This window comes from Octopus bimaculoides, chromosome 2 (assembly GCF_046866305.1).
Source record: "Octopus bimaculoides isolate indiv1 chromosome 2, ASM4686630v1, whole genome shotgun sequence".
NCBI lineage: Eukaryota > Metazoa > Mollusca > Cephalopoda > Octopoda > Octopodidae > Octopus > Octopus bimaculoides.
In genome coordinates this window covers 104,558,427-104,619,374 of record NC_142929.1, presented here as the reverse complement: position 1 = coordinate 104,619,374, position 60,948 = coordinate 104,558,427, and the positions used below count along the sequence as shown (strand labels likewise).

The 60,948-nt window shown below is 35.9% G+C and overlaps 2 protein-coding genes across 2 annotated transcripts in view; one reads left to right on the top strand and one right to left on the bottom strand.

Annotated features, from left to right (window-relative positions):
• The first annotated feature begins 10,644 nt into the window (after nt 1-10,644).
• Nucleotides 10,645-40,274, top strand: LOC106875980 (mitoferrin-1). The gene is made up of 4 exons (XM_014924323.3): nt 10,645-11,235; nt 26,710-26,929; nt 32,694-32,750; nt 36,416-40,274. The coding sequence occupies exons 1-4, from the start codon at nt 11,035-11,037 to the stop codon at nt 36,964-36,966; spliced, it is 1,029 nt and encodes a 342-aa protein (XP_014779809.1). The 5' UTR covers nt 10,645-11,034; the 3' UTR covers nt 36,967-40,274.
• A 19,247-nt stretch (nt 40,275-59,521) lies between these two features.
• Nucleotides 59,522-60,948, bottom strand: part of LOC106875978 (non-structural maintenance of chromosomes element 3 homolog) — a 2,055-nt gene continuing 628 nt past the window's right edge. Inside the window, exon 1 of the mRNA XM_014924321.3 lies at nt 59,522-60,948. This exon is cut by the window's right edge and continues 628 nt beyond it. Coding sequence (XP_014779807.1) covers nt 60,677-60,948 — 272 coding nt within the window. The 3' untranslated portion in view covers nt 59,522-60,676.

Below are 60,948 nucleotides of genomic sequence, written 5' to 3'. Positions count from 1 at the left end.
TATATTATATGCATATATATATATATATATATATATATATATATATATATATATATATATATTGGGTCATCCCATAAATAATGCAGTTTTTTTTATACTTGCAAGGTCCCTCTTACAAAATTCACTTGTCTGTGACAAAAAATACTCTCCAGTATTGTTCTAACCTCGTCTACAGAATTCATATTTTTTCTGTCCAAATGATTTTGAAGTCTGCGGAATAAATGATAATCAGATGGGGCAATGTCTGGCAAATATGGTATTTGGGGCATCATTTCCCATTCACACTGCTCCAGCCTTTGGAATATCATTCTCGCTGTATGTGGCTGAGCATTATCCTGATGGAAAAACACCTTTTGTCTTGAAAGCAAAGATGGTCATTTTTCTTCTAGCACTAACTTAAGCCGCTCAAGCTGCTTGCAGTAGATCTCCTTTGTTATCATTTGGTTTGGGTTTAAAAGTTCAAAGTGGACTAAACCTTTCAAATCCCACCAAAACAGATAACAACTCCTTACGTGGGTGAAGACCTTCTTTAGCTTGGGGTGCTGGTGTTTCTCCTTTTCCAGATGATGCTTCTCCTTTCTTTGGCACTTGACATTTTTATAGAGAGCCCATTTCTCATCACCAGTCACTGTTTGGTCTAAAAATGGTTGTTTGAGCTCTACAGATCTTCCAAGATGAGGCGCATCTTCTAGGCTGTAGTTTCCAGCTCAGAATTTCTGAAACCACTGTTGTCACTGGCTTACACTTATTGTCCGATCTCCCTATACTGCATTAATATTCCTTGCACTTTCTGTTGCATCGTTGCTTTATTGAATTCATAAAGGAAAATATGTTAGGGGTGATGTGGATGCAGAAATTGGCTGACAGCTTTGACTGGGTTCTCTTGCTTGTGTGGCTTGGTACAAAGTCCTGTTGCCATACATAGGGTCTTCTAGCAGCCACCCTCTTGACCCAGGGAGGCACTACCTTCTCCAGGCACTTCATGTAGGCCTCTATGTTGAGTCTGAGGCTGTGCAGGAAGATGAATGGAGGCTTAATGTTGCCATTACCAGTGATCACTCCAAACACCATGATGTTGACTGGATGTTTGATTTTTATCACTCTTGGTACATGTTTTGGGGACACGGTAAGCCAATGGTTGTTCTGTGTGTTCACCATCTGACCCTGGCAAAAATTTTTCTCATCTGAGAAAAACTAAAGCATGTTCAGTTAAAGGGCATGCTCGAGTTTGTTCAAAAGCTTCATAGTGCAGTCTTTCCTCTTGTCCTTAATGGCTTGGGGATAAAAATTGGCCCTTTCTCATCTTGTATGAGGAATAACGAATGTCTTCATGCACTACCTGCCTGATAAGAAACTCAAACACTCCCATGTCCGTGGCGATAGACTTGATTGACTTTGAGGGATCGTTGTCATGGCCTGGATCTCACCAACAAATTCAGGAGTTCTTTTTTTATCAGAACGATCAGAATGGGTCTTTCAAGCTGCCGTACCTTCATAATCACCATTAGACTCATCCAACTCTTTCTGAATCCTCTGCACTGTCCTCAGATTGACACTCAAACACTCTGAAATGTTTGTATTGGAGCTTCTGGTGTGAATGCCAAGCAGTACAGCTTGTTTCCAAATTTCTGGCTGATTGAATTGCATCATGGTGCTGTTTTTCTCACAGACAGTGCTCAACAGACCCTACTGTACTGTATAGTTGACAAAATCAAACACAAACAATGTGCATGTGTGAAATTAAAAATATTAAAAAATGTAAAATGGCAACAATTTAGCCATTGCATCCTGTATATATGTAAACATAATAATCATATACATGCATAAACAGCATCATCATGAACTCATGCTTGCATGGGTTGAGTGTTGTGTGTGTGTGTGTGAAGTGTTTTTAAATACATGAAAAAGAAACTTAATATATGTGTTGAGTGAAATATCTGTAAGAGCAAATATTGACAGTAACGTAGAAGTTTTATCGGGAGTGGCTTAGTCAAAGTATGGGACAGTTTCAATGAGCCGTTGTTATTAAATTTAGTCATATGTGACATTTATTATTTGGCTAATTTGTCAAGAAAATAAGTAATGTCCCATGATAATTATTCTTGACAGTAAATTGTAATCTTAACTAATCTGGGTATTAAAGTTATCAAAATACTACCATTTTCAAGTAAGGAATATTATTTATTGCTCTCTCTTTCCATGTGTGTGTGTGTGTTTGTGCATGTGAGTGTGTGTGTGTGTGTGCATGCGTGCACACACAAGTCATGTATTCATCTCTTCAGCAAGACATCTGCTCCTCTATCATTGTTTCTTATCTCTCCATTCTATACCCAACTCACTTTATCTTGCAGGTGCTTGGTAAACTCACTAGTGCTGGTGCAATGTCAAAAGCACCCAGTATGTTGAGTGGTTGGTATTAGGAAGGGCATCCAGTTGTAGAAACCATGCCAAAACAGACACAGTATCTGGTACAGTTCTCTGGCTCATCTGTTCTTGTTGAACCATCCAACCCATGTCAGCATAGAAAAGGGAACATTAAACAGCGATGATGACAATGACAGTGGTGGCGACAACAATGATGACGACAACAATGGTGACAGTGACGACAGCAACAATAACAGGTTCAACTTGATCGTAATAAAATTCATTCTAGTATTCAACAGAATCTAATGCCAAAATATGAGTATCAACAAAATTGACAAACAATTCTGTGTACATCTTAATTTACATGCTATGAGAAACAAATATAAAAGCTAATCTTAATTTTTTCTTGGAAATTTATGCAAACGATCAAATACTAATTTGTTTTAGACATTCTTTTTTCCTTTATTTGCTTGAAGAAAATTATTTTCTTCTTCTTTATTACCATTTGGTTTTTGTGTTGTCTTGATGACAAAGCTTGTCTTCTTCAGAATCTGAGAATTGTTGTTTCTATTGTTTTTTAGCCTAGGCCAGTCCTAACTGAGTAGGTTTGTGATAAAAGATCTCTGACTATGACTATTCTGTCTTTTTATAGATAGTGTATGCTATGTAAGATTAAATTCTCCAATGCATTCTTTTTTAAGACAGTAAGATATAATTTGAGAGTAGTTTGGCTGCTGTTTCTAGCAGATCAAGTGACTGTATAAAGATAGTTCTAAGAGTGACATTGCCTGTAATTTAGCTCTGGATAGCACCAACCATTGTTGTAAGGTAAAGAAAGAAATTTCTGCCAAAGAAGCATTTCTTCAAAATGAGAGGAGGGGGAACATGGATGTATGTCATAACATTTGGGAAAATGGAGGAGGACTATCAAGAGTAGTGTTCCTAGTCTTTTCTTTCAAATTTATTATTTACAAATTCATTTAATACATTTTTGAAAGTTTATTAGTTTTCAAACATTCTTCTTCAGTTTGGGAATTTTCTAATTTTTTTCAGGTCAGTGAGCAAGCAGGAATGGTTGAGAGCTAAACTAAACAACCCACAGCATTTAGCTTTGTTAGTGTTGTACATTAATATTTTAATGGAATTCATTTTGTCTCTCAGCCCTCTAGAATCAATAGATATGATATGCTTCAGGAAGTGCTAAAAAGATACTAAAGTTAATTCAATTGGCTCTATCCCTCTGTACTTTTGATCTTGTGTGTAGTCAAAATAAAGTATAATTAATTTTTTTCTATCAACTCTTGTGCAAAAATGTTTTCTGATTCATTGGCATGAGACATAAAATCTAGATGGACATCTCTGATTAACTTTCAATTATTATAAAAGTGTATACGCTGAGGTAGATGTAATCTTCAAACATAAATCAACTTCAGTAAACTTTTATTTTTAAAGCAAAAATATTCCATTGGAAGCATCCCTTAGGGAACAGGGGGTGCAGGTGGTGCAAGTGCACCCCCTAGAATTTTTGCGGAGTGCAGAACAAAATTTGCAGCCCTACTTATTTTTCTCAGGTTTACAAAACTGAATAAAAAAGTGATGTGTAAAAAGTAGCTTGAAGTTAGGTTCCTTCTCAAAGAACAAATCACAAAAATAAATAACAGAAAAAAAAAACAAGACCTTGTTTGTAAAAAATTTTGGACCTGGGTTTGCACCCCCTAAGCAAATTTTGTTCCTGAGCCAGTGCCCTTAACATACATGTGCAGCTATGGTTATGTAGTTAAAAAGTTTGCTTTGCAACCATTGTTGTTCCAAGTTTGATTACACTGAGTGGCACATTGATCAAGTTTCTTCTACCATTGATATGAATTGACCAATATATTGTGAGTGGAATACAGTAGACAGAAACTGATTGGAAGTCTACAGTATATTGTTAAGTGATATAGACATTCCTGATGAGAACCCAATAAGGTTTGAAAATCAATTAAGGCAATACATCATTTTTTTTAGTCTATAGAGAAATAGTTGAATTTACCCTGATTATATATCTACTGCATAGTTACATATGATATATCATTCCTCACATTTCCTCTTCATAAAATATTATTGTCTTCCAATCTCCATTTTTGCTCTCACTGCCATCTATCCAGGTTTTAGCCAGTTACTGCAATCCCCATTCCCTACTTGTGCCTTCTTGGCAACACCTGACTGCATATATTACAACCTTCATACCTCTGTTTTCTTTACTCTACCATCACCTCCATGCTCTGATCCTTGTTTCTTGTGAGTATACCCTGGCACTTCACCATCTCTCTCCTGCTCTCACACTTTTGCTGTTTCCTACTCTCTTTCTTTCCCTCACTCTTCCCTCTGGTTGGGTTGTTACGTATCTCCTCTACAGCACCACACCTATTTCTGCCCTCATTCTTGGTTGCTCTCTCTCTTTCTCTTTTTCTCTCTCTCTCACTAGGTAACCACATACCTCCTCTGTAGCAAGACACCTATTTTTGCCACCCTATTTCTCTGTCACACTCTAACTTTTCATCATCTGATACTGGATCACCTCCTCCAATGCTCCCTTCCATTATAGCAAAACATCTGTTTCTGTCTCTTTGTCACTCTCTAACCTTTCATCCTCCAACACAAGTTCTCCTCCTCAAATGCCCCTGCCCCTCTCATAATTCTTTGTCTTGCAAGTTACGTGGTGACCCTACCAATGCTGGTGCCACGTAAAAAGTATCCAGTCCACACTGTAAAGTGGTTGGCATTTGGAAGGGCATCCAGCTGTAAAAATCATGCCAAAACTAACCTCGCATGTGCTAGTGCCACATAAAAAGCACTGAGTCCACTCTGCAGAGTGGTTGGTGTTAGGAAGGGCATCCAGCTGTAAAAAACCTGTCAAAACAGACACAGTAGCATAGGGTAGTTTTCCTACCCGGCTAACTCCTGTGAACTGTCCTACTCATGCATGCATGGAAGATGGATGTTAAACAATCATGATGATGATGATGATGATGATGACCTTGATACTGCATGGACTGTGATTCCTGTTGTCAGGCTTTTGATATTAACCATCTAGCATTCAGATTATTCTGTCAAATGTAATGCTTATTTATTCACTTTGTTTGGAATTAATCTTGTATTATCTTGTAGATTTGAGATTTTGATGATGTATTAATTTATTTTTAGAATGATATTATAGTGTAGATGGCAGAGGCCAGATCTGGCTAGTTTGAACATAAAGCAAGTAGAACATTTTGGCTGCATATGGCCAGTTTGAATGCTAAAGGGTTGAATAAAGTGTTAAATACAAGGTGCATTCCAGAAGTTTTGAGACTTTTCAGGAGTGACTTGCAGTACTCCAGCCACTTCGTGAAAGTCCCATGAAAGTCCTCCAAAATGAAGGTATCCAGGACTCTTGTCACAGCTTTCTTCATCTTCTCAGTGTCTTCAAAATGATTGCCTCTTAGGTTCTCCTTCAGATTGGAGAACAACCAAAAGTCACAGGGAGTAAGGTCTGGCCTATAGGGAGAGTGAGGAGTAGTTTTGATGCCCATCTCTGTCAAGTAGTTGGTTACCAAGATGGAATTGTGGACTGGTGCATTGTCCTGATGCAGGTGCCACTTATCTGAATGGAAAAACTCTGGCCTATTGTGATGAAATCTCTTCTGGAACTCCCTCAAAACCTCCACAAATTACTCTTTGTTGACTGTCTGGCCAGAGGGACTTCAATGAATTTAGATGATTCCCTTGCTATTGATTCTCAGTGGGCTCGCTTTGCTTAGCTTTCTTGGGTCTGGGGGAGTCAGGATACTTCCATTGAGCATGATATCTCTTGGTCTCTGGATCATAACAGTAGATCCAGCTTTTATCACTGGTCACCAGAGACTTATGTACTCTTGGATTGGAGGTAACAAACTCAACTACCTTCTTGCTGTCACTAATACATGTTTCCTTCTGTTCATAACTGAACACTCTAGGAACAAACTATACACAAATTTTGAGTATGTTCAGATCTCCATAAAGAATTCTGTATACAGTTGCCACAGCAACTCCAAATTATATGCTTATTGTCTTTATAGACACATAACGGTCTTTATCCAGAAAATTGCGAATTTTCTCAACCAGCTCTGATGTTCTGATGTCCCTCTACCTCCCACACTTCTCATCATCTCTCACCTCCTTTCTACCATTCTTGAACCTCTTGTGTTTGCAAAAAAGTTAATCCATAAACAGTCTGGAGCAGTTCATGAGTTTCTGTAGCATTTTTGCATAGTGAGCTTCCAAACTTTATTGCATAACGAGCTTCCAAACGTTCGACTGCATTCTGCACACTAGTTAGCTGTGATAAGCAGTGTTTAGCAGGGTGTGTTCAAAGTGCTGTTGCAGCCATTTCCTTCAATTTGGAATAAAAAAGAAAAGTTGTTAGGTCTGCTTATTAGATGTATAATAATGATATACTAAAATTACAATAGAGCAGTGATAACTACCTCTCCTAAAAAAGTTTCAAAACTTCTGAATTACACCTTGTGCTTATAGTGTGCAAATTAGTCACTCTAGTTCTCCGAGGCTACTAGATTTGTTGTGCATAGAAACAGAATGGCTACTTGTTTCTTTGGGATTGGTTAGGTGGTGTAGACACCTCCAATGAGACCCCAATAAGATTTGAAAATTGATTAATGTTGTTTGTTATTTTTTCAATCTACAGAGATCTATCTATCTATCTATCTATCTAGAAAGAGAGAGAGAGAGATACATAATGATGGTAAGATCAACAAAAAAAGTACTCCATCTGGTGAAAGATATATATTATTTAATAAACACAATATATATAGTTTTATGAGCTACTAACAGTTTCATGCAATGGTGCCTTTTAACATGTCTGGTGCCTTCATGCAATCTTCAGGCTAGCCTGAGGATTGTGTGAAGGCACCAAACATGTTAAAAAATGCTGTCTGAGATGTTTTTATTGCATGAAACTATTAATAGCTCATAAAAATATATATTGTGTTTATTAAATAATACATAGATAGATAGATATATCTGTTGTGTGTATGCATGTGTATTTGTATATTGTTGAAAAATTGAAAAACCTGGTGCTTTCATATAAAAATACTCTACTTGGTATTTGTTCCACTTGAATTGCATAGACAATCCCTTATCTTTTCTCTCCATTACAAATGTAAGGAAACTAATTGGCAACCAACATATGGGCATGGAAACTGGATCTAAATATTTTTCAGGAGAACAATTGACAGAACATTTTAGTTGCATGCAATTAAAAAAAAAACCCCACTTTTTTCCCCAGATATCATTCAAGTATTCATATTAATGAGAAATATTGGTAATTATTTCTGACATCGCCAGATGCCTCAAGTTTAAATGATAGATATAGTCAATTAAAATTGGAGATTGTTGATATTCAAAGTTGTGGAACCATTTAAGAAATTATGCCTTTTATGTTAATTTTCAGTTGAATATTTATCAATGTGGATTATTCTTGTAGCTTAAATTATAGCTTTTTAATTCTTATGCTTGACATATAGTTTGCTAATTATGATAGTTATTTCAGTGAACTCTTGTAACTACCAGCTAACTGACTAACATATGAAGAAGAAGAAAAAGAAACTATCCAGTTAATTCAAAGAAAGTCTGTATAATATATTTATTTATCTATGAGTAGAGGCGTCAAATTTCTTAAATATGTTTGCATGCTTGAATTTTCTTTTGAACAACACTTATTGACAACAAAAGAATTGTAAAAAGAAATTATATGAATGTGCATATCACAATGGACAAGTTGGAGGGATTGAAGTAATATGAGAAAGAAAGGGTATATCTAACATGACATGTACAATATTATACAAAAATAGTACTAGAATTCTTTTTTACTGTCACGAGAGTATAATTATAGTGCAAAATTACAGCAGCAAGTTCAATACTTTGCAACTAACTTAGATGTTCATTATTATATTGTATATATTTAAAAGAAAATGGCAACCATATAAATATAGGTGTAGCTGTGAGGTAAGAAGTTTGCTTCTCAACCACATGGTTCTGGATTCAGTCCCACTGCATGGCACCTTGGGCTAGTGTCTATAGCCTTGGGCTGACCAAAGCCTTGTGAGCTGATTTGGTAGATGGAAACTGAAAGAAGCCTGACGTGTGTGTGTGTGTGTGTGTGTGTGTCTTTGTGGTGGTGTTTGTCCCCTACCACCACTTGACAACCAGTATTGGTTTGTTTACATCACAATAATTTGGCAGTTCAGCAAAAAAAAAGAAAAAAATCCCAGTAGGATAAGGACTAGACCAATAGAATAAGGACTGAGATAAATTCATTTGAATAAAATTCTTCAAGGCAGTACCCCAGTATGGCCTAGTCTAATGATTGAAAGAAGTAAAAGATAGAGGATATCTGATTGAGTAGAATACTAGATTTTAGAATGAGTTTAATGCTATGTTATCTTGAAGGAAAATTTCACCAAGATCAATAAAAGAGCTATCAATAATATAAGGAGTTTGATTCAAATGATCCTATCCCAAAGCTCTTTTTATGATACTCAGAAAAACAAAGTAAAATTCTGTTAATAATCTGTAAAATTTTGCTTGCACACATCAGTGAACTGTTTTTGTTTAGTAAGTAACAGTAACTGCTGTGTTCCTATTCATTTTTGGAGTGTTTGTGTGTGATGGACACATTGGATGGGTGTTCATGTGAATGTATACAATTGACAAAATTAGGAGTAGAGGCTGTAGAAGAAGCAGTGATAGAATATGTAATGGTAGGCCACTGCTTATACAAGAAATTTCCATACCAGTTAGAATACATTGAAGGAGTGGAGTCCATACTTATTTTCTCTTTGAAAATGTTTGCACATCTGAAATAATGTGTTCTAAGATAAACAAACACATTTCAGACCATGAGCAAACTGTAGCCTGCAATATTCAGACTTTCTGAATGATATGCCTAACAAAAAATTACCTTAAATTTTCTTAGTTGTACAGCCCACCTGATAAAGAGCCCACTTTTTGAAAAAGGTTACCCTGCTTGTTTTAAACAATAATCAGAATATTTAGTAGTAAGTTAGTGTGTAGATTATTTGCTCATAGGCCATGAGTTCTTTTGTGCAGTTGATATTTTGTTTTTCTGGACAAAACATATTATTCTATGTTGCCTCTGTTCCTCTAATTATAAGGAATACCAGTTCGCCTGAGATATACTGATACCAATTCGGAAGGAAATTTCTTTCTTGTTTGCTTTATGCCATAGACTGAAGGTTAGCAGTAGTCATTACAAACCATCTGGAGTTTACAATGCATTTATATTTTCTGTATTTTTTCAGAACTAGACTGCCTGCTTGAAAGTCAGTTCAAGCCTTGTCTATTGTCTTTTATTTTCTCCTGACTTGAAAATGTTTTCTATGAATTTTTCTTTTCAAACCTACTGAAGGTATTTGCTCACCAACTATATTATATTTAAGGAGACTATGTGCTCACTTGTCCTGTTAGAAATAGCAGTTATATTTTCTTCAAATTTTATCTCAATATCTTTTAAAAATGAAGGAGGCACTGACTGATGTACTTCAAGGTACAGAGATGTTCGTAGCTGCAATGCTCTTGATATAGTTCTGTATAGGTACTGACAACTAAACAACTTGTCACGCTTTCTACAACCCATACTAAACTTCTCACCACACCTTTTCACTTAGTGAAACTCATTTCATATTTACTAATTTTACCTATAGTTGAAAAAAAAAAAAAGCGAAAAAAGATATGGGTAACACCCATTCTTTCAACCAAATTAAAAAAAAAAAACTTCAGTTTCACATTACAAACTATTATGCAAAAACAAAACCTATCATATTTTCTGGAAGAGGAAATGGGATGTTGTGACGTTCATACTTTCTTCAAGGTAAAGGAAATTCATGCTGGTTTTTTTTTAAAGGAACAGGAATTTAGATTTATAAAGCAGAAAATGGGATGTTGAGACATTCATGCCATCCTAAATGTATAAGTAAAATAAAACAGAGACGCACAGGGGAGAAGTTAAGAGAACCAAACTTTATTTGAGCTTACAATGGTATTATATTACCGACTTTAAAAAAAATAAATAAACGAAACATTTATTGCGAATTAACAACAAAAATGCAAAAGTTGACAAATCTCCTCTACGAAGGACGTGCTTAACCGGAAGTTAAATAAATCATACGCATGCCTAATGTGCGCTTAACTCCTCCCTCCTCACACAGTCAACCAACCTAACTTCTCCCCTTTACTTTCTCCATGCCAGTCCTTTACCAACCCGGTGGAGTCGTTGGTATCGATGTTATTCTTTCGCGAGAAACACTCGAACAGGATATATGCTAATTTCAGTGGTGGTTTAAGAATAGTCCAATGAGCGTCTTCATTCACTTTATGACAGCACCACACTCTAATTTTGGTCGTTTCTAAAGTCACTTTTCTCGGAAAGGTAAAAAAGATAAAACGCAAAACAAAATTATATATATATATTATTCCAAAATGTTTTTTTACCACACTCTTATTCGGAATATAAGTGTTAAACAACAGAGATTAAGGTAGAAGCCGATCATTCTTTCTTTCCTTCTACCTTTCTCTCTGACTATTCTATTACAAACTCTGAACGAATGAAGATTGTCTTTATTATCAATTGAGATGCTGGTTGATGACAGTGGAGGTGGAGGTGTTGTTGTCAACAGCTCCTCTCCGACACCGTCTTTGGCATATTTGCAAAGGGCCGACGACAACCCCTATGAAGCGTTACCGTCATCTGCCAGAAATGTGACTCACATGATGGCAGGTGCTGCTGCCGGGATTTTGGAGCACACCGTTATGTACCCGATCGACTGTATCAAAGTATGTACCTCAACTTTTCTCTCTCTCTTTCACATGCACTCTCATCAAGACATCCTACCTGTTAATCAGATTCCACTCTTGCAAAGAATTCTTACAGCTTTTCGCCCCATTCACCTATTCCATAGATTACTAATTCACACCGGTCTGTTATTATAACTTTAGTTAACCTTTAATTCTCAGTTATTTTACCAACTAACGGATGACATTTCCTCCGTATCTACTGTGACTTGGACACGTTTTCACCCACGTTCCATCATCTCTTTTTCTTAGTATGTTCTTCAAAGTTTACTATACCATAAAGGATCTTGATTTCTGTACGAATAAGGCCTTGTTATCGTATTAAATCAACGTGTATTACTTTCACTTATTCAGGTTTATTGTAATAGTTTTAACGGCTAACGGTATTAGTGTGCCGGTATTATTACAAGCCCACTTTTATTGCATATTGCATGCTTGTATTGTAATTCAATATTCTTTGTACAATGATATATAGATATGATTTTCCCCGCCACATGGTTAACACCTATGAAGGTCGTCCTTGATGTTTCGGTCACTGACTTAAAAGTTTTCTATTTAGAATCGCACTTAATTTCCCGATTGCAGCGCCAATTGCTTTGTCTAGATTGGTTAAACCATTTCGACCTTCACTAAGGTTGAAGTGTTTAGTTAACTGTTAGTATTAGATAACTAAACAACAAAAATATCGGTAAAATGGCTGCACTATTCTCATAACAAACTAGTCAAATGTGTCTCCAAGTGATTTGATGGAGGTTATTTGCTGTTGAAAGCTGAGTTAATTATATCCATTCCAACTACCTTCCTACTTAGTTTACATGTGCCAGTAGTTAATAACTAGGTGTGTTTATAGTCAAATGTGTTAGAAATATCTTTATCACTATTAAGTTTTAGTTTGTTTTGACATAACAATAATTCCAACCGAAAATCTCATGTCCCTTTACTCTGATCGATAGAAACAACAGTTTAACTTATAGTGTTGTTATTTTTTATTGTCTGCTTCATCGAAATAGACATTTCTGTATCCCCTCTTATTTTGTTCCTCAACTGCGTATTCGGCGATTCTGTGTAATAAACAATATAGTTGATTGTCCATTTCATTAGTGTTTGATAGATATGAAATAATAATAAAAGATGTTTACTAAGCAGTTTATCTTACAGTAGCGGCTTGTGCCTATATTAGAAATCAATATTCTCAAGTTTACAAACACATGATCCTTGCTAGATTCTGTAAGTCTGTTATATAACATGAACACGTATTCAATAATATATATCTACACATCCAAGAATTTAATGTCTAGTGACAACAGTTGGAAATCGAGCAGTAATTAACATTTTTAATCTACATAAACATTTAACTTTTGAAAAAATTATTTTTAATGTAAGGGATGTTAGAACTGAATGTTCAAGACTTGTAAACGTGAGTTGAGTTTCTCTTAGCACCACGTGGGGCGCTGTTTTACGCACTATTTTCTCGATAGATTTTCTGAACTAAATTTGTTCGTAAAATTCATTTTGGAGATTAATTGCTTGAATTCTTCTCAGAATTGATATTAAGCTGAGCTTATTTTTTAAAACGTCTGAAAGAAAACTGTATAAAATAGTGATGTTAATGTGTACACACTGGCTGGTTACCAGGCGTGACTACTCGATATTCCGGACGCCATTATATACATGTGTATGTACGTATGAGTGTGTGTGTGTATATATATATATATTGTGTGGGTATGATGCTTATGTTAACCCCTGATCAATTGCTATCATTTTGTTACGTAACTTAGTTAAATCACGTTTCCACGTTTGATGTACACTTGATGAATATTTTTCTCGACATGTCAAAAACAAAAACAAGATTTCGTCTCCGTTAGACATTTCAAGGAGACAATCAAACATTTGCCACTTCAGCTCATTCTCTCTCACACACACACACATATTATGTATGTGTATGTGTAATCGTATTAGCCAAATCAATAGAACATGCTCCGAGTAGAATTTATTGTTTAATTGTTGACTTGGTTAATACGATTGGATATGAAACAACGGTTTAAAAATTATCAGTAGACCTAATTTTGTTATTGTTGAGTCTCAAGTCAGCCTTGATCGAGTAGACCCACGATCAAAGGCGTGTCGGCCTTGACCAGCCTGTATTTTTGTATATCCAGTAATTCATTAACCGGTGTCTTTAATTCTCTAATAAGACTGTAAGGTCTGATTTGAGGGAAACTTCGCTGATATTTTTTAGGGACTGAGTGACTGTCTCGTGCTGTGGTTCTCGATCGGGGTCCATATAAGATTGTGTTGTTATCTGCAATGAATTGGTTATACTTCTATAACACACAAAATATTTAACAATTTTCTGAATACAGTTCCTAATAATATTTAATTATAAAAAAATATGATGGGATTTTTTGAACACCGAATGACTAGGAGTAGAATAATGTGAGTAAAATAATCGAGGATCAAAGTGATCCAAAAGTATAAAAAAAAAAAAAAATGATTGAGAAACACTGATCTAGAGGCCTCTTGGAGTTCTTTCTTTAAGTCAACCATAATTGAACAGAACTTTGATAAATTACTTTCCGACCTTGATCATCTCGTCTTTTAAGGGTATATATGCTTTTCTCTTTTTATGATGACGGAATGTGATTCGTGGGCAGTTTGCTATTTCTAACAAACCAAACGGCCTGGCAGAGGTGTCTCCGTTGTCTCATTTAGAAACGACGTGACCTCTCACTATTACGTTTTGAGTTGGAATTTAGTCGGTTTTGACTATTAATGCCGATAAAACAAACAGCTACATTAGGTTACATTAAAACAGATCTCGGTGACTGCACTCCTACATCTAAGTGAACGTATAAATGTGTGGCGTTTTGCTTACTGGTTAAATTCATTCATTAAAAGCTTACGACTTTCGAAAGTTATACTTAATTCAAGGCAAAAAAAGGTTCTATGAAACTTATTTCGTGCTTAAAATCTGAAATTGGTGCAGGCCTCAAGTTATTAGATGATCTGCTCAGTGACTACGGGAATATTTCGCAATCAACTTTTCTTTCATTTAAATGTTCTTATACATTGCATAACACTGGGAACGACTTGTTTTGTTTTTAACAACTCGCAAAGGAATTCTTTCGATTATACTCCCTCTCGTCATACTGATTAAAATTAGTATTTCTCGTGTCATCCTTCGGGTTCACAAAATTTGCCTTCGGATCAGTCGTTTGGAATACTCATTAAACTTGATGCGAACTTTTAAAAAGTTTTTTTTTTCTTTCTCACGAATTAATTTGTCGGTAATCGATAGTGAACGTCAAAAATAAAGTTTCTCGTGAATTAGGATGATTATTTTCGCTCGTTGTTGCCATAAGAAGCTAACTTGTCAAACTGTATTTTGTTAGGCTTTTCTCATTTAGATCTTTGTGAACAAACAACAGTAATTGTTACCTTGTTTTAGCATATGTATTGGGATAGACTTTTGTCATAAGTCGAGGCACAGACAATTTAGTGGCACGAGTTAAGAAAAAAGATCTTGCCAATCCGAAAACTTAATGACAATGCTTAGTGTGTGTGGTGAGTACCCTGGTTTTTAGATTAGGCACACTATCCTTGCGTCTCGTTAAGAAGTACTAGGAAAGGCATCCATCCTTACCACAGTCTGCCTTAAAAAAAATCCGTTCAACCCTATACCGCATGGAGAAAAGTGGACGTAAACATGTTATATAAGAATTTTACGATCAAGAAGGCGAATTACAATGACCTTTTTGTGCTCACGGTTTGTAACAGACCATGTCTTTCTTTTGCTAGGCTCAAATCTCATTTGCGAACCCATGAAAAACAAACTTCCACCAACTATTCTGCTTCTATGTCTGTACACACCTTTCAGTGCAATGTATGCCAAAAGGGCTGCAAATCTAATGGAGGCCTCAAATGATATTTTAAGATCCACAAAGATCGGAACTTAACTAAAGCTCTCGGTGGTCCAAATCGGATATGCAGTCAATGTGGGTGTCTTTTCAAAACACTGGTTTAAAAAGCCACATTAGATGCCATGATGGTTCTAAAGTGTAGGTACAAGAGGTGGTCAAACTCTGTATAAGGAGTAGACAACCACTATATATATATATATATATATATATATATATATATATATACACACACATAGATAGTTCCAATAATAATGAGTAGAGGCGCAGTCGATTGAAGTTGCTCCAACATTGTGCGTTTTTTATAACAATTCTGAAAGTGAAAGTTGACGTCGATTTGGAATGATAACCATAATTGTGTGATATCTCAGTGTAAACAGTCCCAGTCCCATAGCCTGTTTTCGAAATACGCAATCTGTTTTCTCATGTCATTGATATCTATCTTATTGATTGATAATTGATTGATCGATCGATAGATAGATAACATTTACCCATAGCGTTACCAATAAGTAGTTATTAGAGCTAATTATTATATAGATGTGTGTGGTGTGAATATCACTCACCGCCGATACATTAGCATACTCCAATTAATTAGTTTTTCTTACGAAAAAAACTCTATTAATGTATGAATGAATATGTGTGATAGGTTTGAAAGTTGATAAAAGTTCAGTGTTTCTCTAACCCACCTCATTAGCTCTCACTCATACTACATCAACTTCCGACTAAAGGGGAGACTATAAACTTCTCTACACTAAGCAACAGGGAGTGTCTTTCACAAAAGATGCATTGTTAAAATTTTACTCGTTCATTCATCTTTATCTGACTGCTACATTTTACTATACTGTATTGGTATTATTTGTTCTGTTTATTATATAATCCGGAGTTTCTTTCATTAGTCAATCACTTTTTGTTTACTCAGTTCTCATTATTATTTATCAATGTAATTATTAGTATTTAGTTTGAGCACATATTGCGATTGCTACATATATATATATATATATATATATATATATATATATATATATATATATATATATATATATATATATATGTATGTATGTATGTATGTATGTATGTATGTATGGGTAATATTTACTATTCAGGAAAAAAATGTGAATGTTTGGTATTTCAAATTTTAAGTGATTTTGTAAACCCACCTGTTGTCTAAATATATTAGCTTTGTAGACTCAATTTACAGAAATTGATCACAGAACTAAGTTACTATAAGTTGTCAGATTTCAGAAGCTTTATATACTTATTTGGTTGTTACACTGGATTTTCTTGTTTACTTCTTAAAAAGACATCTTTCATAAGTCAATATTTGCTTCGACTGTATTATCAGTGTTATATTTATTTCGTTGAGTTACATCAGACATCTTACTTGGGATATATTTGAAGGAAACTTTTAAAACTGTTTACGAGAACAATGTAAAATTTTAGTGCATGATTTGAACTTATATTACCAGCAGTTAATCTGTAACGTAGTTACAATAAAATAAAAGATTGGTAATAAAAGGAAGCCGTTCAGCTGACCTATTCAATGTATAAATTAATCAATGTATACGTATTTATAACAAAAGTATAGAAACAATCCATACAACTGTCATAAAATGGAGACGAAAAGCAGCGTGAATTTTATAATTGTTGGTGTGTGTGTTAATTTGTTTGAATATTGTGGAATGTTTATTAAATATTTTCAAACAAGGTTAGGGTAATCTACTGGATGGATCTGCTATTGTTTTTAAAAGAATTTATAGACTACAGATAAATGGATGATGGGTGTTATTTTTATCCACAGGTCAGTCTTGATTTTAAGCAAATCTGTGGTCAATGACACCCCAGCCATGACCTTCTTGTTAATTTTCTAGACATATTTAGTACTATATTATCTAATGTGTCTTTCTTCTGTAAGATAGAAAGGAAGATTTAGCTGCTATTTCTAGCAGCTAAATCGAGTGATTGCGTATGGAGTTCTCGCTTTCGAAATTTGTTGTCTTTGTTTTTTAAATTTTTAAATATAAAGTATTGAATGAAGTGTTTGGAATGATTTAAATGTTATTTTTTTTTATTATTTAAAGTGGTTATTGATTTATGTTGTGTATGTAACTTTGTCTAGTAGCTGAGTGACTGATTATGAAGACTTGGTTCCATTCATAGCCTACTGTAGGTATAGATAGATGCATTGACAAACCATCTCTATTAGGAATGTCTCTGGACAGCTTAAATATTTTCATCATTTGGGGTTCTGCTTCTTTATAGGATTTCCAAAGATGAAAAAGTTGACTTATTTATTAAGCTGATGACAAAAGGTTGTAACACCAACTTTACTGTTTTGAATTGGGGGAGCAAGACAGCTGAAAGAGTTAATGTTAATCTTCAGTTATAATCCAAAATATATTGGGAAGATGTAATTCTTGAGAGAAAGCCGGAATATTTAACCCATGGTTTTATAGATATCTGTTGGTGTGTAGAAAGAGTTCTATAGAATTTGTTGATAGTAATATACAAAGCAAACCAGTTGAGTTGAGTGGAGTGGTGGCCAGGAGTATCTGTTATGATAGAGATTGATGTGTTATTTCAAATTTTAGTTCAGTTCTTTAATGTGGAAAGGACGGAAAACACCCGATTCTTATAGTGTGACTTAAATATACTTTCGAATCTATGTTCTTCTAGATGAAATAATAATGATTATTGTAATCATATATTATGTGCTGAATTATTCAGTGGTATACATTTGATTAGCTGTTCACATCTCTTGAAGAGAACCTAGAACAAACATCGTTGAAACCGTTGATGTTTCAGAAATACCAAAGGTCAAATTCATTATGTAATGGTAACGATTCAAAGAAAATAATTCTACATTGAGTTTGACTGCCTGTCAGGTAGGCTGTTATACATAAATATAGTTCACTAGTACTTGGTGTATATTCTTGATTCTTGATCAAGATAGATCTTAGTCTAACACCATGAAAGATCAAGAATCAGTTATATTTATAAAATGTAAATAAATGTTATCTTTGGTAGGTTTTCATCTCTACATAAGCCAATGAAGCAGTTAAGTATTTTGGTCAATAAAATTTCATGAAGTTGTCTCTGTACTCAGTGAAATGAATAGGTACACAAAATGCAGTAGGATCTCTGGCAGGCTGACAGAACTAAGCTTATAAAAGTGATATATGTACCAGTGTAGTCAGTAGTAATATCGTTAATAAACTGCTCAGCTAACTTGCTAGAAACAGTTGATGGTTCCTGTTAGCTAGTTATCTAATTACTACTGGAGGTGGCTGCAATGAGTTGTAGCTAGAGTAAGAAACGAAAGAAAAAGTTTAGGGAGTTGCTGGCAACAAAGGTTTTCTCTCTTGGCAAAAAGTAGACAGTAAGAAGTGTAATGCTGCATGGTAAGTGAGCCATGAGCATTTAATGCAGAGGTGGGGGGGAATAGTTGGTTGTGCAATGTTAACTTGCATGACAAGCAGAATACAAGTTATCTGAGAAAGTGGCAGAATATTAAAGACTGATGAATGCAAGAGTGTTGGAATGGATAAGAAGTACTGGGTGAAAAAGCACTGTGTTCTGCAATGATTAGGATGGGAGATAAGGATGGGAGATAAGGATGCATGTAGACTTGCTCAAATCATGCCAGTATAAAGAAATAGGTATTAAATAATAAACAATGAAGATATAATAATTCATCCATCTATATGAATTTGAAGAGCCATATTTACAAAAAACTTAAAATTATTGGAGCATATCAAATGATGCAAATGCGTTTATTGACAAGTTCATTGATTTGATGATTGAAAATAAGGAAGTCAATGATCTTAGTTTATACGCAAATACATTTTTATTGATACAGTATTTATGTAAAGTGCAAAACTTGTGTCCTATTTTATACAATATCCTACTTATACATATTTCATATCAGAATCAGTAACATACTAATTAATGTTCCTGTTACTACTGATAATTGTATTTTCCCCAAAATTAAACATGGTTGTGTTGTCAAAACAGTTTCATTACAAAATGTACTCCAAAAAAAGTGCTATGTTGTCATGAATGTACTTAGTGTCATATTGACACGAGGCTGGTAAAAATCCTGACCTAATTTTATGGTTTGTACCAGATCTCAAGTTCACTTTAAATAAAAAACAACGTATCTCTTAAGAAATCCCTTATCTCAGTTCACTAATAGTTTGAGTTAGATTTGCTCAAACCTTTTATTATTATTATTATGATTACTCTATAGTTATCTCCAGATTAGGGTGGAAGAGAGACCACCATGTATGGCAGTATTTTTTAAAAAACTCCTCCCTCTGCCTCCTCCTCCTGTTATATATACATCTCTTACCTATGTGAGAAATGGTTACAGTGTCTCAGTACTTGAACTATAATTTTTCTGCAGCTAGTGAATATTACACTAAAGTATTATGTAAAACAAGAAAGTTTGCTCCCAAACCACATGCTTCTGGGTTCAGTCCCACTGTGTGGCTCTTTGGGCAAGTGTCTTCTTCATATGTGTGTCTGTTTGTCTCCCACCACTGCTTGAAAACCAATGTTGGTTTGTTTACATTCCTCTAACTTAGTGGTTTGGCATAAAAGTCTGATAAAATACCTGTCTTTAAAAAAAAAAAAAGAAGTACGGGTTTGATTCATTCAACTAAAACCCTTCAAGGCAGTTCCCCAATGTGGCTCACTGTTAATGACTGAAGCAAGTAAATTATAAAAGATAAAAGAATTGATATTATGTCCTATAACTTATAGTCTCTTTATATTAAAAAAAATACTGATGATGCCTTGTGCTTTCTTGTATTGAATATTTATCTGCATCATGTTTTAATGTATAATTTCAGTACTAAACTAAGTAATTTAAAATGTCTATGGTTTGTTGTTAATATAATTATAATTTTCCAAGTAATTAATTGTACATGTGTAAATGGTTTGGTGGATATGAAAAAAAATAAAAGTTCCTAGTTTGAATCTAATCTGCGATTATGAACACATCTAGAGATAAAACACCTGATTACAATCACCAATCACATCATAATGATGTAAATATTCATTCTAACGATTAGGTTGAATAGTCTAATAAAATTGTAATCTTACTAAGTGACTTCTGAGAAACTGTAAAAGTGTGAGTCAGCAATAAAAGAGTAACCACTTTTGTTGCAGTGTGATGTACTGGTCAATTTTTGTTTACTCTCTAGTAAAATACTGATATGGGTTTGTATACTTGAGAGTAAGATTTATGTCCCTTTTATAGTTCTACCTTTTAGACTCAAGTCAAGTAGTGTGATTGTAATAACCAACTATTATACCCCATTCCAAAATATAAAAGTATGATTTCTAATTATATTAAAATTCATTAATAAACTTATCTCTTTGGTATTTAAACCTGCCATATCTGGCCCAAATATTCTACCCGTTTGTCTGTTCAGCTCTGGCCTCTCACACTTACCCTGCAATGTCATTCTCAATATAAACCATCATAATGTGATTACTACAAAATATATGTCTTGATTGCTACAAGAAATCTTGAAGCTATGAGATAATGCATGATTAATTTTAAAAGAATATGATTATGTAGGCATTGCGTATGACAGGATAATCTGAATGCTAGAGAGTTAAATGAAAGTAAGAGTGTGATTTTTTTTTTTTATGGATATATATGTAACTCATACATACACGAACATGTAAGGATGAAGGATTGGGAGAATTGTTAAAAGTGTCAGACAAAATGCCTTGTATTTGTTCTGACTTTTTGCTGAGCCCAAATTCTTTGGAGATCCACTTCGTTTTTCATTCTTTTTTTTTTTAGGTGGGTGGTCTATAAAGTCCCAATCATGTACCAAGGTTAATTTAATCGATTTCCAATCTATATCAACCTGCAATGAACTAGCATGGTACAGTAGACTCCAAATCTCTGCCCAACCATTGGGCTCTGATGACTAGCCGGAGTACCATCACATATTGTCTATCTGCAATAAACTTTATTACTGCCAACACACACACACACACACACACATCCTATCATTCACATACATGCACCACTTTCTCTAAAATTAGACCCCTGTTAAAAATAGGATCAGGAAAAGAAATTGTTGAATATCTGATTTTAGAAAAAAAAGATGTCTCTTTCTTTGCTAAAGAGAAGTGAAAAGTCAACCTAATTTTTACACTCCTATCTGAGCTTTATGTTGACTAGTTTAATGTTAGAGCAATAAATTGCAAGTTAAATTATTCTTAAACTGTTGAGTTTATGGGAACAACAAGTTGCAGTTTATTTAAGTCTCTTCAAATTCCTGACATCATTGTCATCATGGTATGGTTTCTATGGCTGGATGCCCTTTCTATCACCAACAACTGCATTTCCAAGACTCACAAGAGAGTGTCATCTTGGGTAGAATAAATTCTAAAATGTATATTTTATTCAATGCTCTCCTTTTTTATTGGCAATTTTCTTGCTGATACACGCACACACATATGGGTACAATTTAGGCTAGAGATGACCTTTCAGCCTTGTCACAGCTTCTTTAGTACTGGTGTTGTAGCAAAATACATCTAATACATTCTGTAAAATGGTTGTTAATGGGAAGTACATTCATCTGTAGAAAAACTATATAAAAGTGAAACACGAGTTCCTCTACCCAGACATGTATTGACTTGGATTATAACAATCTGCTCAACCCATGTTAGCAAGAAAGTAAACATTAAAAAAAAAAAAAAATTAATTTTGGGTTTATGAGGTTAAAGAAATTTTAAAACTAACAATATTTATTGATGATGAGAATTCCAGTATTAACAGGAAAATGAGATTTACGAAGGTAGGAGTGACTGGGATTTCAAATTATACCCAACAGCTTATTCAAAGAGACGAGTTGAATAAGCTGTCAGGTGTAACTTGGAAGTCCTAGTCAGTATTGATTTGTGTGTGTGTGTGAGAGATTGAAGCCAGAACTACTTATTTTGGTTGTGAAGCAAACTTCTTAACCACATACCTGCATCTGCACTTGTAAAGAACTATTTGGTGGAGATAGTATTTAGATCTGAGTGATAAACATACCAGCATCATCATCATCGTCATTGTTTTAATGCCCACCTTTCTATGCTTGCATGTGTCAAATGTAAAGCAAATTTTCTGTGGCTGGATATACACTTCCTGTTGCCAGCCCTCATTTCTTTCTATGCAAAGAAGTTTCCATGGAAGATTGGAAATGAATGGCACCATTTGGTTACACGTATCATGCAGTGTCAAGACAAGAAGGCACACACACGCACACACAACTAAGTGTACATACACACACAACTAAGTGCACACACATGCACTCATACATATGACCTGCTTTCAGTTTCTGACCTCCCAAATTCACACAATGCTTCGGTCAGCCTGAACCTGTAGTAAAAGATGCTTGCCTAAGGCACCACACATCATCATCTTCATCATCATTTAATGTCCATTGTCTCTGCTAGCATGGGTTGGATGGGGTGACCAGAGCTAGCAAGCTAGGAAGGGGGCTGCAGACTGATTTGGCATGGTTTCTACAGATGGATGCCCTTCCTAATGCCAATCATTTTACAGTGTGTGCTGGATGCTTTTGCATGGCACCACATGGGTGTTTTTATGTGTTGCTGCACAAGCACTTTTACTTGTCACCTCATTGGCACTACCATGGGTGCTTTACACAACCAGAAAGATCGGTCTTAACACTTCTGCTATGGGGTATGAGTCTTCTTGAGTATGACCAGGCGGCACCAGGTTTCTTGGTCCTTTGTCATCTCACCTGAAAGGTTCAGCTTCCTGAGGTTGTTCTTCAGTACTTCATTTCATGTCTTCCTGGGTCTCCCACCTCCATCTGTTCCATCCACTTTGAGAGATCGACTCTTCTTAACGGAACTGTCGACATCCATCTGCATCACATGCCCAAACAAACACTGTCTCCTCTCTTGCATACAGCAACAATTTCCTCTTATGCCTAACTTCTCTCAGAACACTGGCACTCTGTCGAACATGTACACTTACATTACACATCCATACTAGCCTCATTCCTTTCTGACCTTTTCCTATCCTCTGCGTTCATGCTCCATGTCTCACTACCATGTAGAATTGCTGTCCGTATACATGCATCATATAATCTTCCTTCGGTCCCTTAGGTAGCAGAGATTACCTATTACCTCTATTGAACCACCAGGGCATTTGAAAGAATCAGTTTTCTGAGTCTCTAAAGTTTTTAAGAGTCCTGTGCATCTTCCACATAAGAAAACAATCTTCTCTGATAACCTTCCAATTAACCCATTGCACCTCGTGTGTCCATAGCTTGCACTGGGTACACTGTATGGAGTTCCTACCCACACTTTTCCTCCAAATTGGACAGAGCTACCTGCCTGAGGAAGGTAGGATCCTGTCAGTTTTCTTGCTTACTTGGACTAACCTTTTAGGCCCTTAGATTCCAGGTTTTGCTTCCCCACCTCAAATATTTTGTCTAGCTCTGATATGGAATCCACTATGAGGGCCCACACAATGGGACTGAAACTAAAACTACATGGTTGGGGAGCAGACTTCTTAAATGAATTAATTACCATTTGTCTGCTGTAACTGCCGTAAAGTTGCCTGTCGATTGACCCCCCTCACTAGAATCTTTTTTTTCTTCTTTTTGCAATGTAGTAATCTGAAAATATTGTTCTAGTTTTGTACATTAAATCACACTTCAGTTCTTTTTTTTTTGTTTACTTTATTTTGAGAACCCCTAAATGTGTATCATCTGTACTAATATTTCACTGTTATTGTTAAATAACTTTGTTCAAAGTGAACTTGTATCCTGTGTATTGGGTGCAATGTGACTGGACATGTATTTTGATATTTATATGCTTAAAAGCTGCAATAGAGATTAAACTGTAATAAAATAGATTTGATGTGACAGCTTTAAAACCCTCACAGGGATTGACAGTTAAATTGTAGGTCAAGTTGTGGTAACAATGTCAACTGAAAATATGTTTACTTTCCCAAATAAAACACATGATGACACAGCAGTTTTGTGCAGGTAATTTAAACCTACCTTAGGCTATCTGACTTGGAGAAGGTAGCTGTATATTTGTGCATGTCTATATGAATTTTAGGTTTTAATAATTTTGTTGAAAAGATTCTGTAATATATGTAAAGCTCGTATTGATGTAGAGAGCAGTTTTGGATAAATTTTAATTGCTTGTGGCAGAGTTTGGGGCCTCTGTCAGATGGACATATACCATGATGGATTTTATGAATTGCCTATAAAATATTGTCTTTTTTTTTTTCTTTTTGTTGAATCATTTCATCAGTACTCAGAGTATATTCGATACTTTTGTTATGCTTAAATCTTCTATATTTAAGCTCTTGCCTAGGATTTTTGCATTGTAGATATGGGGGTGTTTAAAATGGATGTGAGTATAGGGATGGTATTTTCTTGAGTGATTGTATATTGGTTGTTACTGTTTATTCTGGTGAAGATTGTCTGAATTTTCACTGAATGGTTGGATAGGACATGTGAGGTAATGTCCAGGTTGCTGAGATTATGGGACTTCAGTGACATCAGCATAGATTGTTGCTTTGCGTAAAGGTGTAGAGATATTTTGTTTATAAAGGTCAAGTGAGAAGACAGCAGAATCTTGTGACTATTCAGGCTATAGACTCAATGACTTATTTTTGTCTTGAGTAAATAGGTTTTCAGTTTTTAATGTTTCTAGGTTTTAATGTTATTTAGACAAGTTAAAGCATTTTTATTTTAATGAATTTATGGAATTGAAACTAACTTTGGTAATAATAACGTCTGTAGTAATAAAAGTTTTCTATGTTAAAGCTTGTTTTTTAAATACCCATGCTTGTCTAAATCTGTATGATTTGCTCACATCACTCTTTCTTGGAGTTTGTGTACAGGTTGTTGTGCATGTGTGTTGAGAGCTAGATATTGATTAGTACATTCTTGTAATAGTTGAGTGCCCTTCAGATTTTAAATCACTTAACACTGGTCATAAATGTTGATTTGCTACTTGCACAGCTTATGCGTTTTGATAATACTAGAAGTAACTGAAATGGCTCTGGATTAAGTTTTATTTAACTTTTCTTCTGTAGATTGGTAATTTTAATTTGATATTTTAATATAAAGCAGAGCATAATAAGTATAAAGCAATTAGCCTCACTGAGGCGATGACTGGTCTCACCGAGGCGATGACTTCTGACCGAGACCTTTGGAAATATGCTGTGTGTGAGAAGACCTGGCAAGCCAAGTGAGACCTAAATCCAAAGCCTCTGCCAGGGGTGTAGCCAGCCCACTTATGCATACCTTTCCTTCATTGGACACTAAACTCCGCTTGCAAAGACCTGTTGAGGCAAGTGAAATCGAAATCGAACTAAATTCGACGACTGGCACCCATGCCAACGTTGTCTCCTTCATTGGACACGAAATTCGGCTTGCGAAGACCTGTTGGGGCAAGCAAAAGCGAAATCATGATGGCACCTGTGCCCAGCGTAGCCTTCCTGGCACTTGTGCTGGTGGCACGTGTAAAGACATTCGAGTGAGATCGTTGCCAGTGCCGGTGGACTTGCTCCTGTGCAGGTGGCACGTAAAATACACCATTTTAAGCGTGGCCGTTGCCAGTACCGCCTGACCGGCTTTCGTGCTGGTGGCATGTAAAAGCACCCACTACACTCTCGAAGTGGTTGGCGTTAGGAAGGGCATCCAGCTGTAGAAACTCTGCCAAATCAGATTGGAGCCTGGTGTAGCCATCTGGTTCACCAGTCCTCAATCAAATCGTCCAACCCATGCTAGCATGGAAAGCAGACGTTAAATGATGATGATGATGATGCATTAAATAACTGTTGGTAGATTTTGTTCAAAAAATGTCCACACTTTTTATATTCTTTTATTATATTTATACCATGTAAGGATGCAAGCTGGCAGAATCGTTAGCACATTAGGCGAAATGTTTAGCAGCATTTTATTGCTCTTTACATTTTGAGTTCAAATTCCATTGAGGTCAACTATGCCTTTCATCCTTTTGGGGTTGATGAAATAGTACCAGTTGATCACTGGGGTCAATGTAATCAACTTAGTCCTTTCCTGAAATTGCTGGCCTTGTGCCAAAATTTGAAACCATTACATTTACATCATGTTAAATGTTTTTGTTTGTTGTTACATACGTTGGATTTATGAAGTACTTAATAATCATTTAACTAATTAATATTGCATTGCTTGTTCTGTTAACTGGTTGATAGGTTGAGAATATCACTTGGTATTCCTCCTGAGTACCCTGTTAGTCAATAAATGCTGGAATGCTACTGAGTTAATTGCGACGACTGTTGAGATCCCTACTATTTGATGTTTATATATATATATTTTACTTGCTAGAAAATGTATGTATTATAAACAGTTATTTTCCTTCAGTTCAAAATTTGTCAGCAGACTTGAATGGTAACAAATATATTCTTAATATATAATTTTAGCGATTTATTTGATCCTTAAATTTCTCATGAAGTCAAATGAATAAAATTGCCTTTTTTTCTCTTTTCTAGACAAGAATGCAAGCATTAAGGCCTGATCCACAAGCTCGATACAAAGGTGTCTTCGATGGCTTGTACAAAATGTTACACTTAGAAGGCTTCCGAAATACAGTCCGGGGAATAAGTGCAGTTGTCGGTGGTGCTGGTCCAGCCCATGCTATGTATTTTGGCTGTTATGAACATATTAAATGGAAGATGATGAAGAGTGGTGGTAACCAGCAGCTGGCAAATGGTAGAAAATTTTCATCTTTTATAAATTTTAATCCACTAGTTGACAAAATTTGTATGCTAAAAACCCAGTCGTAGTTTTGTTTTTGTAAGCTAAACTTTTCCTTTATGCACACACATCTACACATACACTTCTTAAATGATATTTTTAGGAGTAATGCGATTTTGAGGCAGGAAGACAGTTTTATATTTTAAGAATTAGTATAATAATTAATGGAATTTTTCTAAATGAAAAGTGAGAAAAAAGTCAGTGACAGCGAATAATCTCTAGATATATGTGTATTCTAAATCTTTTATAGTATTTTAAGCATTAAGTAAAATCTGCTGAAAATTCTCTATAAGTTTTGATTAGAAGCAAAATATATATATATATATACATAAAATAATTGTTCATATACTTGTATTAAATAACCACTTGTAATAGTATATCATTTTATTTACTTCAAAATGATATGCTCTAAATTTAATTTATTTCTTTATATTTTAATTGCACAATTTTTGTGCTGAATTACTTTAGGTTGAGTTGAATTCATGTAGCAATTATATAATAATTTGTTAAGCAAGCAAGATTGTGTTAAGCAAGTAAGTTTGTGTTTTGCCTTGAACACAATGCAACATCTTGTAGCAGAACATAAATTCATGTGGTGAGAACAAGATATCCAATGTCTTATCAACTTGGTTGCTGTACTCTGCATAACAATCAAATAGTTTGGTATAGTATCCATTGAAGCATTGTTCTTTCATTGTTACTCAAAAAGACTTTGATTTGAAATTAGACTGAATTTTTTTTAACTACAGCTTTCTATACACATTTTGTTGCAACCCAATACAATCTATTATTTATAATTGTTTCAAGAATAACCTTTACTTCTATATATTTTTTAGCATCTGTTACAGATGTTTAGCTCATGTCAAATCACTTTAGTTAGTATCTAGTTAGATAAATAGCTTTGTGAAATCAGATTGGGTGGTTGGCAGAGTTGTTGGAGCATTGAATAAAAAAATGCCTTGTAGCATTTGTTCTGGCTCTTTATTTTCTAAGTTCAAATTGCTCTGTGGTCACCTTTGCCTTTCATCCTTCCTGTGTTGATAACACAGGGCAACAATTTTGAATATGGTTTCTGTTGAGTTTGCTTTTTCACTTGATTTAGACTAAAATTGGCATGCTGATTTCAAATCTACAGTCAGTTTTCTTCTATCTACAGCTTACTCTCTGAATAAGCACAAATTGTATTGTTCATGTGTAAGTGTTAGGGCTGGTCAGCTTGTTTAATTATTTGAAAACATTGGGGAACATTTTCAAAAAAGTTTTAGTTGACTTGCTTTTTACAATTAGCCCTACTTAATTTGCTGGTTTGGGGGTCAAAAATGCCCTCAGAAATCACTTGTTAAACAGGAATTTATTTTTTACCAAATAAATGTCAGTTTTGGCATTAAATGTAATACTGAAATAATAAACTAACAAACCAAATAATAGTTTTTATTATATAACATGTATATTACACAAAATGTTTAATTACAATATCTTAGGATAGATATTAATGTCAAACTGGAGTTTCAGCTAATCAAGGAGTGAGCTTTCTCATTACTGCTTTGCATGAATAACTTGCATCACTACAGTCTCTTTGCAGAGACCAGCAGTAGTCAACCATCATGTTTGTGTTCCACCTGCCCTGATACCTAGTCTTCATGGGGTCAATGTCTTGGAATCTTTCTCTTTGCTCATTACTTATTGTACTATGATTTTTAGGGAGTAGTCTAGATGACTGTGCAGGAAATGCTCTTTTACACTTGCAGCTCAATGCTTGAAAATTGGTTAACAGGGTCTGTACAAGTTCTTCATAATTTGATGACATTGTTTCCCAGGAAATCAGACGCAACTGCAGCAAAAGTATAAGTGAAATTTTTAATACCCCCCCCCCCCAATTCAATAAACCCTTAAATTTTGGCTTTTTTTTTCTCTAAATTTTCTTTTTAACAATTTTAAAATACAAACAATCTGAATCTGCAATGTGTTTCTGTTTATAATTTCAAGATAATTTCCAAACACAAAGGTGTGTGATTTAAGGGAGATTTAGCTGTTTTTTGGCACAACCCACGACCAAGTGGTACCTTCTTTGTTTCTTTGTCACTGATATGTATTGATGCCTTTCAATATTTTTCTCTCCATAAATACATTTTATGGAATGATGATGCAGAAGTAATGGGTTTTTTTTTTAGCCCAAGAGTGGCCTATTGCAGGGATTTAAGTATCAATGACAAAAAAAATTTTGTAATTTAAATTTTTAACCCTCACCTTGCACCAAGTGTGTAAGAAAAAACATTTATTAGCAGAAAAGCATGCTATTAAAATAAATTATCTTTTACATACCTTTTAAAAATCACTCTGTTGCCATAATGAAATTCCTTACACACATGTACACACACACATACAATGGACTTCCATACAGTATCTGTCTACCAAATTCACTCACATGGCATTGGCAGGACTAGAGCTATAGTAGAAGACAGGGTACCATGCAGTTCGACTGAACTTGAAATTATGTGGTTGTAAAGCGAGCTTCTTAACTACACAGTACTGTCTGCACCTATGCTAGTAAATAAAGAAAAGAAAACCTCCAAAGAAACTGGTAGTGGTCTGTATCAGTAAAAATTACACCAACAAAACTCATGAGTTTGGATAAATTTATATGGCATGAGAAGAGGTTCCCTTCAGGACTGACTCTTCATTTGAGAGAAAAGATTTTTTGATTGAAAAGTCTTTTTTTGAATGAAAGGTTAGTACCAAAATGTCATTCTTTTTTCTCTCATGTGATATGAATCTCTGTGCTAGTGTGGATACTTAATGGTGCATTTTGAGTGAAACCTGGTTCGTAGTTGACAACAGATAATGGCCAAAGTAAAGGTAATAAAAAGGACTAAATAGATAAATCAAGCCATAGAAATGTAAGTTTAACAAACTTGGTGTTAGAACAAATGGTGATTTCATGCCTGGAACATTGATAGAAAACATTGCTATTGAATTTCACAAATGTTATACTTAGTTTGTAAACTTGTTCTGTGTCATTTTCCAACACAAAATTAGTTTTGATAAGCAGAAACAAGCTAGCATATTTTCCTTAATTATTCATCACACAACATATTGTCACTAGACTTCTTTTTATTTCTATGCTGGTAAAATCAAAATACAAACAACTTATTTTTTAAATTATAGTATATTTGAATTGTCAGCCTAGTAGCTATTTTAATTATCTATTGTCACTCCTGCTAGTCTCTCTTATTGAGAAGTGGATTGTCATCCATCTAGAGTGAGATTTAATAAAACATTCAGTTAGGAAACAAAGCTATCAAGATTATACTGCAGTATGACATGGGCTATGTAATTTCTGGACTATGAGAGTAAATTAACAAAACTTATGCACTACCAAATGTTATACTAGCTGCTAGTGTAATATGTACATTCTATTTTTCATAGAAGAAAACTAATGAAGATAAGCCTTCAGTTGTTTAACTATAAGGTTAGTCTTGAGTAATAACATCTATAATCAAAAACATTCTGGTTGTGAGCATTCAGTTATTTGTGTTGCCGGGGCTACATTGTGCAATGTATCTTTCCATTTTTATTTAACTGGCAGGATGTCATTCAAAGCAAATTTGGCTGCTATTTCTATCTGGTGTGCTCACTCACTAGCTTGAAATATTATCTCCTTGATGTTTATGGTCTCCAAAAACTGCTCATCTTGCAATAGCCATCTACTCTCTGGCCTGTCAAACACACCAACTTTGATTTTCTGCTTAAGTATTTGAAATAGTCACTGTCTCAGTGTTTCAGCATGTTTTACACACTATATAGGCTCCGTTTTGATCCTAGAGCTCTCCAGTTATATATTCTAAAATAAACGGAAAAGAATTTGTTCATGAATTAAACCCAGAAATATCAAGTGAGATGATTTATGCTACAAGTTTAATGATTCACTTGAAGAAGAAAAGATATTTGTCAAATTTCTTCTTTTATATCAATATATTATATTAACCCTGTCATGCTGTGTTCCCTCTATAGCAGGAATAGCATAGATGTCTCTGCCAGATTCCTGTTAAAGCAGTAATGAATATGTAGAAAAAGATAAAATACTTAAGTCAGACAACCGATCATGTTGCATCTTTGTAGTCAAGTCGTTTATGACTCATTGTTAATGGTGTCACCAATAGCTGTTGTTTACTGTTGTTTTTAATCAGAAAAAAAAAAAATAATAATACGATTTTTCAATGAAATGAGCATGTGATGAACCTAGTTCTTCATCTTGTATATGAGCAAGGCCTAGACTCTTTGTAGTTGAGGAAATTATTGGTGCTATTTATTCTTCAGATGATGAGTTTACAATTATGCTGCCAATGAGAGTGATTTGGACAATCAAACTGGTGAAAGTGATGAGGAAAGTAGTAATTCGGGTGAACAAATATGGTAGTTGAAATATAGGCCTGTTATTGCTATTTTCTTGAGTTCTTTTTATGATTCTGCCCATTAGTTTGCCAGCAGTTGTTACTCTTTGAGCTGTATATGCAGCTAGTTATTTATTTGCTCAGGAGTCTGAGTGGAGGGTAAAGTTAAACTCGAGGGCTCAGGCCTGAGAACATTAATATTTCTCCTATTTAAAAAAAAATACTGCGCAGGCCAAAATGTTAAAATATATTATCATCTAAATTAGAAAAACCATCCCTTTTTAGAAAAATGCAATAATTTCAAAGATGTGCATTTCTATAAAAATTAATTTCCATAATTTTACTGTTATTTAATATATAATACATCTACAATAGTTCAAGATAATTCTTTGCTTGTATTTAATACGGGGACTTTGTTTATTATTGTGAGTGTTTGTGTATTGCCTCTGTTTCGATGAAGTATAAATTTAAAGTGTGGATATTTCTTCTAGCATTAGTTTTTCACTAGGCAGAAAGCGTTCTTCAATTTCAATTAACTATGCCTAAAACTTGGCACCATCTAATATTTATTGATATATTGTTCTTCTCTTGTTAATTGATTTTAAATATTTAGTTCAAAGTATTGTTTTGTATTGATTGTAATGCAAAAAATTTCTCTTCATCTTCATTTGCACACCAGTCACACTTTGCACTGATATAGTTTTATTTTAAATAATTTACTAGAATTGGCAAATTAAAAACAGAATAAATAGTAAGATGGAAAAATTTGTTGTTTTTGATAAATAATTGAACATTTAATCTTGAAAAATAAGAGAAATCACCCACTCTTCAGAAAATAAGATTTTCATAATTTTAATGCTATTGCAGAAAATATATCTACAATATTATAATTATTTCCTTGTTTATCCAATGCACCATACCAGTTCATAAATGGAAGCATACATCATTGGCTAATTCTAGATACACTGTCAACTAATAAAGGACATGATGGTCATAGCCGGAATGCCCTTTAATCATTTGTTCTTTCAAACATGGGACTGGATATCATCGATAACAGCAGGAAGACAAATTTTGATATTTCTATTTTACTTTTGTACTGAAAAACATTTCTTGCAAAACCTAAGTACACAATTAATTCCATTGTAATCTTGACAGTAAATATAATGGAATTGATTGTTAAGGTTATGCAATAAAATTCTCTTTTTAATTTATTAACGAGCATTGGGTGATACTTAAAAACATTCAGGCTTTGGATTTGTTGTTATACTGCATCCTAAGATGCCATTTTCCTCTTTTTAATTATAATTATATTTCATTTTACTCTTCAGTCTTTGCTGCTTGTGGAGCAACTCTTCTGCATGATGCTGTAATGAATCCAGCTGATGGTGAGCATTATTTGTTGTTGATAAACATTAAATGGTTTTATTTGTTTATTAAACAGATATAATTATCTAACTTCCTTATCACTCTATGGTCACCACCTATTATTTTCTACATTGTTATGTTTAGAGCTATATTTAACCCTTTAGCATTTAAACTGGCCAAAATATTCTACCTGTTTTATGAACAAAGTGGCCAGATTTGTCCTCTCACACCAACCCTATGTCATTCTAAAAACTAACTGTAACCTCATCAAAATCTCAAATCTACAAGATAATGCATGATTAATTCAAAACAATGTGACTAATTAAGCATTACTTTTGACAGAATAATGTGAATACTAAAGGGTTAAAGAATCGTCTCTCTATTTTTACTCAGTGATTCATTAAGAGAAAAAAAGATCCTGCATTCAGTCATTCATTTATGCTGCAGGGATTATTTTGTTCCACTCTGTGTCAATCTAGTTTTCTTACATACTAGGAAGAAAAGTTTTGCAGTAATAAGACAAAACAGCAGTTGGTTAATTAGCCAAGTATTTCAAGTATTCAGTGAAAAAGGTTTAATCAAAGTTTAATTCAAATCATGAAGCATGATTTGAATTTCAACTCAAAGAATCTCTGTACCTGTATCATAGGAAGTGAGGAATATATATATATGCATAAACTGGTGTTATGGAGATAAGTTTCAACCATGAAGTTTGAAATATACAGGAACCTCACTGCTAGTGCCTGTTAAATTATGCGATGAAGAAGGGACATAACTCTTTGACTCACACGAAGAGCCATGCCATTAATCGTTGTATTTTAGGGTATGCCATTCAGTTTGAATCCATCTCTCCCCTAGCTTTACCCACCAAAGCAATTGAACTCTGTGTAAAGTTGACAAAAGACTTGTCAATTTTAGAGTGCTCTTAATGTTTCCAGCAGTTAGCTTGAACTTATCTAGTGGTAACTATTCACTAGTAGGCACACTTTGCTTTTGCTTTTGAAAGTTAAGTATTTTTAACCTTGGGTACATTACTTTTGCTTCACTAGTGACTTGAGGTAAACCACTACTACTTCAACTAGAAATGTTATACTGCATCAGTTTGCTTATCTGCCACTCTTAATTTTTTTTGTTGGTTGTCACTTTTGAGCTTTTAAATAAATATTGTACATTTTTATTTTGTCTGATATGATGTATTTTGTAAGCCAAAGGTTTGATTTTTAGCAATACATGTGTCTACTTTAGTACACATGTTTATTGCTGCCATGTCTCACTGCTACAGTTTTGTTTTGTATTAATACATTTAATGTCTTGTACTTTGCAACTTAAGTGAAGGGTAGTTTTAGTAGGAGTGAATCTTAAAGCTTAGCAGTATTCACATGTGTTTGAAATTCTCCTCTCAGTTTTCTTTAAAACAGTAGATGGTGTTTTTGTATAGGGTTTCTAGTGTATTCTTGACTATCCCGCATGCACCATATCATTGATACAGCTGAACTGGGCTTTGATTAAAGATGCTGTTATCCCTAATCTTATCACATTAAATTCTGTTGATAGTGTGCAGACAGGATGAATAAAATCTAAAATCTATTGACACTTGTATTTTGTAGATAATATTAAGTGTTGTACTGGCACATTGGTTGTATAATTGTGTTTATGACATTAGTAAACATTAGTAAAATACATTCCTTACCACTGACCTGTTTATGGCTGATATGAAGCTATAACTATAGCAGTTTTCATATAAATATTAAAACCCTACTAAGATGGGATAATTGGTATAACTCTAAATTTAATATAATGGTAGTATGTTAAAAAGGTTGCACAGATTAATCTGCCTCCCCACCAATGACAGACATCAGATGAGAAAGTAAATAGTCATCATTTTTATGTCCAATTTTCCATGCAGGTTTGGGTTTTACAAGTATCACAGTCTGAGTCTTTGTATAGAGCTACTGCTCTAAGGGCTACATCTCACTTGTTCATTCCATTTTTGGAATAGTTTCTAAGGTTAGATGTCTTTCCTATTGCTAAATACTTCAGTGTACTAGGTGCATTGCATCATGCTAGCACCATTGGAGAGATTGTTTTGACCCTGGTAATTCTAGAGTCTGAACTGTCCTAATCCCAGCAAATAGAAGAGATGGAGTGAAACATGAAAGAGAACCTGAGCGAGTGAGTGATAACCTCTTGTTACACATTAGGAGTGTAAGTGATAAATAAGAGAGTAATGAAGAGAGAAGAATGGTATGGAGACTTGTGGCTGAGAGAGAGAGAGACCATCTCCACTACCATCACTTTTACATGTTTCTCCATGCTTATATAATTTAGGTGGATTAACACTCAAAGTTGCAACCTTTTGTTTTCTCCTTTGTGAAGTTCAACCTCTTGAGATTAGTCTTAGCAACTTCATCCTCTGTTTTCTTTAGTCTTCCTCGTTCACATTCCATCCTCATGGAGTGCTCACATTTTTTTTATTTATACAACTGCTATCCTTCATATGCATCACATGTATGTATCATTGTATTCTTCTCTTTTGCACACTACTTCTTGTTTCTCTTTGTACCCTGACTTTCTGTCATTTGTGCCCCGTTGTCCATGTACATTAATATTGAACATCCAGTTGAGCATGCTTGCCTTATTTCATTCCAATCAATGCAAATCCTCTGTACACTAGCATTGTACAATGTCCTTCATTCTGAGAGAAGCTCTTTGTTATCAACAGAGGTACTAGCTCTTTGAACTTTTTCTATCCTGTTCTTATTCCAACAACTATGCTTTCAAAATGCCTACCTCCAGTGCTTATTGGATCACCTAAATAAGAGAAACTGTTTACTTCAATAAGCCTTCTGACTATTTGAAGGAGTTTATGCCACATACTCTTACTGTTAACTACTCCTGTGTATCTGTTACATACAAAATCTATCTGTGATGCCACTACACCTCATGTGCATCTATAGTTTACACTAGCTGCTTTGTTAAAATCCCAATCTACTCCTTTTCTGCTTATCAAGCATGTCAACTTTCTTGATGGACATAGAGTCCTCTTTCCTAGGTTTACTTTGAGGCCTCCTAATTCTAGGCTTGTTTAGAAGTTTGGAAGTTTTTCTATAAATCTTTGACTTATTAGCTCTGAGAAATAGGTCATTAACATGCAAGAGTTCCCATGAACAACCTGTTATGATAGATGGGAACTGAGTTTTGAATTATACCAATTAGCATTGACCTCTTGCTAACCATGACCTTATTGACTGCACTTCTCTAGATGGCTTCATGACTCATAAACTATTTGTCTATCCCTAGTTTACTTAGCAACTACACAACATGGAATGCTGGTCAGCCAAACATTTGGATTGGTTAACTAGGAAAAGGGCATTAGTGGGACCCCACCTTGTCAAAACTGAACTACATCTTAAAAGTTCACTAACCTTTTTTGCACTAGAGACTAAGCTAAATTTGGAAAAGGATATATACTGCACTAATTTGACCCAAGATGAATAGAAATCTACTAACATCAGTTCAATTGATCCCTTCACCTACAAATTTATATAACCTTGTACCAATGATAAATATTTATTGTAATAAGCATTTTCAAATTGTATTTCAATTTTATTAATGTTTTTTCAATTTTCTTTTTCTCTTTTCCATTTGCTCCTGATCTGCTGGCACGATGATATTCTCCTCAAAGTGATTAAACAAAGAATGCAAATGTTCAATAGTCCATATCGGAACTGTTCTCACTGTGTTTTTGTCATTTTAAAACAGGAAGGTGTGCGAGCCTTTTATCGTAGTTATCCAACTCAACTAACTATGAATGTACCCTTCCAAGTGATCCACTTTATGACATATGACTATTCACAAGATTTATTTAACAAGGAACGTAAATATGATCCTAAATCTCACATGGCATCTGGTGCATTAGCTGGTGCCTTAGCAGCCATTCTTACAATGCCTCTGGATGTCTGCAAGACTTTACTGAACACTCAAGAACATTGCGCAAGAAAGCATTCACCTTATATCTCAGGTTTGGGTACAGCTTTTCGGACTGTTTACGAATACCGCGGAGTCCGTGGTTACTTCCGAGGTGTTGTAGCTAGAGTCATATTCCAGATACCAGCCACTGCTATTTCGTGGTCTGTATATGAATTTTTTAAGTTTTTCATCTCTCAAAAAACAAATGAGAAGTATTTTAGTTCACAGAAAGTTAACCAGATTCCAGTTCATGCTTCATCAAGGTGATAAACCTGGCCAATAACTACATAAACTAATCTTTTTGACAAGAGAGAGAGAGTGAGAGAAAGAGTGAGAGAAAGAGAGAGAAATAATAAAGGTAACATCTGTCTGCAAAATTGTAAAAAGACTGATGCAGGATTATCATTTATTTGAATATTGGGCTAGCAAGAAATCATACTGTTGATTTTTTTTTGTTTTTTTTTTTAAACAAGCAAAAAAGGTATGCAGCAACAACAGCAACAATAAAAGGTCCTGAATGAATTTCTAAATTTTAAATTAAAAAAAATACTGCATCTGTTTTGGGAAAACTATGTATACCTATATGTACATATAAATACAGATGTGTGTCTACTTACATACTATTTATGTATATTATGTCTGCGCACATAAACACATGCATGTATGTATATACACATCTACTTATGAATGTGCATGTGTATATATGCTTACATATGCACATGTCTGAGTGTGTTCGAATTAATTTAAATAATTTTTTAAAAAGTTAAATACATAAAATATAGATAATACACTTCTTGCCTTATTGTTTTCTGGGTCAATGTTTACCAGTTCTACCATTGTATTCACATGTATGGGTATGTTTTACCTTATTAAAGTTGTGTTAGTTTATATACATCTGCTATATCATATGTAGCTATGAAACATTTCTATAAGAATTCCAAATTTATAAAACAGTTAAAAAAAATATCCCCTAGTACTGCAAACTAGTCCATTGCTCATAGTCTAGTTACTCATTGTATTAGTCCATGGTCCAACTCCTTGTTTTACTAGTCCATGGTTCACTTACTCACTCTCTTAGTCTAGTCAAACATTAACAAGAGAGCTGTTATATGGTTGCTCAAGCAGCTAGAAATAACAACCAACCCTCTCAAACTACACATTAGCTTTTTAAAGAGAGAAGGATGTATTGAATAATGTCATCTTTTACTTGTCTAGGAAAAAGATGAGTGGTTCAAAGTTGGAATGCTGAGCTGACCCAAGGCTAAATAAGAATAACTAGTCTAGTTACTCATTTGGCATGTGTAAGAAATTAAATTTTTGTTTTCTTATTTATAACTTGAGGAGATATTTATGTGTGTAGAATGTTTATATGCAGTAGGTTTATATGGTGTTGACTGTTTGTAAGGGCAATTTTGGCAAAATGGACCTCTATCTTCAAGAAATGGACTAGTTAGAACATTCAGATTGCTTCAGCTATGTGTGTATGTTGTTGCCATACGAGCAAGCATCTTGTAGAACATGTCCTTACACAAATCATGGTTTGTGTGCTGTTGCTCTGGTGTAGGGTATTGGCAGATATTTGTTTTGTTATGATATGTATCTGTTGTGGTTGGCCTGTTTCCATGCACATGGCTTTACTGTTTCCTGCTGTGCTTCTGTTACATATCTTCTTCACTTCCTTGGAGGATGTGGTGGCCACTTGCTGCCATTGGAAAACATTTGAAGTATAAGAGCTACTACTTGATTTTGTTGTGGTGGTCACTGAACAGGTGTTTGGCTAGCAGTGAACACTTGACAGACAACTGATAAAGACCAAAGTAATCCAGTTGTCCAGTTAGAGTAGAAGATTACATAGCTGGCCAAGTCACATATAGATGCACTATGGTTTCTGTTAGTACTTTGTAAAATGAAGTAGCAGGCAACCTAAACTTCACTGAAACCTTACCAGACATTCTACCCCTTTAGCAGCTCTACAATCTAGTGCAGTTGGATCTATCAAAACAGACATCCCAATCTGCATGGGGTGAAGATAATGCTCAGTCTATACAGGTGGATGTATTTTTGCATGCAAGTGCATGTGCTGAGTCTTTGTAATTTCTCAAAAGTGATATCTGTCAGTTATTGGTGATCACTTTCATCATCTTGCCTCTTAGACACAACGTTGGATATACTCTAACAGAGTATGCATACTATTCTCTACAAGTTTTGGGTCTGAAACCCTGGAAACAATGTTGCATGAATCTCTCAATTTGTTAAGGGTATGTTTATCATGTGCTTCAGGGATGATTTGATTGGAAACAACTGACTTGTATACTTTTTGTTATATCAGATCATTTACAATAATTAAATGCCGAAACATCTGTTCAAGCATTTAATGGTCAGGTTAGTTGAAAATAATGACTTATTAAAAAATTGTTTATATTTATTTGGTATGAATGTCATTGTTTTCAGTGAACTTGAGAATGGTCTTCTCAGATAAAGGATTGTTCCAAATATTCAATATATACACACTTCTACAGAGACTCAGTTATATTTACCTGTCTCCATTATTATTATGTTCATAAGTCAATGATGGATCCTGTACATGGTTGCTTGGTTTGCTAGATATAACAGCCAAATCTCTCCTAAAAGATAGGATGGTTGGGTGCTTTTGATTATAAGGCTGTTTGACTTGAGGCTAATTATAACATCTACTTTTTATACTTCTTGATAAAAAAGCCTGCCATTAAATTAGGACAAAACTCGACTCATTTTGTTACTTGTTCTGTATCTGACATTCAATTTTGTAAATTACCTTCTGAAGACAGCCGCTGCTTCTTTGATTTCTGTATCATTGAGGTAATCTCGTTAGCTTTCTATGATTCTTTTTTTTTTTTTTTTAATGCTTTTCTTGGATTGAATAGTTTTTACATGGTTGAAAATATTTAAATAGCTTTTTATTTTTATCACTAGAATTTTATAAATTATATGGCAGTGACTATTCTTTGCAATAGTGCTAATTTATTCAAATACTAGGTCTTAGGATATGCCTAACTTTACACTCCTTGTGATATGTTTAAGTGTATAGTAGTCCTTCATTTAACTTAAGTAAATTTTGAGATAATAATTTTTTTTTATTCTCCATAATATAAAGACATAATGAGAAATGCTATGTCATTCTAATTGGATTGAATAGATAAAGATGAATGTTGCACATACTACACACATATACACCCTCCCTTGCAGAGAGGCAGGTACCATTTTTGTTCATCTCTAGTTTTGCCCAACATTTCAATGTGTTTAAAGAGTGAGTCTGTGAACGAAACCCTTTTGTTTGTTTGCTAAATAACTTGCTCAGATAATCCTCTGCTTTGTGATCTGACATTTCACCATTGTTTTAACTCTCTTATATCCAATGACAATTTGTTGCATATGAAGTTTAGGGGAAGAGGTGTGGGTGAAATATTAAAAAAACAAAAAAAAAATATTGAAACATCTATTAGAATTATTAATTGTTATCATTTTCTTGTTCAAATTTTACTCTCGTTTGGAAGTTTATTTTTTTTTAATAAACACTCAAGATTCAAGGAATTAAATTAATGTAGTTCTTAAATTCAGTATATAATATTGTGTATGCATGTGTGATAGCCAAGAATGGTGGTTGGTGTTTACTGATGTGATTTTATTTATTCTCAAAATACTGGATTCAAAAAGAAAAAAAAAATGCCTTTCATTTTCACCACGTTTGCATGATTGGTACCGTCCATTGCTGCAGTATGTTTCTAAAGCAGGATGTCATTTCTACAGATAAACCACTAAGCCATGAAGTGAGATTTTCATCTTGGCAAACTGAAGCATCAACATTTGGATGTTCACTTGTATGAACCAGATGGAGCTTGTTGAAGCTTTTTTTTTTTTTTTTTTACAGCTGGATGCTTTTCCTGTTGGCAACTCAGGTTTTCAAGCAAAGTGATATTATCTTCTGGTTCACAGAAGGCAGAAACATAGGCTATTACTTGTATGATGCTGATGCCCATTTACAACTACTACCTCAAGACAAGGAGACACAAAATCACCCATATATATATATATATATTATAAAGAAAAAAACAAAAAATATTGTTGACAGTGACATTGAAGTTTCGGCCAGATAAGTCGTGGCTTAACAAGTTGAAACTTGGATGTCACCGTCAACCATATTTTTGTTTAAGAATAATAAATTTGTACTCTACAAAAGTATAGAGTAACCCATAAGATTAATGTAAAATTGTTTTTATTATAACTAAATGTAAAAACAAACATTAACACATATACACATGACAGACTTATTTCAGTTTCTGTCTACCAAGTCCACTTACAAAGCTTTGGTGGGCACAGGGCTATAGTAGAAGACATTTGCCAAAGGTGACATGCAGTGGGAACTCCATCTGAAACCACACAAATTGTTGGAAAGCGAACTTCTCACTTACACAGCCATGTCTGCACTTCAAGGTAAAACAAAGTAATCAAGGTAAACTTAACTTGTCACAGACACCAAACACAATGACTGAGGCATCATTCTGACTGAGCTATTAAATCAGCATCTTAATTTTATAATTATATGTAATTGATTTAATTCATTCGGGGTATAGTACTTGTCTTGTTTCAGCCACAACCACTGAAGTTGAAATATGCAACTATCCTGAAATAATATATTTGAGTTTTGTAAGTTATATTGATATTAACCAGTTGGACACTAATATTTGTTTATGCCTGTTATATAAAAACCTATTATTTAAGAAAGTTCAATATGTTTAATTGTGGTGAGGAATTGAACGTTTTGGGCTCTTACCTATCATTTCAGAATGAGGAAGATCAATAAAGTGTTAGTACTTTTGTTGCAGCAATACTATCAGTCACGACCATTTTCGGACAAAGGGCAAGAACTTAAGATAGAATTTTTACTTCTTTACTCCTCCAGAAACTTGTTACTTCTGACATAAATCATCACAGCTTCCTTTGATTCTCCGAAGTTTTAGGGACATAAACAAACCAACATCTGTTAAGTGGTGGTGGTGGGGCACTTTCAGTTTCTGTCGACTAAATCCACTAACAAGGCCAGGATTGTGGTAGAAGACACTTGCCCAAGATGCTGTGTAAGGACTATATGAAATTTGCCCTATTGAAATACTCTTCTCTTTCAATTAAATAATAATGAATTTAATGACAAGTTTGTCATTATTAAGCAAATTTTATATAAATTATCATGCGGTTTTGATGGCAAGTTTAAAGTACTGAGATCACTTTAAAAACTTGTAGCTAGCATTGAAGGACTATGCATAATCTCAAAGAGTTATGTATAGCTCAATTAATTAGGAACAAAACCAGATTAGGTGAAATTCGGTTCGGTTTTCTGCCAAGGAGAAGCACTACTGTCTAGCAGTCTGGAACACCTCAAGTCTCTGATCTTCATGTTATAAGACATTAGCAAATCTCTCCCTTTCTGCTTCTGCTCTTGCTAGATAAACTTGTCACCTAGTTTCCCTGCTTAGCTAATTGATATAACTCTTTGCTACCTTACTGTTGCACCACAAAATCACTCTGTCTGGCAGAGACTTTACCTCAGCCACAGATCTGGTTCGTAGTCTTCAGAAGGTTGTCTTGGAACTTCCAGTTGCCATCTATGTTATATGTTAAACCTCCTACTCTTTCTTATCAAATACTTTAATAGAATGTGTCTAAACCTTTTCTTGACAGGTTTGCGTCTCTGTGTCTGTCTAACCCTGTGTTGAGTTGTACATTCCTCACTGGGAAAGGACTTTGCATTTATAAGCATCTGTCTATCTCTGTTTCTGGTGAGAATGTAGTCAATTTGGCTTGAATGCTCACCAGACTAATAAGTTATTAGATGGCTGGCTGACTGGTTTCCTGAAGTTAGTGTTGCAGACCAGTCATTTGCATCACAGAACTCAAGGATCTTGTCCCCTTCTAATTTCTAATGCCAAAGCCAAAACCTCCATAAAATTCATTGGCATGTTGCCCAACATGACCATTGAAGTCACCAGTTATGATATGGTAATTTTACTTTGTTGTCGAGATAGTCTGCTGAAGGGACTCATACAGTCCTGTTTATCAGCTAGTCCAGCAAGTGGAGTATATGCAGAGGTAAATGTCACTGTTACATTATACAAGACTATTCTTAATTTGATAATTTATATCCAAATTTGATGACTGGTACCCATGCCAACCTTTCCTCATTGGACACTAAACTCAGCTTGCGAAGACCTGTTGGGGCAAGTGAGATTGAAACTGAACCAAATTTGATGACTGGCACCCGTGCCAGTGGAGTGCTAACAGCACCATCCGAGCAGGATCACTGCCAGAGCAGCAATCTCGCTCCTGTGATGGTGGCACGTAAAATGCACCATTTGAGCGCGATCGTTTCCAGCTTCGCCTTACTGGCACTTGTGCCGGTGGCATGTGAACAAAACATTCGGCTGACTCCTGTGCAGGTGGCACATAAAAAACACCATTTGAGCGTGGCCCTTGTGCCGGTGAGATGTAAGAAGCACCCACTACACTCTCAGAGTGGTTGGCGTTAGGAAGGGCATCCAGCTGTAGAAACTCTGCCAAATCAGATTGGAGTCTGGTGTAGCCATCTGCTTCGCCAGTCCCCAGTCAAATCGTCCAACCCATGCTAGCATGGGAAGCGGACATTAAATGATGATAATGATGACTTACCTACAAGCAGTCTAGCTGAGGCTCACTGCCATTGTACCTCTTGCACACAGTTAACATCCACATTTTTTACTCAAGCATTTCAACAATCTCACTAGACCTATCTTTCATTGTGTTGACATTGATTGTGGCTGTTCTAAGTTTGTGGACTTCAGTAGAGTGTGAGAGCTAGCAAAGAATTATTGTTGACAGCTGTGAAAAAGAATAGTAGTTTTTCTGGCATATGCTTCAAGGTACCAGGTCTTCACACATGTCAGTGAAAGCAGGTATAGGTAAATATGAATAGGTTACTCAAAGCTCAATCCCACAAAGTCTTTAGGGGCAAACCCCAGCCAAAATGAGGGTTGGGGCAGGTGTGGGTGGAGCAGTCATAAGATATTGAAAGTAGGTGACAGGTATATGAAATACATGTACAAGTGCTTAGGCATGAAAGCTTATGTAACTAGATATATGTAGACTAACATAGGTGCCTAAAACAAAAAACTATATATATGGTTATATAGACATCTATGTAAACCCATTCACTTGCATACACTCATAGCAATCGCACATGTATGCATGTATTTCCACCTTTAAGGTGGGGGGGGGGGATATGTGGAACTAATTTTAGCAGACACTCGTTTAGTCTTTGCTTATATAGGCCTCCAGTCCACATTGGTGCCTCAAGCAGCGAATTTAAGAATTTATTTACCCAATTGATATTAGAATGTGGGTACAACATGTCTCTTGCTTTACAGTACTCTAATTCATGATATAGATACTAATTTCTTAATCATATGGAGTCAGTTATCATGATTGAGCTGTTTCATTGAATTAATCGCATTATATTTATCACTTGACTTTTGAAGGACGGTTTGAATGGAAATAAACCTGTGTTATAATATATTCCATTTGACTACAAAGCATTTTTGCCAGCTCATTGATAAAGCTTGATACAATATTTTGTTCCTCATATTGTATAGTGAACCAAGATTTGTTATGTAGCTTGTAATGGGGAAATGTAATGCTTGGAACATTGCCAACTTCATTGTTTTTGGTGCCACACAAGCAGGAGAACTCAGTCATAGCTGTCAGACAATTTCTGCAACCACATCACCCCTAACATATTTTACTTTATGAGTTCAATAAAAGTAATGGAAAGTGCAAGGAATATTAATGCAGCATATGGGGATTGGACAATAAGCATAAGCCAGTGTCAGCGGTGGTTTCAGAAATTCTGAGCTGGAAACTACAGCCTAGAAGATGTGCCTTGTCCTGGAAGATCTGTAGAGCTCAAACTATTTTTGGACCGAATAATGACTGGTGACAAGAAATGGGTTCTCTATAAAAATGTCAAGCACCAAAGACAATGGGTAGGGAAAGGATAAACACTGGCACCCCAATATAAAGAAGGTCTTCACCCACGTAAGGTGTTGTTATCTGTTTGATGAGATATGAAATGTTTAATCCATTTTGAACTTCTAAACCCAAACCAAACGATAACAAAGATCTGTGAGCAGCTTAAGTGGCTTAAGTCAGCGCCAGAAGAGAAACGACCATCTTTGATTTCAAGATGAAAGGTGTTCTTCTATCAGGATAATGCTCAGCCACATACAGCAAGGATGACATTCCAAAGGCTGGAGCAGTTTGAATGGGAAATGATGCCGCACCCACCATATAGGCCGGACATTGCTCCATCTGATTATCATTTATTCCACAGTCTTTAAAATCATTTGGACGGAAAAAATTTGAATTCTGTAGACAAGGTCAGAACAGTACTGGAGAGTATTTTTTGTCACAGACAAGTGAATTTTAGAAGAGGGGCCTTGCATGTCAACCAGATAGATGGAAGAGCATTGTAGAAAATGAAGGAGAGTATATTTTAGGTTTAGATATAACTTTGTTTATCTTAATTTTGAAAAATAAGTGTAAAAAAACTGCATTATTTGTGGGATGGGCTTTTGAACCTCAAGGGTATGCCCTGGCACATGCCACCATCTCTCTTCCTTTACTCAACCATTCCATTTATATTCTGATCCCTGTTCCTTGTGAGTATGCCCAGCATTTTGCACCATCTCTATCCTGCTGTCTCCCACACTCTCTCCTGCACTTCCTTCAGGTTGGATAACTGTGTATTTCCTTTGCGGTAGCACACCTGTTTCTGTCTTCATTCCTGATCTCTCTCTCTCTCTCTCTTCCACTGGGTAAGCTTGTACTACCTCTACAGCAAGACACTTGTATCTATCTCACTATAACCTTTCATACACAAGATCACCTCCTCCCCTCTTGAAAGTTTTGTTTTTGTCTTGCAGGTACTTGTCAGTGCAGGTGCCACTTAAAAGCCCCCAGTCCATACAGTAAAGTGGTTGGTGTTTGGAAAGGCATCCAGCTGTAAAAACCTTGCCAAAACTGACCTCACAAGCGCTTGTGTTATGTAAAAAGTCCTCTCTGCTGAGTGGTTGGTGTTAGGAAGGGCATCCAGCTGTAAAAATTCTGCCAAAACAGTCACAGAAGTCTGGTGCAGGCTTCTGCCTGGCCGGCTCTTGTGAAAACATTCCACCCATGCTACCATGGAAGGTGGATGTTAAATGATGATGATATATATTCATGTCCATCACATGCTAGCATGGAAAACTGATATTAAATGATGATTACACACACATATAAATGAGGGTGTGCTGAAAATTTTCTAGCTTTGGGTAAAAGAAAATATAGAGGGATCAGTTAATTATGATTTTATTCAACATATTCCTCTCTCAGATTCACAAGCCCTGTAAAAGAACTCGGGTTGGGCCTTTTGCGATACCCTTAAGCTAGGAACTTTTCAGCACCCTCTTGTATATGTATTTAAATAACGGAAATTGTTTTCATAACAGTTTGCTTGGTTTCTAATTGGTGTTGAAACATTTGGTTAATGGTCTATGTATTTATCTCGTCTCATGTCTCAATGATATATAATAGATGTATGTAATTTTATGTTCCAAAAATTTTACTATATTTTCTAAGCTATTTTTAGATCCACTCACAACGCACCAACCAGCTGACAATATTGTAAGTGCTACTTTATGGTGTGAACGGATATACTTCCCTCATCCTAATTCTATGGAAAAGCAAAACAAAAATTCTATTTTTCATATTAAAAACTGTCTTCCTATTAAACAAATAAGGGAATGATAGTATTACAAATAATGTTTTGTCTTTATCAATTTCATTTCTAAGATAGCTGAATGTTAGCCTGTCTCCTACTCAGCAGTATAAATAATCTATCAGTTTATTGTTATAATTAGTAGTGGTTTGGTCTAGCCAAGGCTTGATATTACAGAAAGGAAAACTTAATTTACATTGCAATAGAGGGGAAAAGCCAAGTCCATTTAATGTTGAGGAAATGGTAAAAATAGAGAATGAGTAATAGCTGTGCGTGGGCAAAAGCATGGCTACATGGTTAAAGGATTCACTTTAGTACCATATCTTTTGTATCAAGTTAGACACTCTTTTGTCACTCTCTGTCAGACCTGGCTGTGGTTAAGAAGCTTGCTTTGTAACCATGTGGTTTTGGGTCCAGTGTCTTCTACTGTAGCCCCGGGCCAATCAGTGTCTTGTGAGTGAATTTGGTAGGCAAAAACTGAATATGTGTATTCGTACTCCTTCCATTGCTTGACAACTGGTGTTGGTTTGTTTACATCCCTATAATTTAGTGGTTCAGCGAAAGAAACCAATAGAATAAGTACTGGGGTTGATTTTTTCAACTAAACCCTTCAAGACAGTGCCCCAGCATGGCTGCTGTCCAATAACAGAAGCAAGTAAGAGATCACAATAAAAAAAAAAAATATTAGCTCATTGGAAACCTGTAATCCCAACAACACAATTGTTCATAAATTGTAATCATCATCATCATCGTTTAACGTCCGCTTTCCATGCTAGCATGGGTTGGACGATTTGACTGAGGACTGGTGGACCAGGAGGTGACACAAGGCTCCAATCTGATTTGGCAGAGTTTCTACAGCTGGATGCCCTTCCTAACGCCAAGCACTCAGAAAGTGTAGTGGGTGTTTTACGGTACTGGCGACGGCCACGCTTGAAATGGTGTATTTTACGTAATATAAAATAAAATTGTTGATGTGACATCAGTAAAATTCAAACTGCAAAGGTGTCAAGCAATGGAGTGGGGACAAATACAAAGGCACAAACATATAAATATGATGAGCATCCACAATTTCTGTCTACCAAATTCACTTACAGGACATTGGTTGGCCCAGGGCTATAGTAGAAGACACTTGCCAAAGACATACAGTTTGTTATGCAAATTTTGCTAATTAACCTCATGATAGTTGATATCACGTGGAGGCGCAATGGCCCAGTAGTTAGGGCAGCGGACTCGCGGTCATAGAATTGCGGTTTCGATTCCCAGACCGGACGTTGTGAGTGTTTATTGAGCGAAAACACGAGGCTCCAGCAGGGGATGGTGATTAACCCTGCTGTACTCTTCCACCACAACTTTCTCTCACTCTTACTTCCTGTTTCTGTTGTACCTGTAATTCGAAGGGTCAGCCTTGACACACTGTGTCATGTTGAATATCCCCGAGAACTACGTTAAGGGTACACGTGTCTGTGGAGTGCTCAGCCACTTGCACATTAATTTCACGAGCAGGCTGTTCCGTTGATCGGATCAACTGGAATGCTCGACGTCGTAAGCGATGGAGTGCCAACAACAACAAGTTGTTATCACATTTCACTTTGTATTGACAGTATGGAGTTCTAGTATTTGATAGTGGCTGTGTGGTTAAGAAATTCAATTTGGAACCTTGTAATTAGGGATTCGGTTACATTACATTTATGTTGGTTAACGCTATACTATAGCTGTGATTCAACTAACACTCCTGGGTGTAATTAGTAGAGGGAAACTAAAAGAATATCTTTTACTTGTTTCAGTGGCTATGCTGGGGCACCTAGTTGAACAAATCACCCTGTACTTGTTAAAATCCTGGTACTTATACCACTGTTTACTTTTGTTGAACTGCTGAATTATGGGGGATGTAAACAAACCAACACCAGTTGTCAAGCAATGGTGGAGGACAAACAGAGAGAATATATATATTGTCAGTGGATCAAATATCCAAAAAAAAGCACACTCTAAAGGATAGAGCAATATAGAGTGACCAATGGTTTCACATCCACAAAGTGACAGCAACACCATTGGCAACAGCAGCAGCAAAACCAGCACTACAGCTGGGGATGACTACTGCAACAGCAACAACTACAGCAATATCACTAGACACATCATCATCATCGTTTAACGTCCGCTTTCCATGCTAGCATGGGTTGGCCGACTTGACTGAGGACTGGTGAAACCAGATGGCAACACCAGGCTCCAATCTAATTTGGCAGAGTTTCTACAGCTGGATGCCCTTCCTAACGCCAACCACTCTGAGAGTGTAGTGGGTACTTTTACGTGTCACCCGCACAAAGGCCAGTCAGGCGGTACTGGCAACGGCCACGCTCGAAATGGTGTCTTTTATGTGCCACCCGCACAAGAGCCAGTCCAGGGTCACTGGCAACGATCTCACTTGGCTTGCTGGGTCTTCTCACGCACAGCACATTTCCAAAGGTCTCGGTCAGTAGTCATCGCCTCGGTGAGGCCCAATGTTCGAAGGTCTTGCCTCACCACCTCAGCCCAGGTCTACCTGGGCCTACCTCTTCCACGGGTTCCCTCAACTGTTAGGGTGTGGCACTTTTTCATGCAGCTATCCTCATTCATTCTTACCACATGTCCATACCAGCGCAATCGTCTCTCTTGCACACCACAACTGATGCTTCTTATGTTCAGCTTTTCTCTCAAGATACTTACACTCTGACGGGTATGCACATTGACATTACACATCCAGCGGAGCATACTGGCTTCATTCCTTGCGAGCTTACGCATGTCCTCAGCAGTCACAGCCCATGTTTCACTGCCATGTAGCATGGTTGTTTGTACACATGCGTCATACAGTCTGCCTTTTACTCTGAGTGAAAGTCCCTTTGTCGCCAGCAGAGGTAAGAGCTCTCTAAACTTTGCCCAGGCTATTCTTATTCTAGCAGCTACACTTTCAGCGCACTTGCCCCCACTACTAACTTGGTCACCCAGATAGCGGAAGCTATCGACTACATCTAGTTTTTCTCCCTGGAATGAGATAGAAGTTGTTTCCTGTTTGTTTACGGTGTTTATTGCACCTGAACATCTGCCACATACAAAAACTAACTTCGTAGTTAATCTGCCTTTGATATTGCTGCACCTCTTATGTGTCCATAGCTTGCACCGGGTACATCTTATAGAGTTACTACCTACTCCTTTTCTACATACTGAGCAGGGCCATCTACCTGAAGGGGTTTGTGTTTTATCTACCTTCCTACTTATTAGGATTTTGGTTTTTGCTAGGTTGACTCGAAGGCCCTTCGATTCTAGTCCTTGCTTCCACACCTGAAACTTCTCTTCTAGTTCGGATAGTGACTCAGCAATTAGTGCAAGGTCATCAGCATAGAGGAGCTCCCAGGGGTATCCTGTCTTGAATTCCTCCGTTATCGCCTGGAGGACTATGATAAATAGGAGGGGGCTGAGGACAGAACCTTGGTGGACCCCTACCTCTACCCGGAATTCATTACTGTACTCATTGCCAACCCTCACCTTACTGACAGCGTCTCTGTACATGGCTCGCACAGCTCTCACTAACCATTCTTCTATCCCAAGTTTCTTCATTGACCACCAGATAAGGGATCGGGGGACCCTGTCAAAGGCTTTCTCCATGTCAACGAAGGCCAGGTACAGAGGTTTATCCTTGGCTAGGTATTTCTCCTGCAGCTGTCTTACTAGAAATATGGCATCAGTAGTGCTTTTACCTGGCACGAACCCAAACTGCATCTCATCTAAATTGATTTGTTCCCTAATTAGTTGGGCTATGACCCTCTCCGTGACTTTCATTCCCTGATCTAACAGCTTGATGCCTCTGTAATTATTTGTATCTAAAGCGTCACCTTTACCATTGTAGCAGTTAACTATGGTGCTGCTACACCAGTCATTGGGTATGACTCCTTCGTGTATCACCTGGTTCGTAATACGGGTGACTAGGCTGTAGCCAACACTGCCAGATATTTTGAGCATCTCTGCAGTGATTCCTGATGGGCTGGGGACTTTCCCTGTCTTCATACTCTTAATTACTTTATCTACCCTGGTACTGTCAACTCGGATAGCTGGTCCCTCTGTTGGGTCGACATACGGCAGACTCTCTTTCTCCCATTCATTCTCTTTATTAAGCAATCTATCGTAGTGGCATCTCCAGACCTCTTTCTTTGCAGCCTCATTTAGTGCAAGCGTACCATCATCCATGCGAACACATTTCTCTCCTACGACATCACTATTCTCTCTCCTACACTGTCTTGCAACACGAAATACCTCAAATCTTTGGTCCTCATGACGCAGAACATTGGCAAATCTTTTCTTATCTGCTTCCCCTCTGGCTAAATAAACCTGTTGCCTAGCTTCCCTTCTGGCAGATTGGTACAATTCCCTGCTACCACCGTTCTTCCAAGCCTGTTTCTTTTGTCTAATAGCCCCGTCTACCTCCTTGTTCCACCACCACGTTACTCTGGGTCGAGAGGGGACTTTACACCAGCCACAGATCTGGTCGGTGGCTCTCAACAGGTTGTCCCGCAGAAATCTCCAATTGTCTTCTATGTTGTATGATGCTATATCCCCTTCTATTTCATCAAATGCTTCAAGTAACTTGTCTCTAAGTCTCTAACCAATGATGACAGCTCCAACAACTTCAGGTCCAGAGCCAATGGAAGATACACCAGAGGTGTGAACACAACCAACACCTCAAGTTCGGAGATATATCAGGTTGGCTGGAACTACTTTTAAGCAATGCCTATACAACCTCAGGTCCTCTTTTGTGGTTCCAGAAAGACGTTATGTCACATCCCTGGCCAGCCATGTGTAGCATCTGAAGGATGAAGGAATCCCATACGAAATTAAATGGAGGATTATACAGTGGCTGGGGTCCTATATAAACAGGAGAGGATGATGCAAGCTTTGCATAGTAGAGCAAGCAAAGATCCTTAAGGACTCACTGGACACAAGGTATCGCTTAAACTCAAGACATGAGATCTATAGTCCCTGCCCACATTTCAAATGCTACATGCTGCTGGCATGAGATTCTCTGTTCGACGATTAGAGTTGCAAAATGTTCTTGCAGACCAGAAACAGCCTAAGTGTAGAGTTTCCCTCTTTACCCTTAAGGTTCATAAGATTTGCCAAATAGACTGGTCTAAGGGAGATAACTTATCCTATTTAAAGCTTAGACCGTATATTCTTTTGTTTACAAATGAACTGACCTTAACGGTTTTCCACCTTCAGTTTGAAGAGAGGTTATATGCCCTCCGCCATTAGAGTCTGATGAGTTGTCTCTAAAGCTAAGTGCTCTATGGATGCAAAAACCATTGGTCACTATGACTGGACATGAATTTAACTGCATGTGAATATATATATATATATATATATATATATATATATATAAGGATTTACTTTTCGTAATGAGATAAAAAACCAAGGTTGTGTATAATATAGAACATTTATAAATAGAAGGTCTTACAGCTGTTTCCAAGATATTTATTATATCCCTTTATCGGAGACGGAGTGAGAGGATGGTTAAGCAATAATTAGTTTAGTTAAGATAGGAAATAGAGAGTGGATGTAGGGAATATTGTATTTGTAAATCCATTGTTTAGGCAGAATGGTATACAAAAAGGATTCCAATACCTTGTGAGTAAAATCCTATAGTCTTTAAGATTGGTCATTGCATTTGTAAATCCATTATTAAGATTCCAATACCCTATGAGTAAAATCCAACAGTCTTTGAAATTGGTCATTCCAAATACAGAGTTTATACAGTGTTATTGGATCAAGGGTTCTGTTTAATAGTTTTCATCTCTCACACTCATCTTACAAAGTCATTCTTAAAATAAACAACCACACCATCGAAATCTTGAAGCTGTGAGATAATGCACAATTAATTGAAAATGATGTAAATAAATATCACTTTTAACAGGGTAATTTGAATGCTAAAGGGTTAAAGTATGTCTGGGCTTCTTGACATGTTGCAGTCTTTGCAAACAAAGGATGCGTTTGAACAATGGCATTGTTTGTTTCTACTTCTCCGTGTAATTATACCTGGGCTGTTTGTTTGTTAGACCGGTAGATTATTACCTTGCTTGGAAACAGGTAAAGGTTGGTACCAGGAAGGGCATCCAGCTGTAGAAAACTATTCCAACAGTCTCATCTGATGCTTGTAAACACAGAAAAGTTGACATTGAAATGATAACTTTGGTGAGAATCAAATGTAATTAACAAGCCAAACTGCATGGTTGGTTGATCTGTTAGAAACAGTATCCAAATCACACCCTGCTTTCTTTGAAAAAAAAAGATGAGATGGTCACTACAGGAATGCTTTTGATCGTGTCTGCTTGATAGAGATAACTTAGGGTTAAACAACTTGTAGCTGATGTTAGATATTCCTGTGATACATTTATTTCTTGTCACTGGCAATTATCTTATTGAAATCTTTCTGTGTCAACTGTATGTATTCTTGTATATTTAGTAATCATTACTTAATCTTTTACTTATTTGTCATTAGGCTGCAGCCATGCTGGGGCACCACCTTGAGGAAGTTTTAGTCAACCTAATCAACCTCAAATCTTATCTTCTTTAAGCCTGGTACTTATTATGTCAGTCTCTTTTGCTGAACTGCTAAGAGCTGTGGGACATAAACACCAGTTGTCAAGCAGTGGTGGGGTAACAAATACATATATATAAATACAATGGGCTTCTTTCACTTTCTGTCTACCAAATCCACTCATAAGGCTTTGGTTGGCCTGAGGCTACAGTAGAAGACACTTGCCGAAAATGCCATGCAGTGTTTGAACCCAGCATCATATGGTTGGGAAGCAAACTTCTTACCATACAGCCATACTTGCACCTGTTGCTTTGGTGAAATGAAGTAAATACAATCTCAGGTCCTAGGACTCAGGGCCAGTTACTTAGTTTCCATGGCATATAAGTGACCAGGATCACAACATACTCCCTGAATGGGGTGTCAGTCCATTGCAGGGTTACTCATTTATAGCTGAGTGGATTGGAGCAATGTGCTCAAGAACATGATGCACTGCTTGGTCCTGGAATTGAAACAATTGTCTTGTAATCATGAGAGCAACACCCTAACCACTGAGCCACACACCTTCACATTTTCGTGAAGGCTGCATTATTAACCTGTTCATAACACTAAAACATGTCGGTGTTGGCTTCTGTGTCAAAATATGTTCTTCAGAAATTGTTGGTGTTGGGATATTTCCACTCAAGTACCTAATTGTTTTTGCAGTCAAATCTCCTTCAAGTTATACTGTACTGTCTTAAATAAACAAAGAATACATTAGATAATGCAGTCCTAGGTACACTGTGAAAAAAGAAACAAACAAAAAAACGACAGGATGGTCATGGCTGGAATGCTGTTGAATCAGTTGGTTTGATTAAAGATGGCCAAGTGCTAAGCAACCTCTTTTTCTGTGTAAAATCTTGCACCAACTAATCCCACAGTACACTAATCTGTAACTGTCCAACTTTCATATTAATTGTACTTATCCACTAAATGGTTTGCATCTATAGATAATCATCTTTTAACTCTAAAGGTGGAAAAACTCATCATTATCCAGTATACTCTTTTACTTGTTTCAGTCATTTGACTGCGGCCATGCTGGAGCACCGCCTTTAGTCGAGCAAATCGACCCCAGGACTTATTCTTTGGAAGCCTAGTACTTATTCTATCGGTCTCTTTTGCCGAACCGCTAAGTTACGGGGATGTAAACACACCACCATCGGTTGTCAAGCAATGTTGGGGGGACAAACACAGACACAAACATACATATATATATACAACGGGCTTCTTTCAGTTTCCGTCTACCAAATCCACTCACAAGGCTTTGGTCGGCCCGAGGCTATAATGGAAGACACTTGCCCAAGTGAGAATGAACCAGCAACCATGTAGTTGGTAAGCAAGCTACTTACCACACAGCCACTCCTGCGCCTATGTATAGGTATTTAATAAAAAAAAATTTAGTTATAGGCAGAAAACATTTCTATAACCTGGTAATTTTTCAGTAAGTTTGAAACTGTAAGAAACTATTTGTCAAACCTGTAGCCAATAAAAGGAAGCAAGGGTATTTCATTGTTAATATAACCTTAACTAAGGTCACAAGCTGGTAGGAATCGCAAGCATGCCAGGCAAAATACTTGATGGCATTTCATCGGTCTTTATGCTGAGTTCAAATTTGCCTTTTATCCTTTCAGGGTTGATAAAATAAGTACTAGTTGAACACTGGGATTGATGTAATCGACTTAGCGCCTCCCATAAACTTGCTGGCTTTGTGCCAAAATTTGAAACCAATGTAACCTTAACTGAGAATGGAGTAAATGATAGTCTCTAAAAGAGTTGGTACTAGGTGGAGAAATTTACATGACTGCTGCATTCCTCATCATACTTTTCCTTCAGACCTGGATAGTTCAAGCATTTGTAATATTTGTACATATGGTTACAGTAATTTATAAAATAATGTCTTTAACACATCACTCAATTTTCAATTTCAGTTAGATTAATCAAATTTTGTTTAAGGGTACATCGCAGTGCAATTGGTAATATTTCAAACCACAATAGATTGTATAGTAACCATAATCAACCAGTGAGTGCAAACAGTTGGTTCGCAAAAAGGTTAGTTTATATTCTGTAGCAGTAGTAGTAACTAAATGAATGCAGACATTATACAGAGCTAAGAAAGAGAAGGAAGTAAATAGAGAATGTAATCTATTGGTTGAAGTATAATTAGAATCACTAAAAAAGCAGACAAATCAAATGTACAAAATATTACTTGATAAATGACAATATTTAGATACATTTTTTCTCTTAAAAGACAAGACTAAAATGAAATGTATGCGTCTTACTACTAACCACATAACTGTGGAGTTTTAAAAAAAATTTTCCAATTAAAACGAAGAAAGAATTGGTTAATTTTCTTAGAGGCAAAATACTAAGATTAAAGCTTGTGACTATGCAGATGGATTGCCCAGCACCATAACCTCACAGCCATTGTTTCTTTTTTGTTTCAGTAATTTTTCATTATATAAATAAATATATATTGCCAGTACCCCCTGACTGGCCTTCGTGCCAGTGGCACATAAAAGCACCCACTACACTCTCGGAGTGGTTGGCGTTAGGAAGGGCATCCAGCTGTAGAAACTCTGCCAAATCAGATTGGAGCCTGGTGTAGCCATCTGGTTCACCAGTCCTCAGTCAAATCGTCCAACCCATGCTAGCATGGAAAGCGGACGTTAAACGATGATGATGATGATGATATAGTTTTTGTTGCTGAAAGCTGTTTGACTGCTGTCACAACATTGCTCAAATGAAATAAAAATAACTCTTAAAGTGACTGACCGCCAACACTTTTCCATATATGAGTTAAGTAGTGCTACTAAGGTGAATCTGCAGAAGAGAGAGTGAAAAATAAAATATAATTTACTTTCTAACATATGCACAATGCTTTACTTTGTTGATGATAGCTGATCACAATACTGCTTATTAATAAGTAATCTCAGAAGAAGGATGAAATGTGAAGTTGATGCAAAATCAATTTAAGGAGGCGTAGGTACTATGTGGCCTTTTGCCCATGACCTATTTAATCTTTTCCTTTTAATATAAATATTTGCAGAAGAGCCTAAAAAAAAGAACTGTTAATTTGAATATATTAGTCATCTTTTGCAGAATCATTAACATGTTGATTTTTTACATTCTGAGTTCAAATCCTGCCAAGGGCAATTTACCTTTCGTCATTCCAGGGTTGATAAAATACTGGAGTCAATTTATATCTCTATAATGCAGGTGTTAGGCCTGCACCCTCTTACACTTCTTTTCTTGCTAGTAATTGATTTCATAATGAAGGAGGTAATTGATGGGACCATCACAAGAATGCTAGAGAGAAATGAAAAGGCTTTGGAATCTACACTTTGTCAATGATACTGCACAGCTGGTAGAAACAATGACTAACTAGATTTAATATCACGACCAATATTTTCATCTGGCCAGTGTGATTTGTTGTAATGGAAGTATAGAAAGTAATGTGACTAGTAGAACTGGCAATGCAGAGGAGGTATATTCCAATAGGCATCGGTATTAACATCAAGGTTCAGTTATATAGTGCAATAGTTCTGCCTACGGTTCCGTTTAGTATAAACTACGGATGACTAAAGAAGTTCCTCAGTCACCTAGCAAGACTGAATTATAAACGGAAAAAAAAATTTTCGGCAAAGCCAATTACAACCACTGCAAATCATTGTGATGCTGTGTCGGTTTTGCATACAAGTTATTCAGCATACAAAAACTACTGTGACATAGACACCAGAAGAAAACAGGAAAAGAACCAACCTAAGAACACGTGGTGCCAAGTGGCCATGCTGGAATAAGTTTGCCATACGTGTCTTTATTGCGTGAGAGACTCTAAGGCAGTCAACGGCATGTCTAGAATTGATAGAAGACAGAATTATCTCCCCTTCCAGTGTGTCAGTTTACACTGCACGTTTCCAAAACGATCGTGGTAAACAAGAAAATAACTACATGTTACTGTTTATTTTTAGCATATTCGTAATCTCCGACATCTAAAACGTAGGAATCCGAAAAATTCTTTTCGAGGAGAGGTGCGAAACTGCATTAGCCCCATGAAAATACCTTCACTTAAAAAAAAAAAACTTTCTAGAGGTGATTCGAGCTGCAATCAAATGCGTTCCAGGTGCGACTATCCCGTTTTGTTGTATGTTAGGAACTCTATTGTCCATTCTAGCTTTTAAGATAGTAGGATGTGATGAGGGAGCGTTGGGTGTTATTCTAGCAGGGTCAACGCAACAGCATAAAAGGTCCACAAGGAATGAAATAGATCGGCTCTGAACAGATACTGTATTTGATGGCATATAAGACGCCCCCCGCTTCTTACTTAAAAAAAAAAAAACCGGGTCTTGTATACGAAGTTGGTCCTCCAATAATCCAATCTTGTTGCTGGTGCTATTTTACCTGGCATGCACTACTGAAACTGCGATGCATCTTTTAATGTAATCAAATACATTCAAACAACGACATTTCTGTCCATTTTAAGATACGGGCTGTCTAGGAGAGGCACCCATCGCTCGATTATTTCAAGTTGTAATATTTTGTATGGTTATTTTCCTTTAATTTAGAGATCTTTATTATTATTTTTTTTTATCGTGACTGAAAAAAAAAGATGAAAGTAAACATAAATCATACAGGAAAATTGAAAATACTACGGAAGGGGAAATTACTTTTGACGTTTATATGTTTCCAAGAGCATGGGCAACGTGAAGCGATTTAGGATATTTTCCAGAATCTTTGTAAATTGAAATGAAGCTGGATGAAATTTCGGTGGCTGTGGAGTAAGTAGCTTGCTTACCAACCACATGGTTCCGGGTTCAGTCCCACTGCGTAGCACTTTGGGCAAGTGTCTTCTACTATAGCCTCGGGCTGACCAAAGCCTTGTCAGTGGATTTGGTAGACGGAAACTCAAAGAAACCCGTCGTGTATATGTGTTTCTGTGTCCCCCCCCCCCCCCATCGCTTGACAACCGATGCTGGTGTGTTTACGTCCCCGTACTTAGCGGTTCGGCAAGAGACCGATAGAATAAGTACTAGGCATACAAAGAATAAGTCCTGGGGTCGATTTGCTCGACTAAAGGCGGTGCTCCAGCATGGCCGCAGTCAAATGATTGAAACAAATAAAAGAGTAAAGTTTGTGACATAAACCAAAACACTGAAAACATATAAAGATGTGTTGTGGTAAGAAAATAGCGGTAAGTGAAATGACTACAACCAAAGAGTTGAAACCAATAACGGATTTAGATTACCATTCATTGACTACAAGATGCTTATTATCTTTTATGCATTTCAGTCATTGGATTAAAGGATTTAGTTGAACAAATCGACCCCGGTACTTATTCGATCGGTCTCTTTTTGCCGAATCGCTATTGTTACAGAGACGTAAAGAAACTAACACCGGTATTAAGCGGTGGTGGTTGGGGGACAAATGCATTCGCAGGGTTTTGTTCGACCCCGGTGTTATGGTAGAAGATAATTTCCCAAGGTTCCACGCAGTGGGACTGAACCCAGAACCATGTGGCTGTTTTGTAGCAAGATATTTTGACTGGGTAATCAGTACCTTTGGTTTCTCAACTCGATCCAAGATTACCATTGTGTTGTGCAAAATAGTTTTCGTTTCATCTAAATTGTTTTGTATCAGATTCTTGGAGATTTTGGTTTGTTTACATTGTTGACACTGAGGGAAATTTACTGCACTGTTAAAGTTGAATATTTCTCAGAAGGAACTGCGAGTTTAAAGCAAGTGTGAACCACCCTTTGGAATATTCATGGTCTGTTAAACACGCAGTGAATGAATCGCCACTTTCGATCGTTATAAATAAATAGCCTAAACGATAACAGTTCATAGCTGCCCTCTCTTCTCAAGACAGCGTGAATTCCCATATTGGTGCTAGAGAGAAAAGAACAATTAAAAGGAGTAGATAGGGGTAGTTTATAGAAAGCGACTACAAAAAAAATTGGGGTATATAATACATACAATGACCAAACTGTACGAGTAGAACATTACGTCCCAAACCAAGGAGGCACTGTTTCAACGTGATGGGTAACGACTGTATTCAAGTGACAAACACCCAATATATGAGGACTTTCTGACTGCCTTTATTATTATTGCTTCTATTTCTCTTCCTAGTGGTTTTGTTTCGATCAGATTACGTCTGTAGACAGAGAAAAAAACTTTGGCAATGAAAATAACAGCCAAAATTAGATGACTAGGAAGTAACTACCGGAAGTGACGTAACAATGTTAACCCGAAATCCATTGTGTTCCTTGAGTGGAGTTTATCATATAAGATTGTTTGAGAATTTGACTTCGATTAATATATATTGCTTTTTAGTAAGCAATTCTTTGTCTAAATGTAAACATAATGTAGATTTCAAAAATATAACTATAACACAAAAAGACGTGAAAATTGAGAAATGTTAGAAAAATATATTATGTACATAAACTCATTTACAAAAACAAATTAAGCTCTAAGGATGAGACATTTTTACAAGTTTTTAGAACATAAAAAATTGATAATTTAAAACTTATTAATAGTATTCTTATATGAAATGTATTATTTGATATTAATATTGTAGTGCATCTGAGCACTGTGTACAAGAAGCTCATTATTACTTACAATGAGACAAAATGAAATTTTGAACAGATTTTGTTGTGAATCTCAAGAAAGGACTTTTACAAAGAATAATTTATGAAAACAAGTTATAAAGATATTAGTCATAAATGTTTAAAAATAATGATGTATAAACGAAACCTGATAGTGAATTACAAAAGAGTATGTTTTGTTAGGCAAAACTGCAGAAAGGAAGTTGTATTTGCCAACTTTTTGGCGGCAAATATTTTATCCTTAACAAGTATTTTTGCTGTTTTAATGCAGTACATTTTTATATGAATGTGGTTGAAAATAAATTCCTATAATTCTTTTGAGGGTGTAACCAGTTTAAAACTAGAGTCTTGTGTAAGAGGTATCTTTCACTTGTCTATTGATATAGTCCAGAGGTAATCACCGGCTTCATGTGTTTGTAAATTCTTCAAATATATTTGTATACACAAACTGGAGTCTAAAGTAATAATAGTAATAACAATAAAGGCTGTGATTATGTTAGCATTAAATTGCATATATATACATATATATATATATATAGAGAGAGAGAGAGATTCCAATCGATTTTGGCAAAAATTAGTAACTGAACGGTCTTAATTGCTTTAATTTCGCCTAATTATACTTAAGCGATTACAAAAGTGAATGAAGAGGAACACCTTGAATAATTCGATTAATTCACGTACAGCTATGTAAAATTACAAAGCTATTAGACTTTCTTACATTCAAGTTGTATTAAGACCATAACTGTTTCTGATTTAGGCCTATCGATCCCAAGCAGTTCAGTAGTACTTTATTTTATTGACCCCGGAGGGTTGAAAGACAAAGTTGGCCTCGGCGAGATTTGAACTCAGACCATAACGAGTTGGAATAACAATAAGAACTGACTTAATAACTGGCATTTAACTCTACCAAGACACCCTGCGTAGATGTGTGAAGTGGGGAGAGAGAGAGAGAGAGTATTACTATTATGATGTTGAAGATTGGTTTGCCTCTTCTTCCATACAGTTATTCCAGAGAAGTTTCCACTGAGAAGGTTCGGTCTTGTATATCTTACTTACATAAAGTAATACATCCTTCTTCTGAAGTTCTTTTTCAGCTCTGAATCCCCAGTGAAATTCATACTGAATCGGTTCACTGTTGCTTTGACGAACATATTCCAAATAATATTGGCGAACGAATTCCTCGGTGAGTAACTTCTTCACATCTCCAAATACTTCATGATGTACATCTGGATCGA

What these genes read in the sequence shown, in the direction of transcription:
- LOC106875980 (XM_014924323.3), top strand. Translation starts at nt 11,035, where the DNA reads ATGCTGGTTGATGACAGTGGAGGTGGAGGTGTTGTTGTCAACAGCTCC. An exon ending in ACCCGATCGACTGTATCAAA is followed by an intron (nt 11,236 to 26,709) that starts GTATGTACCTCA and finishes TCTCTTTTCTAG; the next exon opens with ACAAGAATGCAAGCATTAAG. An exon ending in TAACCAGCAGCTGGCAAATG is followed by an intron (nt 26,930 to 32,693) that starts GTAGAAAATTTT and finishes TTTACTCTTCAG; the next exon opens with TCTTTGCTGCTTGTGGAGCA.